The following is a 71188-nucleotide window of genomic DNA, read 5'->3' as shown; positions in this document are numbered from 1 at the left end:
ACCATCCACTGCCGGCAGCGCTTGTTAGTGGTGATGATAACCATTGTCCAGACAAGGAAACCGAGGCACAAAGAGGGAGAGTAACGCCTAGCAGCCCTGGGTAGAGGCAGAGCAAGGATTTCCCAACCCCCTGGAATCTCTCGCCTAGATCCACTGGTTAAAGCAGAGCCTGATTTTTCTCTCTGATGTGAAACAAGCTGATACGATAATCCTTCTTGCAATAAGGAAAAGCCATAGTGAAACATTTGTTGTGTAAAATTAGCGAGTCCCATTGCCTGTGAGGAGAGCTGACCTGCGATAATTGTCTTTATGCACAGGAAAATACGAAAAGGACCTGAGAGCGCTTTCCAGGGCCCAGAAAATTCGCCTTCTTTAAAAAATCAATTACCTATTCCCACTTCAGAGAAAACACTTCACACACGCATTTTACATTCTAAGTAGAACCCAGATCTCCCAGCTGAAACCTACCTGAAAATTCTTTTCAGGGACTGAGCGGTCAGACAGAGGCCCTCAATTATTTCATCTATTGATGTTTCAGGTGGCGGAACGCAGTGGTCCCCTCAACAATGAACTGCTTTTTCCATCCAGAAGAAAACCCCAAAGTGTAAAACAAGCCTTGGATTTGGTTTCCCCTCCCCCTGCCTGGTCCTCTGCCCCCTGGGGTTTCCTGCCCCCTCCCCCTCCCTCTCTGCACACTTACTGGTCTTCTGGCTCTGCATGAGCTCTGGCATCAGACAGACCCAAGTCCAATCCCTGTTCTACCTCTTTCCAATCGTTTGAAATTGGCTAATGACTTAACAGCTCTTGACCTTGGTTTCCTCATCTGTAAAATGGGCACAATAAGAGCAAATCACAGAGTCAGGGACAACAGTGTCCTAACAAGCCATTCCAGGTGGCAGTACCCTGTACAGAGGCAAGGGTGAGGGAGCGATGTCTGTCAAGCACTTTCTGTGGCCTCAGCCTCCCTCAGTCCTGACTGCAGCCAAGGGTAGGCTTAGGCTCTGGAGCAGGACTGCCTGGGTTCAAACCCCAGCTCTGTCACTTACCAGCTGGCTGACTTTAGGCAAGTCACTTCATTCTTTGTGCCTTGGTTTTCTCATCTGTACAGTGGGGGTGTCTGCCTCGTAGAGCAGATGCACAAGGGAGCAAGTAAGCTATTACCTGGCAAGTGCTGAGGGCGACACTGTCTCCTCGCCCTTGGGGGTGGGAAGAAGAGGGTGGGTGAGGGAGGGCATTGGTTGCACCCTCGGCCTGTGGCTGCTGCAGCACCGGCCTCCCACTTATCCAGACCCCCACTCAGGGCCTTGGCACTTGCTGTTCCTCCCCCCAGCCACCGCCTGTCTCGCCCCTCACTCCAGCCAGGCCTCTGCTCAAACAGCACCTCTTCAGGGACCCTGCCCTGCCACCCTGACCCCTCCGTCCCATTGCCCTGATTTCTCTCCTTCCCAGCACTCAACTGCCTGCTGCATACTTGTGTTTGTTTATGTATATCTGTCTCCCTGCACTGGGCTCTAAGTGCCAAGAAGGTAGAAGCGGGCGGGATGCGCTGATGATTCTGGGTCCCCAGCGGTCTGCCTGGGCCTGGCTCAGAGTGACCACTCCGTGACCGTGACCCTCGCTCCATGAGTCTGAGAGGGAGCCCGGCCCCTGACGTGCGTGCATGGTGCTGTAAGGTCAGTCACCAGTACTACTCCCCGGGGGCAGAAGAGGACGCTGAGGCTGGCAGAGCCCCTGCCCCGCCTGGGTCACTCTGTGGGCAGTGGAGGCCTGGGGCCTGGGCTGTGCCTCTCCTGGCAGCTCAGGCCATGAGTCTCAGCACAGGAAAGGTCAGTGAGCAGACAGGCAGAGTCTCAAGTGAGCACCTGCAGCCCAGGTGTGTGCGGGCAGGGGGACAGACAGCCTCTCAGGGTCCCCACTGCCCGTTCGGGGTAAGGCCCCCGGGCAACAGCGTCCGGGACATACCAGTGCCCCAGCTCCTCCCAGGCCCCGGGCGTCCGTGCAGCCTCCTTTCAGGGCCAGTGGGCACAGTGAATGGGCTGTGGGGCCTGTCGGGGCGATTAGGCAGCACAAAGCTGAAGGGTTGGCAGCTCAGGATATGGCTGGGGAAGCTTCTCTGGGCAAACACATAATAAAGGCCCTGCCTGCCCCTCTCACCCTGCCGGGTGCCAGATTATGTAATTTGTTGATGCTGCAGGTGGCACCCACCCAACCCTCTGAGAACCCTGCCTACACCCAGGAGATGGGTCTCACCACCCCAGCCCGCCCAACACACATGTACATGTTCGCACATGCATGCATGCACACACACACACACCACTGTCCAGAGGGAAGCAGGGGCTGGCTTTGGCATCAGTCACTCCAGAAGTCTTTCTCTCTCTTTTTTTTTTTTTTTAAATGCAATCTGCCTTTTCCTTTCTTTCTTTCTTTTATAAAGCTGTTATTTATTTATTTATTTTTGGCTGTGTTGGGTCTTCGTCGCTGCGCACGGACTTTCTCTAGTTGTGGCTAGCGGGGGTTACTCTCTGTTGCAGTGCACAGGCTTCTCGTTGAGGTGACTTCTCTTGCTGCAGAGCACGGGCTCTCGAGCACGCAGGCTTCAGCAGCTGTGGCTCACGGGCTCTAGAGCACAGGCTCAGTAGTTGTGGCGTACTGGCTTAGTTGCTCTGCGGCATGTGGGATCTTCCCGGACCAGGGTTCGAACCCGTGTCCCCTACATTGTCAGGCGGATTCTTAACCACTGCGCCACCAGGGAAGTCCACTCCAGAAGTCTTTATTGAGCACCTACTATGTCGCAGGCACCCTTCTAGGTGCTGGGAATACAGCAGTGAAGGAACAGACAAGCCGACTGCCCTGGGGAAGTGACATTCTGGTAGGAGAGAGGGCAAAAAACACGACAGATAGATGGCAGGTGACATGGTGAGGTGCGCTCAGGACAAAGACAAGACAAAGCCAGCGAGGAGGAGGATGACAGGAGGGGAGGGAGGGCGCTGGGAGCTGGCGCGGGGTTGGGGAGGACATTTCCAGAGAGCAACAAGTACAAAGCCCTGAGGGGGGGCACGGCCCTGATGTGTGTCCTCAAAACAGCACAGAGGCCGGTGGGGCTGGAGCAGCATGGGTGAGGCCAGGAGGAGAGAAGACGGGCAGGGAGGGGACAACGGCAGACCCAGGGCCTGTGTGCCACGGTAGGACTTGAGTTGGCACACAGGGTTTCTGAGGGTGAGCCGGGCTGAAGGCACACAGTTTCCTGTCTACGAGCAGAGCTGGTGGCCTCTCACCCCTTGAGGCCGTGGCAGGGGCTGGAGGGCACGTCCGAAGTCACTGGGCTGCTTCTCCACACCTGCCCCCTCCCCCGAGATTTGCCCACGCTTTATTCTGAGCTCCCCCAGGGGCTCCAGAAGCAAGAGGAGCTGGGCAGGAGGGGACAAGCACCCTGCCACCAGTGGCCCAGGCCGGACAGGCCAGGCAGGGCTGTGGCTGCTGAGAAGAGAAAGAAGCGCCAGGTACTGCCTGGTGGTCAAAGGTCTGAGCCCTGAGCCAACTTGCCAAGCAACCCCTACCCGTTCTCCTCCAACTTTTAACTCCAACTCCAACTTTACACCAATAGAAAAGTTAAGAAACATGCAATGAACACCCATATACCCTTCAGCTAGACTCACCAATTGTTAGTATTTGTCACAATGCACTCCCTCTCTCTCTCTCTCTCTCTCTCTCTCTCTCTCGCCTTCCCGTCCTTCCCTCTCTTCCTCCTTCCCTTCCTTCTCTCTCTCCCTGGAAGAACAGAGTGAGAGAGAGAGGGAAGGGGAGAGAGAGAGAGAGAGAAAGTATGGAGGTATATAGGTAGAGCTATCATACTTCAGCATGTACCCATGTATGGCCCAGAAACAAGGGCATTCTTCTCTACAACAAAAACACCAAACACCAAAATAACCAAAATGTTTCACGTTGTTACAATACATTGTTGCAATAAAATCAACATATAGTCTATCATCTTATAGCCCATATTCTGAATTCCCCAAATGTCTTGATAATGTCCTTTAGAGCTGTTTTATTTGGACTTTATTTCAATCTCAGAGTCCATCAAGATTAGGAACATCACTTGCTTTAGTGCCTGACCTAGAATGAACCGTGTACACTGCACCACCCACGTCACCTATTTTTCCTTTTATGACATTGACAGTTTTAAAGAGACAGCCCCGTTGTCATGTTGAATGTCCCTCCATTTGGGCGAATCTGATTGTTTCCTCGTGATTAGATTAGATTTGGGTGGAACCTTTTGGGCAATAACACTACAAAGGTGAGGTCGTGTCCTCCCCAGCGCATTATATAAGGAGGGAGTCATGCCAATTTGTCCTGTCATCAGTGATGCTAAATGTGATCATTTGATTAAAGTGGTTCCAGCAGATCTCTCCATTGTAAAGTTAATCTTTCCCTTCGTAAACAATTCATCTGTTTAATGAATGATGATATCTGAGACTGTGTGAATATCCTGTGCAAATTTTCCCCAAATTTTCACAGTGATTTGAGCAGCTATTGATACCTTGCCTGAATCAATTATTGCATTGGTGGCTGCAATATGGGAATTTTCTTAATTCTATTACCCTTTCTACATTCTTCTGTAAATAAAGTTTTCCTCTCCCTCCCCTCCTTTTTTTGGTAAGATTACCACACACTTATGGATTCTTTTATTATTATTACTATTCAATGTATTTAAAAGCCATTACCATCATTGTTCATTTTGATGTTCAAACTGTTCCAAGTTTGACCTGTGGGAGTCCCTTCAAGCTAACACTTATGTCCCCCAACTTTTTTAAATAACAATTTTATTGAGGCATAGTTGACATATTTAAAGTGTGCAATTTAGTAATTGGTGATGTGAATACATCCAGGAAACCATGTCCGTATTCAAGATAGTGAACACATCCATCACTCCCAAAACCCCCTGGTGTATTCCCATTCTCATTTCATAGTCCTCCCCTCCAGCCCTTCACCATCCCCAGGCAACCACTGATCTGCTTTCAGTTACTATTGATTAGTTTGCATTTTCTAGAGCTTTATATATGAGAACTAAAACATTGCCTGCCATTTCAGTAAACAAAGGATGTTGCAGCCATCACGCCATCACATTACAGCTGCCCAGACGGTGAGCCCTGAGGGAACTCAGGATGGAGACAAACGGGGGCTGCCAACTGCCAAGCCCATCTAGCAGTCAGCCACTGCAGCCACCCTCACGTACACCCTGAGGAAACTCAGGGTGAGAAAACACAGGAGGAATGATTTCAGTGAGCCCAGCCTCTTGCATCATCCCATACATAGAAAATCACTAAATTCTTTAACTTGAGATGTCCGGTTTTCTTTTATTAACAGTAATCCTTTGATGTTCCGACTACCTGGTCTTTTGCTGCAAAAACTTCTGTATGTCCTGGCTTAGCCCCCTTGCCTCTTTGGAACAGTTTTCTCAGCATTATCTGAGATGCTGTGCCCTGGGTTTAAGTTCTCAGAAAGTCTGCCGAATAAAACATAACTCTCAACTTTTAGGTTGTGCATTTTTTTTCAGTTGACAGTATATACAGAATCACTTTTTTGTATTTTTTTTTTAAATGTCTGGTTGCTTTTAAGTCTAGTTCCTTTCACTCAGCATGGTACTTTGAGATTCATCCATGTTATTGTGTGTATCGAGTTCATTCCTTTCTGTTGCTGAGTAGCACTCCATTGTATGGATATATCACAATTTACTTATCTGTATGTTGATAAGTTGATGAACATTTGGGTTGTTTCCAGTTTGTGGCTATTACAAATAAAGCTTCTATGAGCATTTATGTAAGTCTTTGTATGGACATATATTTTTTTTCTTTTTTCTTTTTAATAAATACATATCAGTACCACTACTCTTTTTTTAAATTTTATTTATTTATTTATTTATTTATGGCTGCGTTGTGTCCTCTTTGCTGCACGTGGGCTTTCTCTAGTTGCGGCAAGCGGGGGCTACTCTTTGTTGCGGTTCGTGGTCTTCTCATTGCGGTGGCTTCTCTTGTTGCAGAGCCCAGGCTCTAGGTATGCGGGCTTCAGTAGTTGTGGCTCGCGTGGTCTAGAGCGCAGGCTCAGTAGTTGTGGTGCATGGGCTTACTTGTTCCGTGGCATGTGGGATCTTCCCACACCAGGGTTCGAACCCCTGCCCCTTATATTGGCAGGCGGATTCTTAACCACTGAGCCACCAGGGAAGTCCCTATTTCTTTTTCTTTTGGGTAAGTGTCTAGGAGTGGAATAGCTTGATCATATGGGAGGTATACGTTTAAGTTTTAAGAAACTATCAAAGTGTTTTCAGTGAGGTGATACCATTTTCCATTCCTTCCAGCAGTGTGTAGGAGTTCCAGTTCCTCCACATACCCACCAAGATTGCCATGGTCAGTCTTTTTAATTTTAGCCATTACATTAGATGTGTAGTGATTATCTCATTGGGGTTTTAATTTAATTTTTAAATTAATGACCTGATTTTGAGCATCTTTTCATGTGCTATTTGCCATTTGTTTATTTTCTCTTGTTACATGTCTTTTCAAATCTCTTGCCAATTTTTTAGTGGATTGTTTGTTTTCTTATTGTTCAGTTTTGAGAGTTCCTTAAATATTCCAGATACAAGTCTTTTTTATTAAATATATGCTTCGTAAAGATTTTCTTCCCAGTCTGTGTCTTGTCTTCTCATTCTCTTAAGTGCCTCTTGAAGTGCAGAAGTTTTATATTTTGATGTAGTTCAGTCCATCCATTTGTTCTTTTATGGATTGTGCTATTGGTGGCATATTTAAGAGCTACTTGCCTAGCTAACACAAAGATTTTCCTATGTTTTCTTCCAGAAGTTTTATTGTTTCACATTTTACACTTAAGTCTATGATCCAGTTCTTTCTTTCTTTTTTTTGGCCGCACTGCATGGCATGTGGGATCATAGTTCCTCGACCAGGGATTGAACCCGTGCCCCCTGCAGTAGAAGCGTGGATTCTTAACTGCTGGACCACCAGGGAAGTCTCTCTGTGGTCCACTTTGAGTTAAATTTTGTACACTGTTTGAGGCATAAATTGAATTTTTAAAAAATGTTTATCCAGTTGTTCCAGTACCATTTGTTTAAAATGCTATTCTTTTTCCGTGGAATTGCCTTCATAACTTGTCAAAAATCAGTTGGTCAAATACGTATGGGTCTATTTTTGGACTCTATTCTGTTATATTGATATACACATCTATCTTTATGCCAATACCATACTGTTCTGATTACTGGAGCTTCATAATAATTCTTGAAATCAGATAATATTAGCCTTCTAACTTAGTTCTTTTTCAAATCTGTTTTGACCATTTTAGGTCCTTTATATTTCCATAAGAATTTTAAAATCAGCTTGTCCGTTTCTACAGAAAATCCTGCTGAGATTTTGATTGGAATTGCATTGAATCTATAAATCAATTTGGGGAAAATTGCCATCTTAATATTGAGTTCTCTGACCCATGAACAAATACAGCTGAGTCTCTTTATTCCCAGTAGTTACTGTCTATACAATCACCATGAACACCGAATTGGTGAATACTGAGCCATCGCTCCTAGGGAAAATACAGGGTTAGGTTCCTGTGAACCTCTAATCACAGTTTTGTCAACTGATCAATAAGTAAACTTGTTTTATGTGTGTTTCTGTTTAAAGGTATCTTTTGTCATATCTGCTGTTGATTTATTAACATTGAATTCACAGCCCACAGCATTATAACTCAGGCCTGAACAAAGTTTATCTAACACAGGAGTTTTTGTTAAGGCACCTCCCAGACTTCTTGCACAAAAGAGCACCAGAGAGCACTTCAGCACTATGCTTGGGGGTCATTTTAAAATCACCAACAAAAAGGACAAATGTGAAAAACATAGTGCCAAATAGACTGTGAAAAGGGCACTTACTTAGAGTCTGAAACAAGAAGACAGAGAGTCAGGGACTTCCCTGGTGGTGCAGTGGTTAAGAATCCGCCTGCCAATGCAGGGGACATGGGTTCGAGCTCTGGTCTGGGAAGATCCCACATGCCACGGAGCAACTAAGCCCGTGCGCCACAACTACTGAGCCTGTGCTCTAGAGCCTGTGAGCCACAACTACTGAGCCCATGAGCCACAACTACTGAAGCCCACGTACCTAGAGCCTGTACTCTGCAACAAGAGAAGCCACTGCAATGAGAAGCCCTCGCACCGCAACAAAGAGTAGCCCCCACTTGCTGCAACTAGAGACATCCCGCGCAGCAACAAAGACCCAACACAGCCAATAAATAAATAAATAAATAAATAAATAAATAAATAAATAAACAAATTTATTTAAAAAAAAAGAAGACAGAGTGTCGCCTTATTGACCTCAGCTGGGAACATGCGCGTTGTGCTGCCCTGGGCAGCCTGTGAATCTGTGGCAGCACGGCCATCACTGACTTGGGGTCGCAAATGAACTTTAGAGAGTAAGTGAATTCGCGAATGCGGAATCTACAAATGAAAATCGACTTCTTATATCTCTCCATTTGTAGGTTTTCTTTAATTTCTCTCAGCAATGTTTTATAGTTTTCACTGTACAAGTCCTTCATATGTGTTATCCCTAAGTAGTTCATATTTTTTGATGATATTTTAAATGGCATTATTTTCTCTAATTCAATTCCCGATTTCTTCATTGCTGGCATAGAGAAATACAATTGATTGTTGTATATTGATCTTGTATCCTGGAACCTTGCTAAACTCAATTAATTCTAATAGCTTTTTTTTAGATTCTATTGGATTTTCTTTTTCTTTTTTTTTTTTAAATTAATTTATTTATTTATTTTTGGCTGTGTTGGGTCTTCGTTTCTGTGTGAGAGCTTTCTCTAGTTGCGGCAAGCGGGGGCCACTCTTCATTGCGGTGCGCAGGCCTCTCACTATCGCGGCCTCTCTTGTTGCGGAGCACAGGCTCCAGACGCGCAGGCTCAGTAGTTGTGGCTCACGGGCTTAGTTGCTCCGCGGCATGTGGGATCTTCCCAGACCAGGGCTCGAACCTGTGTCCCCTGCATTGGCAGGCAGATTCTCAACCACTGCGCCACCAGGGAAGCCCTGGATTTTCTATATAAATGTCATGTGCTAATCAAGAGTTTTACTTCTTTCTAATCTCATGCTTTTTCTTTCTTTAGTTTTACTTCTTGCCTCTTTGCACTGGCTAGAAACTCCAGTATAGTGTTGAATGGTAAGAGTGGACATCCTTTCTTGTTCTGATCTTAGGGGGAAAGCATTCAGTCTTTTACCATTAAGTGTGATGTTAGCGGTAGTTTTTTCATAAACGCCCAAGGAAGGACAAACTTGGAAGGGGTTTAGACCTTGTTGGAAAAGGTGTAGTTCAGCCACCAGATAGCAGAGAAATTTGATGATTTAGCCAGGCTGGGGCTGGTCTGGAATTCCTGAGCAAGCAATAGGCAACCCTCCAGTGTATACGTGTGGGGACAGCAGGCCTTTAGCCAACAGTGTCTCGGGCACTGGGAGAATGGGCATGTGCGGGGCAGGTGGACTTCAGGCTAACCGGGCCGCACACAGGTTTGTGGAGGGGGCGCTACTGGGTCTGTGAGACTCTCCAGGCCACAGGCAACTGCGTGCAGGCCACGAAGGGGCTGCGGTTTCAAGAGGGCTCTGGAAAGGTTATCACTGGGCCAAGGCCGCAAAGTTGCAGACGGATCGCATTCTGTTGCCCATGGCTGGGGTTGGAATCCACCGCAGACCTCCCGCCCTGAGCTGGAAATTGCAGGAAGCCTTTTCCTCCTGCCATGTCCTTCCAGAGTCTTCTACTGAGAGCTTAAATTCATGTTCACTTTAAAGAAGAAATGTGTAAAGGAATTCTGTTGCTAATCATAGAGCACACATTGAAGGAGCATTTAGAACTGAGAGGCAATAATTAATACCTGACTAGGTGGGCAGAGCTCACTGTTTTAACCACCCTCCAGAGCTGGCTGGGGAGGGTGTGTGAGGGTCTGAAGAAAGGGTGGGGCAGAGAGACAGTGTCAGAGAAACTGCCCTGGGCAGTGAGTCTGGGGCCCTGAGAGCAGAGAACTGGCTGGGCTCTGAGGTGAAGGCAACTGGCTCAGCTCCGCAGGCGTCCACGGCTAACCATCTTTTGTTCCCAGATTACTGCCCATCTGATGACTTAGGAAAACGAAGGACGGCTTTTCTGTGCTGGAATTGGGTGACCTCATCCCCCAGAGTCCTGTCCACAGGCCTGGCTGCCTGTCCAGAACTATGGGACACAGACATGGACAGGCTGCATCCCACCAGAGACTGGGACCAGCCCCAAGTCTCTTAGCCCCTTAGATCCATCTTGCCTGGACCAAAGTTCTCAGGATACGTCCTCTGTGTGCCCCTCGCCTGACCCCACACCTCTGCCTAGCCGCCTTCAGGATTGTCAGCATGGTGCACAGTTGGGGGCACAGGAACATCCCTGTGATGAGGGAATCAGGTCTAGATGTATTTCTTCTATGAATCTGCAGCGCCCAGCAGAGTGGGTGCTCAGTGAATGCTCCAGGCTGCAGGAAGAAAGCGAAGTAGGTGTCGAGGAGCTCCGTGAGTCCATTGAAGAGATCACAGTGCTTTTATTCAGTGTTCAAAACACTTTATTTGTATTAGTTCATTGAACTCTCAGAATAATCTTGTGATGGTGTTTATCATCTTCTCCAACTTAGAGGTGAAGACAACGAAGCCCAGAGAGGTTAGATAAGTTGCCAAGGATCACACAGGAAGTGGCAGACCTGAGACTCTAACCAGACACTGTATTTCAGACCCCACTCTCTTAATTGCCACAAAATACTGCCTCTTCACCCATCTCTTCTCTATCCTCAGCCCTAGAAGAGTGCTGACACATAGAGGCACTCGATACATATGTATTAACTAAATACCCAGCATCGGGTGGTTCCCCTGCTCGCACCACACAGGTGGCCACTGTCCCAGCTCTGAATAAGGCGCCCTGGATCTCTTCTGGCTAATTTGGTTATTTCCTTTCTTTTTGAGCCCAGGTCTGTAGGGCTGTTATTAATAATGGTAGTACCTAACCTTTATTAGAAGGAGCCATAGGCACACTCACTACTTGCCTACCCAGCACCCAGTCTCCCCTCAACCTTAGTGACAGGTCCACTGCCCCCTTGTGTCCCAGCCTCCTTGGCAGCAGATGTGACCCAATGCTAAGGTCTAGCCAGTGAGAGGTAAGTGGAAGGGTGGTGTGGGACTTCAGCCAAGTCTCCATGAAAGGAGAGGCAAGCTCTCTTCCTCCCTCCCTCTTTGCTATCACCTGGGATAAGGAGAAAATGCCTGAAACTCCAGCCGGCTTCGGAGAAAATGCCTGAAACTCCAGCCGGCTTCCTGGACCGGGAGGCAACCTTAAAGGTGGAAGCCACTTGCTGAAGATGTTGGAGCAGGAAGCCAGAAGGAGACCCCTGATGACTTCATGTAATCAGCACCAGAGCCCTGGATTGCCACCTCACACTTCTCGTATGTGAGAGAGAAACTAACTTCCCTCTTGTTTCAGCTGCTGTTATTTGGGGTCTCTTGTTTAGGCAGCCGTACCGAATCCTCACAGACACAGGTGCAGTTATTATCTCCATTTTACATATGAGGAAACTGAGGCCTTAAAGAGGTAGAGCCCGTTGGTGTGACCCAGGCAGTCTCACGGCAGGGCGTGTGTGCGGCCCCGATAACTACAGGAGCCTCCCAGCAGAGAGCTAATTGCTCATCCTGCTGGGTAAACACTCGCTGGAGGGCGGCTGGGCTCTGCCAGCGTGGGAACCAGGAATGCGAGGGTTTTGGCAGTGGCCTTGGTCTGCTGGCTGGGGGAACTGCTCTCTGTGTTCTCACCACATTCGAGTTGTCTGAGCTGGGGCCCTACAGCACTTTGGCAGGGGACCCAGACCATGGTTATTAAATTCCTCATATTTTGATCTGCCCTCAAGGAACCAGTTGACCAAACAGAAGCAATTATTGGAGGCTTTTGCAAGAGGGAAGTGATTCCAGCCCCATGTGAAACATGATGGACGGCTAAAGTCCCCTGACAGGGAATTAGGATCTGAGAGCCGCAAAGAAGATCTTGTTTAGCATCTCTCAAAGTGGGCCTCAAAGCATTTTCCCAGAACACTAGTGTCAGGAGATGTTAATAGGCGTTCAATGTGGAAGCACTGATGATCCAAGAAGCTTGAGAAATAGAACTCACCACAGCACTTCTCATAACCTTTACTGTACATTGGGACATGGAGGGGAGCCTTCCTTAACAGTATTTGAACTTTGAGCCTCCCTGCCTTTTTCTGAGGAGCACCTTAAAGGATGTCTTTCCTCTGTAAAAAGGATTATCAATATCATTTATGGCTAGTTTACTTCCTGTGAGGCACTATGCTATGGAACATACATGCACTATCATTAATCCTCAGAAGAATCTACGAAGTGGGGTAATGGTATTATTGCCATCTCACAGGTGAGGAAACAGAGGCTCAGAGAGTCACAGGTCATGGTCACAGGGCTGTCAGCATAAAGCGGTAATCCCAGCCTCTGTCTGGCCCTGAGCCCACCATCCGACCCAGAGAGGAGAGACCTTGCCACAACCCACAGCTGGTTGGAGGCAGTGCTGGATCTGGATTCAGGCTTCTTGACTCCTGTTTCAATTGTTTTTTCATACTTTTCTGCTTCTAAATTTATGAACATATGTCAGGTGGTGGGTGATGTCCATCTCCCTGCATCGTCCTTCCCTCCCCGACACCCAGAGGTGTGGCCAAAAGACCAGCTAGAGATGAAGCAGAGCCTCTGGGCCTGGTTCTCCCCCATCACCCTACATGACCTCTTATCCACCCCTGTGGACGTGACACAGGACCCAGGGCCACATCCCTGAGCTGGACCCATCAGTTCCGGGCCATGCTGTCTACCACAGGCCCAGCTGTAGACTGCTCTGGATGTGTGGTTTTTACATTTTGAAATGGTTGCAGAAAAATAATATTTTGTGATACTGTAGTGCCAGTCATATGAAATCCAAACTTCAGTGTCCACAACTAAAGTCTGATTGGCTCACAGCCACACTCACCTGCTTGCATACCGCGTGTGGCTGCTCGTGTGGGAAAACGGCAGAGCTGAGCGGCAGCAACAGGGGCCCGGGGCCCGCAAAGCCTAAAGTGCTTACTTTTTGGCGCTTGACAGAAAAAGTTGGCCGATCCCTGTTCCAGACGAAAGAAATTAAAGCCCAATAGTATCATCATCCACATCTGGTGATTCCTTCTCAAGTAGGTGGTTTCATTCCACTTCTCAGGGGTTGGCGGGAATGAAATGGACTGACTAAACCTCAGGAAGGGAGAGGAGTTGCAGGCCAGGCCAAGAGGGTGGAACGGGCTCAGGAGCCCGGGGTTCATGTGATGGGGCTGCCCCTACCCTGCAGGCCCCTGAGCAAGTTCCTTCCACGGGGCCATGTTCCTGCAGATATGATGTGCTCTCATCCATGTACTTTGTAAACATGTAGTGAACGCCTACTATGGGCCATGTCGGGCACTGTTTAAGGATGTAGATTATTTATATACATTCACAGACATGCTTGTGTATGTATTATATACACGTATGTAACATAAAACTTTCTGCTAGTGGTAACTGCCCTAAGGAAAAAGAAAGCATGTTAAAGAGATAGAGATGGTGATGAGGCGTTTCTTTAAATAAGGGGGCCAGGAGAGCTCTCTCAAGTGCATGAGCAGAGATCTAAGCGAAGCAATGAAGCAATGCCTTCCAGGCAGCAGGAACAGCAAGTGCAAAGGCCCTGAGATGGAAATGTCCTGTGTGTGCTTAAAGGACAGCAGTAAGGCTGAGACGGCTAGAGGGTAGAGCCTGAGGGGCACTGGTAGCAAGAGGGTCTGGGGAGTAAGAGGAGGAAAATGGAGAAGGGCCTATAGACCAAGGAGAGGGTCTGGGTGATCCCCTAAGTGCAGTGGAGCCTCAGCGGGTTTGGGCCATGACCTGTTCTGATGATTTAAAAGGAAATCTGTGTGGAGGCTGGATTGAGGGGTGGGTCTCAATGCCACAGGCCCTCCTTTGGGTCCTCAGGGGGGATACGATGAGGCAAAGACCTCCTGGGAGGCGGGAAGATGCTGCAACTCTCCAAGTCGAAAGACTAACAAAGACTGGGATGCCGTGCCCACTGCAGTCTGTCAGGGCCCTGCAGGCTGGGGGCCGCAGCACAGCCTGGAGAGGGCTGGGGGCCAGGTCAGACAGCAGGTTGGACCAAGCGCAGGTTGGATCAAGCCTCTGGCCTTACCTCGTCCAGCACGTCCCCACCACGCTCGCTCCACAGCCTGGGAACTTCCCTCAGTCTCAGGCCGGGCACACCATGGTGCACCTGTCTTCTCCGAGTCCTTCCTCCTCTGGATCTGGAGCTCCTGGCCCGCAGGGCCTACCTGGTTCACAGGCACCGAGTAGGTGGCTGGGAGCAGCTATCTACCCAGTGACTGAGCCAGAGGCTGGAGTCGGAGGGACTTGTGGGAGCAGGGTGGGAGGGGACAGGCAGTGAGGGCCTGGATGTGTGACCTCTCCTTCCATGGGAGAAGAGCACTCCAGATCCCTCCCTCCAGGGCCTGGGTGACGCACTCTCTCCTCGGCAGAGCCTGGCCTCAAGAGACCCCGTGTCACAGTGATGCGTCCCACGTTCCTCATCACCTGCGCCCAAACCTGACACACAGTGAGCCCCTCGAAGCCCCTCCATTTCTGATCCTGGCCCTAATTAACCCCACCGTGCCCAAGACATGGGGAGAGAAGGAAATGCTCTGGAGTACCCACCACGTATGTGGCATGAAAACCTTCAGTCCTGCCAGCCATCATATGAAGGGGATATTTACTATTTTGCAGATGAGAAAATCAAGTCAGAAAGGCGATCTGCCTCAAGGTCAAGGAGCCAACAAAACAGCAGAGTTAGCGTGCGTTCTCTGAACTCTGCACCCCACGCCTGCTGGAGCAGACTGGATCTGAATCTAAGGTAGCTATTTACTATTCTCCCTTACCCGCCATTAGCAGTATAGTGGTGAAGACATCTGTAACACCCACTAGGACGACCACAAAAGACAGTAACAAGTGTGGGCAACGATGTGGAGAAAGTGACACCCTCGCACATGGCTGGTGGGAATGTAAAATGGTGCACCCTCTTTGGAAGACAGTTTGGCAAGTTCTCAGAAATTATGCTTCTTTACCATATGATGCAGTCAGTCTACTGCCAGGTATGTATGTGCTGAAGAGCATTAAAGACACAGGTCCACGTAAAAACCTGTACATGAATCTTCATATTAGCATTATTTGTAATAGCCCCAAAAAATGGAAAAAATCCAAATGTCTATCAACTGGTGAGTGGATACATAAAATGTGGTATTTCCATGCAATGGAATACTATTCAGCAATAAAAAGGAACGAAGCACTGGTATGTGCTAATGACGTGGATGAGCCTTGAAAACATTATGAAGTGAAAGAGGCCAGACACAAAAGGCCCCACACTGTGTGATTCCATTTATATGGAATGTCCAGAACAGGCAAATCCATAGACACAAAAGGCAGATTAGTGGTTGCCTACGGCTGTGGGGTGGGAGGAGCGTGCTTGGGAGGGGATGACTGCAAATAGGCATGGGTTTCTCTTTTGAGGCGATAAAAATGTTCTGGAATTAGACAGTGGTGATGGTTGCACAACTCTGAGTATGCTAAAAACCACTGACGTGTACACACTTCAAAAGGGTGAATTACCTCAGCAGTTATTTAAAAAAAAACGTACTTGTGGGTTGTTCTCCTAGCTCCAGGCTACTGCCCAGGCTAAGCACAGAAGTATCCTTTGCCAGAAGCTTCAGCCCCAGCAGCCACTGGACACCAAAGCCGGGGCCTGGAATGCAGCCCGTTCACTTTCAGATTAGGCAGGGAGCCCCGTCTTATCTTTTCCTCTAAACCTACATTCCAAAGTCCTGACTCTGTCCTCCTGCAGCTCTATTATCCCTGGGCTCACCAAGTCTCCTCTGGAAGAGCGCAGGTGGTGGGTCCCACGTCAAACACCAACCCTTTCCAGACTTTTAAGCTTTACTGAGGCAGTGCAGTGCCAGGAGTCAGGGTCTGGAGTTCAGCAGGCTCCGGGAGAATCCCAAACCTGTTTCTTTGGGAAAAGCAACTATAGAACCATTTGTTGAGAGCCTACTAAGTGCTGGGCCCAATACTAGGTTTTTATCGAGCCCTCAGCTGCTCTGAAGGTAGTTATCACCACCACCACTGTACACGAGGACACGAGGAAAGGGACGTGCGGCCAGGCTGAACCGCCTGTCCCAGCCGGCATGTGGCATGTGGCTTTTCCTGGTGCACCAAGCACTCAGCAGTCTGGATTTCTCTGGGCTTTAGTTTTCTCCTCAGCAAAGGGGCACACACCACACCTACCACGCAGGCCAGCGAAGGTAACAGAAGCGCCCGACTTTTAATAAATGCCAGTCCTCACTCCGTATGGAATGTGGTTTCTGCTGGCCAGGCGGAGGGAGATGGGCTATGTGCTCTGCCCTGCGCCCCCTCCCCCACCCCCCCAGCCAATCACTGGTCCCCGGACACGGGTGCTACCCCCTCGCCCACAGAGCTGTTTCGCCCAGCTCCTTTGAGAGCCTGTCTCCCAGCTGAGCTTTCCAAAAATGTCTCCTTCCCCTTGCTGCCATGGTTGGGAGACTCCTCTCATCTCTACATTAAAAATCCCTGAGGGCAGAACTTGCAGAAGCACAGAGCTGGGGCTGGAAGGGCCTTTGGATGTCTGGGGGGCTGGCAATGCTGGCTGGGCCCTGGGCCCCTGGGGAGAGCAGACCAGGCCTGGTGTGGCTTCCTGTCCCAGGTGTGGAGGGGGAGGACTACCCAAGGCCACCAGGCGTCTTCCCATCAAGCAGCCGAGTGTCCTCTTCTCCTGCCGCTCACCCCACCAGGACCCAGACAAGCTCCTCCAAACAGGAGGCGACAAAACCACAGAGCACTTCTTTTCAAATCACGTATGGCTTCTTTGACCCCATCAAATAACTTTATTCACACAAACGTCCCTTAATTTACAAAGCCTCAGTCATTCATACACATTAGGGGGATCCACAGTGTTCAAGGAACTTAAATATAATGTATCATACCAACCCAAGTAAACCAAGTACAAAAAATATTCATATATAAAGTTGTTCACACGTAGGTCCTAGATTACCAGCTTCTGTGCAAAAAAAAGAAAATAAAGAAAATAGATTAACTAGTCTTTGAAACTAACCTTGTGCCTGGGTTAAACCCTCCCTCACACCCAAGTCGGCCCCACACGAATGTGAATCATTGCAGCAACATTCTCGCCTGCTCTGATGGAAAGAGGCGCCTGGTACACAAAAAGATTTCTTTAAAATGTCCCTAAATGAACTCCCTTCCTCCTGTGGCCTCTCAGGGAAAAAGACGCGGGGGCCTCCTTCCCGTTACCCCCAGTCTAAGGGCTCCTGGAGCTGCTGGCAGTGGACTCATCCCTCGGCTACGGATGCTGATATCAGCCAACCTCACGGCACATCCTGGTCCCCCGCCTCCCAGGGCATCTCTCCAGACAGGAGCCCCGGCCATCTAAGCCTGGCACGGCAGGATCAGAGACGGCTCGCACTGTCCCGAAGGCTGTGCCTCAGCCCCAAGCCTGGGGCCTGGAGAGTGGAGCAGGGTAAGCTCTTCTCAGGTCGCCAGGTCCTAGGAGACTCCAGCAGCTGGGCCCCCAGACAGGCCCAGGAGAGGGAAGGAGCAAGAACCAGAGCCCCACTTAGAGGCAGAGCCACCAGTGCCCCCAAGATGGGCAGGGAGGGAGCGGCACACGAGGAGCAAAGGTGGGTGGCGCACTTGGTGGGTAGGGCTGGGAGCCCGGGCGGCGGAGCAGAGAGTTAGGGGTGGAGGCCCGACTCCTACCTCTCCAAGCTTCCTAAGGCTGAAACCCAGACATCCACCCAAGTAAGATCTGTCTTCTAAAAAGGTAAACAGCCAACAGCAGGAAAAGAAAGATTCCCACAATGCCCGCTCTTTTCCTTTTCTTAGAAAAAGACTCAAGCAAAAAAAAATTATCTTATTGCTCCAAACACTGGTTTTCTAGGAGATAACTGATACGTTAAGGAGCGAGATCCTGGAGGAAGAGAATGAGAGGCGGGGAATGAAGGCCGTGAGGAAGGTGGTGAGTGGTCTTAGCACCGCAGGGTCGGGGGCAGAGGGGGTGCAGGGCCTGTGCCCCGGCCCCCTGCCTTCATTCGCTCTGGGGTCACCACTGGCAGTGCCATAAAGGAGCCAGGCGCCGTCCAGAGGGTCAAATCTCCACCCAGCATGGGGCACGTTTCTCCTCCAGCTGTAAACACGGTATTTCTTAAGTAAACATTTAATACACTCCCTCAGAAAGGCAGCCATGGGGGCATGAACCACACGTGGGTGAGAGGAAAGAATTCCATTCTCTTGTCCCAGTACCTCTGGGATGAGAGGGTGCTAAGGCCTGCGACCTTAGTCCCGGTGCCCAGGAGGGGGTCAGATGGAGCTGGTCTCCGAGGAAGAGACTGCGTCCTCCCGGCTGGAGGTAAGAGGCGGGACCTGCTGGGGAGGAGGTGGCCGAGAGTGCACCTGTCTGCAGCACAGCCCTGTCCCCAGCAGAAGCTGCTAGTGAGCGCCCTGTGGTGGCTGGGGGTCACGTGCCTGGCTGCAGCTCTTAGGAAGGGATGGGGCGAAGACTGGGGCGTTCATCCTTCCACGAGGCTAACTGTGGGCGGGGGGGTGAGAGTTTTAAGTGGCAGATGAACACCGAGAGGGAGAAAGAAGCCTCGTACTGCCAACTGAGCCAGGCGGTTGGGCGGGGAGGGCAATGGAATAAGGCACTATGATCTGTCTTGCTGATTCCTCTCACTGAGGGGGGATGGAGCTCAGATCCGTAGGGCTGAGGCCCAGATCCTCCCTCCAAAGGCTATCCTTTTCACAGATCCCAGGAGACAAGAATAACTGACTGCTATTTTAAGGGTTGGAAACTCCTAGAACTTGGACAGGACTAACAAATTGGTGGCGCTGAGATGATGATCCCCAGAGCGGCTGCCAGGCCCGAGACCCAGGTAAAAGGCAGGAAGAGACGACAAGGCTGACTCCAGTGGGAAGAGATGAAGAGTGGCTAAGGGAGAGGACGGCTACCTGGGCCTAACCGAGGCTAGTCTGCCGACTGGGCAGAGCCAGCCTTGACTTCGGGCTGACTTCCACCCGGCTGCTGGCTGCTGGGTGTCCGAGGTGGATGAGTGGAGAACAGGGGAGGGAGACGAGAGACAGGCACTTGGGGCTAACAAGCTGGGCCTCAGGAGCTAGGGAAGGAGGTCTTGCCACCAAGCAAGGATGGGCTGGGCGTCCTGCAAGACAAGGGTACGTGGAGGCTGGCTACCCCGACCGAGGCTGCCCACCTCACCCGAAAGGTATGGCCACCTGTGACCTACAGCTCCAAGACCTTAGTCAGAGCTAAGAGACCTGGGGAGGGCGGAAGGGAAGGATAAGCAAAAGGTAAATAACCTGTTAGGCTTGAACCCTCACTAGGACTTCAGAGTGTGGGCTGCGGCCAGGGACGGGTGAGCGTGCCAAGTCCGGGGACTGTTTTTCCCACGTGCTCATGGACAGACAGACAGCTGCCCCCGAGGGAAGGCGGGGAGGTGGGGAAGAGAAGGGGTGCACACTGCAGTTAGGGGATGTGCTCTCCCAGCTGCAGCTCAGAGTAGACTCTAGGTTGTCTGAGAAGTCAGAGGGAAGAGACAAGAGACAGGTGACGACAAAGAATTTCAGCTCAGGGAGGGGAGGGAGGGGCCTGGTCACCTCCTGCTGCCCTGCTGGATCCTGCTAACCACAGCTAGCCATCTGCCCAGGAGGAGGAAGAGGACTTGAGAAAAGGCGGAAAGAATGTGAGCAAACACATTGCTGAGTTTGCAAGTCTGGGCTGATGCTGTGCTGGTCTCTCCCAAACTCCCAGGGCCGAAGGGCTGCGGCTCTGGGGGGAAGCCCTCCTTGGTCACACACCAACTTAAATGCCCTCCAACATCTCCCCTATCCATCCTATGCTGGTTTAGAGAAAACAAACAAAAACAACTAAACACAAAAGAAGAATTCCTTTTCCCTTCCTTGCTTTGCTGTAATGGGGTGAGAAGCCAGGTGAGGGGCAACGGGGACAGCTCTCCTTCTCCTGGCAAGGGGAGAGGACACCCCACTTCAGAAGCCCAGGAGTAGGGAGGTTGCGAGAGTCGTTGGAGAGCGGAAGAAAGGCTACAGACAGACACTGGAGGTGGGGTCACAGGGTCACAGCCAACAAGCCCACAGGCACCTAATGGCCACGGTCCACCCCGTCAGCCAGGTCCATCCTTTCCCACCAGACACATTTCCACTGAGGGTAGCCCCTAACAGTAAGTCCCTGCAGTGAGGGAGATGATGCTCGGCGCTGTCACCATATGTGACACCATGGGGCCGGCACACAGGGCACACCCCTCACTGTGAGGAGATGATAGCGGCAGCCGGTTCAGGACACCCTGTTCTTATGGCAATGGTCACAACTGGGTCTTGGGGACTCAGGCGGTGTCTGACGACCTGGACATCTGGGGAGACGACGATCCAGGAGGCAGGAGGTGACGGGAGCTGAGCTCACAGGAGTGACAGATGCCTGTCGAAGACCCAGCTGTGTCCCAGGCAGAGGTTTGGCACACAGTTTTTTCTGGGAATCATCCTCTGGGAGGAAGATCACTAACAGAAAGGTAGGCTTGCAGAGCTGGGGTAGGCTGGCCGTTCAAACGCCAGGCAGTACGAGATGATCACCCTCTGTCCCTTCCCCCCTCAGAACTCCTGGTTTTAAAGGGCAGTAGAGGGAATGGATTCCCTCTGTAAGTCCTGGTGTGGCCCTGGGCTTCCAACTGCTTCAAGAGGACATACCCAAAATACAGATCTTCTTTCTCGAGTTCTCCTGGCCAAGCCCTGGTCCTCCCCTTCCAGGTGGTTCTTGGCCTCTGATCATCTCCAAGGCCCAAGGGCCAGCCAGGAGCAGGCCACCAGGGAGTCCAGCAGTTCCTGCACCTGGTGGGGAGGCAGCACAGAGGCCTCCTTCTGGCTTCATGCCCCCCATTCCAGGAGAAATCCCCAAATTCTCCATGGAGGGGCAGGCCTTCTCTGTGGAAGTGAGGTGTTATAAGCAGAACTAAGAGATGGGTAAAAGAAAGAAGACAGGAAAAATAAAGGACAAAAACAAAATAGCTCCCTAACCCCTTATAAAAATTAAAAATGAAATTTATACATATGCTTTGTCCATATTGAGTTTCTTTAAAGAAATTGGTGCCTGTCCACAGCATAGCTTCCTGTTCTTCTGAAGTCTTAATCGTTGAAATTAAAAAAAAAAGGGGGCGGGGGGGGTGGAAGGAAGACAGAAAATAAAAAAATTAAGCAAAACTAAAAGGAGGGGGAAAACCCAAACAAAAGCTTCACATTGCTGGAGATCCAGCTGTTGGGAGATCGCCAACCGGCCACGCCACCGCCTGTACCCTCTGCCGTCCTCTGTGCGAGACATGATGAGACTGTGGGTCCCGAGGATCAACCTGAAAGACAGAAGGCAGGGAGAGTGGACGTGGGTCAGTGGGCATGGGGCACCTCCAAGCTCCAGATCCCCCACTAGGTGCCAGCACCCAACCCAGATGAACTCAGGAGCCGTGCCACGCTGGGAGCCGGGGGAGTTGGTTTCTAAACACTCTCTATGGAGTGAATCCATCCTCACTACAACCACCACGCCGTGGACATGTTATCCCCCTTTTCAGATGAACTGTGGTGCAGCTTAAGCACCACGACCCAAGTCACATCATTGGAGGGGTAGACTCCAGCTGGAAACCCAGGCACGCTGGCCCCAGCCACAAACCCGAGCAAAAACCCCATCCCTCTGTCCTGGCTTCCCCGCACTGTTAGGAGAAAGATGTCACAGGACCCAAGCCTTCTGTCCCCACAGCCTTGGCAGCCCGAGTTCCCTCATCCCCCGCCCCCTACCCTCTGTGACCAATCATGCTGCACTGGACATTCACACCAACCCTCTTACCCCATTTCAGAGATAAGAAAAGTGCGGCTCAGGCCTCTGAGAACCTGCACCAGGCTACCCACCCAGGTCATAGAGGGACCAGAGTCCCACAGGCAGGGGTAGTGTTGGTCTCCGAGCCGCCCGCTGGGCCCCATGCTGCAGGACACTGCCGTGCTTAGGAAGGAGGCTGCAGCCAGAACTGTGGTCCAGTCCACAGTCTCTGCCACTGGACTGTGGGCAAATTTGAGTCCTCTGGTTCTTTGGTCTTGTCACCTGTACCACATCACAGGTTATTACAAGGACCAAATGAACTAATACATGGAAAACTTACAACAGTGCCTGGCTGTATTGTTATTAGCTATTATTTGGGAATGGCCTTGGTGCCAGGCCTCAGAACGAGACCAGCGGCCAGCCTTTCAGGGACCTGTTCTAATGGAGGCCTAGAATACAAGAACCCGCAGAGATTAGCCCTGGGCCAGCCCCCACCCTGCCCAGCCCAGCTTTCCCAGTCTGAGTCTGATTAGAGCTAAGTATAGCCCTAATACTGGGCAGGCGGGCCACCCAGGGCAGCAATGCTCCGTGGCGACCCATGGTCTCATCAGAGTTTCCAAGTGCCCACTCTCACCCTGAATGACTGAATCAGACAGTCGTACTCGGTGTGTGTGAAATCCCCCCACTGGCTTCAAGGCTCAGTAAGCTCGCTGCAGCCTGACAGGTATGCCCTCCCAGCCCTGCATCCTCCCCACCATTGCCCGCCGCCTGTACAGTCATATCACACTGGCCTGTCATCCTCAGGTCCCAGGGAGATGCCTGGCTAGTCCTCACGAGAGGCAGCAGGGTACTGCAATATTGGACAGTTTTACTTCTCCCGGTCAGCCTTCGTTTCTTCCTCTGAGAAATGGGGGCTCGTTTTTGAGGTTTGAGTGGAATACCGACTGTGAAGTACCTGGCCCACGGCAGGATCCAACTCCTCGACATCCCATCCTCTCCCAGCCATTTGTCCCCAACCAGAAATTATGAATGTGTCAGGCTTAAGAGGCCACGGTCCTCAGCCAGTGAACCATCCAAACTGCTTCCAGCTGGGCGAAGGTTCCACGGCAAGGACACACACTCCACTGGAGGAGTATGACAAAGCCTTCTAGAAAGCAATTTGGCAACGTTTTCAGAGCTTCAAATGTATTTAGACCCTATAATTACACTTCTGGAAATCTAGTCTGATTATCCTAAATATGAAAAGGACTTTATGAATAAAGATGTCCACTGAAGTAGTATTTAATTTGAGGTAATAATCGCAAATCCAAAAATGAGAGATTGAAGCAAATGACCCATCTACTCAATGATACATTACAGAGGAAATGAGAAAGCTGTGTGGCATTTTGAACAACAGTATGGCAGAAGCATTTCCATGGGTTAAGTGGAAAAAAGCAGGCTATGAAGTTCTGTGACATATGACCATAACTATGTAAAAAATAAAGACCTCCAAGTATAGGAAATCTGGCAAGAAAATACATCAAAATGTTGTACTTGTCATGGGTGGATTTTCCTCTTCCTCCACTCTCCCTCTGTATTTTTAATACTGAGTACACATCACACTGTCACACTTCACTTTTTAATGGGAAAAAAAGTGTACTTTAATGAATAAAGAAAGCTGGCAGCCCCATGAGAAAGGTCCCTGGAGTAGCGAGGGGTCCCAGAGACCAGACCCAGTCTCTTCTTTGGGCTCTTCCATACACAGTGGACGGTGGAGAATCTTCCACACCTGTCAGACGAGAGGCTAGACTGTGTGATTCCTTCCTTCACTGCACAGGTGAGGGGTGACTCAGGGTCCATGTGTGGAATCAAGTGGGGATGGAGGATAAAGGCACTGGAAAAGTATTTGATCTGGAAAGGAGAGACTGCCCCTCAGGCCCAGCCTTTTATTCTACTGCTTCTGTTTCCCTGCCTGTTAATTCCCCTCAACAAACATCCACTGGTGGGTCCTATATGCCAGTTTTGACTTGGAAAAATACAATCATCATGAGCACATCCTGGGATGGTCCAGCAGCCACCTCAAACCTAGCTTTATTCAGCAGAGCAACCAGAAGATTGGGGGAGAGAGGGCTTGGGGGAACCTCACCATCTAAGACGCTAAGTCCTTGTGAGATACAAGAAAGGCCCGGGAAGTTGTATGGTCATGTGTGATTTGCTAAGATAATCTTTGGAACCAGTTATGACCTGTTTAACACTGCTTTCCTACCTCCCCTGGTTGGACCCAAGCTGAGGACAACCTCAAACGGATGACCATCACAGCAGGAAGGTGACGCATGGCAGCGGAAAAGCAGTGTCGGCAGGGAGGCAGAAGTCTCCTTTACATAATAAACTAGCAGAACACACTGTGCCTGCAGAAGGTCACACCAAGCACCCAGCACTGCGAGAGTGCCTGAGACACCAGCGTCATGACCGCTCTAACCCCGGCTCCCCTGCCAGGAAGCGGCTGACATTTCCCACAGGCTCCTCCACACTCCCTCCCTCCAGCTTTGGCACTGGCTCTGGCCCTCCTGGTAGGACGCCTCAGGATAGTCCATAGGTTTGCCTCCTTCTGCCCACTGAGCAGGGACAAGAGAAATAGGGCCCTTTCTTCCACAGAGAGAACCCTGGCTTTGCATTCCTTTCCCGTCTTCCATTAGAGAAGGTGCACCTTCCCCCAGGGAGCCAACAGCTGCGACCTCCCTGGAAAGGGGGGTGAGGGGTGGGCGGGCAGGGTGGGGCTTTCTACAGCCCCCGGTAGGAAGGGCTCAGACCACGTGGTTCTGGGGTAAAGCAGCAGCAGGCCCTCTCAGGCACCTGCTGGGACAATGAATGGTTTGGGTCCCAGCCCAGTGGGCCCTTGCCCTTCATCCTAGTAGTTGCCACACCTCCACTCCGACTGCCTGGGCTGTGGCTCGACTGCCTGATTGCCAGCTTCAGCCAGGACTTGCCATGTCCCTTTCAGTTGGAACGCTGACTTCTGACCACAGAGCCCTCCTAGAGGGCAAAGCCACTCCTCTGAGCACAATAAAGAACAGTGATGTGGTTAACCTGCAGGTGACGTCTGTAGTGCACTCCCATCTCTCACCTGCCTGACGAGCTCATCCAGTGAGGAGTTAACAAGGGAACAGGCCCAGAGATGGAGCCACTTGCCCCACATCAGAGCAGCAGGACCGGCACTCAGCCCCATCTTCTCCAGCCTCACCGCCCACAGCCTTTCTACTACGAGCCTCCATTTAGTGCTTCCAGAGACGGCTCTGCCAGTGGCTCTAACGGCCTGCATTTGAGATGGTCTCCTGGGGGAAAGGTGTCCAGGAAGGTGCTGGCAAATGCTTCCCTTTCTTATTTCAGCTCTTGGACTAAGTTCCCTCAGTACATCCGAGCTCCTTATTTCTCTATGATGATCGTAACAGCAATCACTTACTCAGCATTGAATATGTGCAGGCATGTTCTACAATGGATAAAGGTAGGACGCTTTTATATGTAACAACTTGGTAAGGCTGTGTAGGAGGGCTGACAGCCTTACCAAGTTGTTACATATAAAAGTGTCCTACCTTTATCCATTGCCTCCCAGTGAGCCATGCCCTGCTGTATCCCGGGCCTGCCGCTTGCAGCCATGAGAGCGTGTGTCCTCGTTGTGCTGCGTGGGCTGCGGGTTGGGCTCAGCTGACACACATAGAGCCCACCTCCTCTTGGTGACATTCGTGCACTTTAAGGGCGACTCAGGCTCTGCTTGAAAGCCTGTAGAAGAGGGACCTCACCATCCTGCTGTTCTGTTTGGAAGGGCCCTGGTGCAGGAGCTGGAGTCCCGCCCTCCCACCCTAACCTCCCCGTCACAGCGCCCAGGCCTCTTTTGCCTGGGAAGCCCGCATAGCACTCCTGTGCTGCCTTCTGGTTAGGGTGTTTCCTCAATCGAGAAGGAGCCTACAAAGCTCGTCTTGATTCTCAGTACTCCTTGGGTCCTGAGAAGCTGGATGTTGAGGATATTCCCCCAGAAAAATTCACGTGACTTACACACACTGAGATGCTTCCTGTGCCTTCAAGGCGATTGCTGTGTGTGCATCCTTGGAGTTAGAAGGACCCTGGGTTAAGGACCTCTCGTCCCAAGCCCCTCAGCACATGAAGAAACCAGGTCCCCAGAGAAGAGTGGGGAGAGCTCGATGAGACTGGAAGCTGGCTTTCCCACCTGTACTCTCACCACTGGGCGGGTCAGTGTCTCTTTTTTAAAATATATATATATATATTTTTATTTATTTTTGGCTGCATTGGGTCTTCGTTGCTGTGCGCAGGCTTTCTCTAGTTGTGGCGAGCGGGGGCTACTCTTCATTGTGGTGCGCGGGCTTCTCATTGCAGTGACTTCTCTTGTAGAGGAGCACAGGCTCTAGGCGCATGGGCTTCAGTAGTTGCGGCATGCGGGCTCAGTAGTTGTGGGCTGTGTCATGGACCCAAGTGTTTTACATCTATTGCCTCATCTCACTCAACCACCCTACTAGGTAGGAGCTGCTGTTGCCCCAGTTCTAGAGATGAGGAAATTAAAGTTCAGAGACAAGATCTGCATGGCTAGTAAGTGGTAGAGAAAAGGGTTGAACCTAGGTCTGACTCACTCCAAAGCTCCTGCTTTTAACATGTAACTTTGTAATGTAAAATCCCTTCCTAGAGAGACAAAAAGAGCTTAAGAGGAGTTTAAAACCCATTTAATCCCTTCACCTATAAATAGATTCCCTCAGAAAAGGCTTCCGGAAGGCTTGGCTGAGGTACCTCTGCATGGGTCTGGGGTCCAGAGCACAAAGGGGGATGCGGTGCCAACCAGGCGGTGAGCAGCCTTCTGGCAAGTTCCTCTGCCAGCCAAGCAGTTGTCCCTTCTGTCCAAGGAGACTGAGGAACCAAACTGCTCCCATTAAGGCCATCAGCATGTTGGAGAACAGAAGCTGGGGAAAGCTGAGGTGGGAGCAGGCAGCCATGGGGCTGGGGACCCAATGGGCTCCCACGGCCAACTCCCTCCCCTAGTCTTCAGCTCGCAGACTGGGAATGGCTGGGTGAACAAAAGATTACCCTTTATTCTAAAAGTATGGCCTTCCTACCTTGGTCAAAATGTCATTTCTTTGATGAAATGACGATGAAAGTATATGGGAGTGGTTTAAAAAACTGGTCTTCCATCTCCTACCCCCACCCCCTGGCTTTTAAATTGTACTGTCCTTCAAAATGTGTAAGTTTGGCAACCACAGGATTTAAAAATCTCTGGGAGCCACAGCTAAGCTTTGTTTATTTTATTTTTTTTTAACTTGTTTATTTTTGGCTGCATTGGGTCCTCGTCGCTGTGCACAGGCTTTCTCTAATTGCGGCGAGCAGGGGCTACTCTTCGTTGCGGTGAGTGGGCTTCTCATTGAGGTGGCTTCTTTTGTTGTGGAGCATGGGCTCTAGACACGTGGGCTTCAGTAGTTGTGGCACACGGGCTCAGTAGTTGTGGCTCACGGGCTCTAGAGCGCAGGCTCACTAGTTGTGGCACATGGGCTTAGTTGCTCCGCAGCATGTGAGATCTTCCCGGACCAGGGCTCGAACCTGTGTCCCCTGCATTGGCAGGCGGATTCTTAACCACTGCGCCACCAGGGAAGTCCCACAGCTAAGCTTTAGCTCCGCACTTTAACTCCAGTGCTCTATCAGGGAAGCAGCGCAGGCTGTGGTGAACAGTCCTGGGTTCAAATTTGAGCTCTGCCACTCACTAGCAGTTTACATTATCTGAGCCTCCTTTTCCTTACTAGCAAATGGGGATGCTGCTATTTCCACTCTGGGGTCAGCTGTAAGGAGTGAGGATCCCCAGCAGTGGGGCAGTCAGGGAGCTCTACCTTGTTATTAGTTATGTTGATGGTCTTTTTTGGTTTCTAGGGGGTCACACACTCAACTATGTATAAGTTATCCAGAGTCAAAGTTTAATTCAGGAACTTTCTCTCCTGTGTTTTCAAAATGGGAGATTTAAGAATGAGGGCAGTGAAGGTGATGGTGGAGGGGGAAGGGAAGGGTAGCTCTCCACTGCCACACCTTTACCATAATGCCCCAAGGACAGCCAGATGGTAGCAAAAGTATCCTCAGCACCTTTCGACCTGCTCAGGCCTAAAGGTGGATTTTTTCTTTTTTTTTTTTTTTTTTTTGATGTGGACCAGTTTTAAAATCCTTATTGAATTTGTTACAATATTGCTTCTGTTTTATGTTTTGGTATTTTGGCCGTGAGGCATGTGGGACATTGGAAGGCGAAGTCTTAACCACTGGACCGCCAGGGAAGTCCCCTAAAGGTGGATTTTTGAAGTCCAGGGACCTAGAAATCAGAAATACCACCTGGCTGTTTGGGAGGACCAATTTTCTGTGGCTTCGCACAAAAGTGTCACAGCTACTCGTTCGAAGGGTGGGCCAGTTCCCCAGGTGACCACTGGTGCTCCTCAGGAGGGCTCCTGCAGCAGCCTGCAGGCTTCAGGGTGGCACTCGAGTTTGTGCTCTGTGCTAGGGTAAGCAGGGACGCTAAGCAAGAGTCCTCACAATACTCTCTTTACTTTATACAGACACATCTATCCACGAAAAAGGCTCTCCCCACGGATGAGGAATTTTAGTCTCAGAAGTTACTTAGCAAGTTGCAAAAGGTTAAATAGGTAGTAAACGGTTAACTGGGATTCAAATCTAAAGTCTAGTTTTCTCTATTCCTCTCTGCCTCTCACCTATTTAACAGGAAAGAAAGTCATCTGACTGGCATACTCAAGTCGTGGTTTACTGGGGGTGAAGTCAAGAACTCACCCTTACCTAAGCTCCCCAAACATCCAGCCTGGTCTTATCACTGTAGTTAATGACGCCTGTGATAAACTAGACACTATGCAAGGCCTGATATGCAAAGCCTCCTTTTTCCAGGCAAAGGACCATGTAGGAATTATCCCCATTTTACAGATGAGCAAACTGAGGCTCAGGTTATTTATTTTCAGCATATCATGCTGGAGAAGCCCAGAGGCAAGGTAATCTCAGGGTCACAGAGGGCAGGCCTCTCCTTCCAAGCAAGATTAGCTTCAAAATGAGTCATTTTTCATTTGTTTCATACACCAGACAGCTGGCTTTTCATACTCAGATATCAACATACCACCCTGGGGGGATCAGCGGCTCCGGCACTACTGTCTGTTCTAATCTGTCAGAGGGACTGAGGCCAGGGAGCCAAGCTTGGTGCATCATTCCTCTAAGGCTCAGCGAAGCAACAGTGGTGCTCACAGTAGGGCAAAACCAGGGACGACTGTGCTGTGGGCGGCTCATGGCACAGCATACGAGGTCCTGTCGTCAGGGTAAAAGAAAATGAAGTAGACATTATAAATGGGATAATGGTGTCTTCAGTCTCCAGGTCTACCGAAGGGGAATGGCGTTAGGGAAAGGGATGTGAGGTCAGAGAGCACCGAAGCTTACCCAGCAGGAGCTTCACAGCAGATACGGACAACAACCTGGAAGGCCGTCGTGCTGTGTTTGCGGTCTCTGAGTCCTGACCAGGGGACCAAAACAAGGCAGAAGTCCAGGAGCAGGTCCCCAGTGTGGCGGGAGTACCATTCAAAGAGCACAGGTAGTCTGGTGCTCTGTCAAGGGCTTGGGCTTTGGAGTAGGAAGATCTAAGGTTTAAACCCCAGCTCAGCCAGTTACTAGCTCTCATCTTTATCAAGTCTGTTTTCTTGACCTACAATGTGGAAATGTCTACCTTGCAGGGTGTGAAGCCCAGTGACGGTCTTTGTGACGGTCTCAGTGAGATACGCAGGAGGTACTTAATCAAGCTACGATGGCAGCCTTAAATCACATCCCCAAAACCAAAAACCTCACAAAAGTCATTTGCTCAGGCAAAAATTCCAGACAAGATAAACTGGCCTCATGTTAGTCTTCTCTGGAGGAGACAGTGTCCTTTCTGCTTCGGGCCTCAGGAACTACGAGTCTGGCTGCACCCCCCTTCCCCTTGTTGTCAGCTCAGATGGTGCACGCCTCCTCCAGGAAGCACTCCCCGGGGCCCAGCCGCGGTAGGGACTCTTCTCTGTTCTCTGGTGAGTAGGCACAGGAAGACCGCAGACCCCCACTAACCATGCTGCGCGTCCTCTCACCACCCCCTGACTACAAGCTTCCTGGGGGACAGGGACAAGCCTCTGCTCCTCTGAAGACTCTCAGGTTGCCAAGCACAGAAGGAGCTCGAATACTGGGTGACTGATAGGAATTGGGAGTTAGCATATGGCAATAAAAAGTTAATTCACAAACTTCACGGAATCATTCGTTCAGCACGACAGGAGTTTAACATAAAAATATGGCTATAAAACCCCTGCCTTTGGTTGAGTTCCTACCAAACATCCCAACAAGCCAGGTGCACAGAGGGATGCTCACCCCACCCCAGGAGGTCGGCCGCCTCTCCAGCCCCCAGTGGCTGCGAAGGGAGCGGCTGGGGTTTCACTGGCGCTATTTTTCTCCCGCGCTCCACTGTGTCCCCACCCCACCCTCAGAGCCCAGCGGACGAAATGGGCACACGGGGAGGAAGGGTTTTCCTGACACAACACAGCCTATCAGTGACAGAACCAGGAGGCTCCTCCACTACTTCCCCCGCACCCACTTCCCCACAGGAGGCCGGCCCTCACAGGGGAAGGACACAGCCCACTGTCTGCAAACACAGACTGTTTCATCTGGAGAGGGAGCTTGAAACCCAGCTGCAGCTAGCTGGAGCCGGCCTGGCTTCAGAGAATGTCCCCAGTCTAAGTCAGTCACAGTAGGAGGTTAATGAGGACTGGAAGACTTGGGTTTGGCCTCAACTCTTTGGACTTCCCAGATCTTAAAGAACCACTGTGGCCTCCTTCCACGCCCAGCCATCTGCAAAATGGCAGAAATGTCCAACAACTCTCCTTAGCTGACAAGTGGCTCAAGAGGTGGTGGCGTTCATACCTGGCGGCCTCCCATTCTCCACAATGGAAGGACATGGACTATGGAAACAGGCGGTAGGACAGGGCAGCCCCATGAGGAACTAAGCACCTGCCCTTGCGCAGCCAGAGGACTTGTCCTTTGCCTAAGAAGCCACCCCTCCCATCTTTCACATCCTCCTCACCTACCTATGCTCGTCCAGAGCAAGTGCCCAGTGAGTTCTCTGAAAGGCACACTGTCACCCAGGCTGTGACAGTACAAACACAACTGGAGGAGTGTACCCCCACATGGCAGCCTATTAAGAGACACTGGGACTTCCCTGGTGGCGCAGTGGTTAAGAATCTGCCTGCCAATGCAGGGGACACGGGTTCGAGCCCTGGTCCGGGAAGATCCCACGTGCCGTGGAGCAACTAAGCCCGTGCGCCACAACTACTGAGCCCGCGCTCTAGACCCTGTGAGTCACAACTACTGAGCCCATGAGCCACAACTACTGAAGCCCGTGCACCTAGAGGCCGTGCTCCGCAGCAAGAGAAGCCACTGCAATGAGAAGCCCGCCCACTGCAACAAAGAGTAGCCCCCGCTCGCCACAACTAGAGAAAGCCTGCGCACAGCAACGAAGACCCAATGCAGCCAAAAATAAATAAATAAATAAATAAATATATATATATATATATATATATTTTTTTTTTTTTTTAAAAGAGACACTGACCCACCCAGTAGTGAGAGTACAGGTGGGAAAGCCAGCTTCCAGTCTCATCGAGCTCTCCTCACTCTTCTCTGGGGACCTGGTTTCTTCATGTGCTGAGGGGCTTGGGACGAGAGGTCCTTAACCCAGGGTCCTTCTAACTCCAAGGATGCACACACAGCAATCGCCTTGAAGGCACAGGAAGCATCTCAGTGTGTGTAAGTCACGTGAATTTTTCTGGGGGAATATCCTCAACATCCAGCTTCTCAGGACCCAAGGAGTACTGAGAATCAAGACGAGCTTTGTAGGCTCCTTCTCGATTGAGGAAACACCCTAACCAGAAGGCAGCACAGGAGTGCTATGCGGGCTTCCCAGGCAAAAGAGGCCTGGGCGCTGTGACGGGGAGGTTAGGGTGGGAGGGCGGGACTCCAGCTCCTGCACCAGGGCCCTTCCAAACAGAACAGCAGGATGGTGAGGTCCCTCTTCTACAGGCTTTCAAGCAGAGCCTGAGTCGCCCTTAAAGTGCACGAATGTCACCAAGAGGAGGTGGGCTCTATGCGTGTCAGCTGAGCCCAACCCGCAGCCCACGCAGCACAACGAGGACACACGCTCTCATGGCTGCAAGCGGCAGGCCCGGGATACAGCAGGGCATGGCTCACTGGGAGACAGGGAGTGAGCAGAGGTTAAAGACAGGATGGCGTGTGGATGCAAACACATGGCAGCTTTATCTCTAGAATGTCCCAAGTTCAGTAAGGGCAGCAACTGGTTCTATGCAAACTGCAGCAAGCAGTCACTGCGAAGCTCCTAGATAAGGAGACTCGGTCATATTTTAGCAGTGGCCGTGGTGTCACCATTGCTGACTTGCTTGATATTGTTTTAAACCTTCCGATTCCCTGAAGCGTGCTGCCCACAATGCTAGTATTTAAAAGTTTGCCAAATGCACAGAAAAAAGAATCATTGGGCAAGACCTAAGATTCTGAGGTTTGGAGGTCTCTGGGGATCTGCACGCTGAGTCACCATCTATGTCTGAGGGCGCAGATCCAATTAAACCCGGTCTTTTTGGCCTTGGGAAGTCACCAGCCTGTCAGGGCCTGGGGGTTGGTGTTTCCCTTAACCAAGTCAGTTGGTAAACAGGTATGGGTGGAACTCACTCAAGACAAACTAAGGGGGATCTTTTTGTCTCCAGAAACAGCCCTGGTAATTGGCAGTCAGCTGCGGGGATACCCTAATTCCCCTCCTCAACTTATTAAGTGTGGGGATGAAATGAAAGCTGCCAACAGCTTCAACTGGCCCCCAAAGAGATTGGGGTTCAGCTGCGGCTGCTGTGATTAGCAGAGAAAGGACTCAGGGCGAGGCTGGGCTCCTGGGAGAGATCTCCTCCCCTCTTGGGCCCTTAGCCAGGAGGAAGGTGTCTAAGGAGTTATCAGAGCTAAAGGGGAGAGGTGGCTCCTCTATATGGGGATGGGACAATTTGTGGTTGTGAACGGCGTGGCTCAAACAAGGTCATGCCCGGAGTGGTCGGGGCCGGAGGAGACCATATGTACTCCGGTTACAGCAAGCAGTCCAAAGCCCAGCGTGCTGAGGGGAACTCACTGGGGGCACTTGCTAAGGGGTTTGGCGCTCTCTCAGGGAAAAGAAGGGCACTGCAAATTGTTAGTGAGAAGTGAAGCAGAGATGACTGATTAGCCTATGAGACCAACAAACAGGACAAGGGAGCTCCACAGAGGCAGCCACCATTTCACTGAACTCCCGCCGTGTGTTAGGAGCTGCACCGGGTACTTTGTTTCTCGTGCCTTTTGTCCTCACGACAGCACACAGTGAGCATCACGGTTAAAGGAGCGTCATTTATTTAATGGATTAGGAAATGGGGGCCCAGAAACGTTAGGTGACTTGCCCAAGGCACCCTGCTGATAAGAGGCAGAGAGGTGATTCAAACCTAGGTTAATCAGCGTATCAGATTCAAAAGCAAAAATGGAAGCACAGGGCCTATAATCGCCCTGGTCAGTGGTGGCCCTTTCTCCCCTCCTGTGCTCGGGCGGGTGCCAGCGCAGTCTTGCACCTTCTGAAGACCGGCACTGTCAGGTGCAGCATCTTATCTCCCTCCCCGAGGGGGCTAACAGCTCTCCCCTCACTGTGACCGACTCACCTGCCAAAAATCCAGCCTTGTACGTCACCGCCACCTTTTTTGTAGGATGAAGTTCACCTTTCTTAGGCTGACATTCAAGGTTCTTGGCAACTTGGCGCTACTTCACTCTCCAACTTGAGCCTCTGCGTAAACCAAACCAAATTCTTTCCACAAATTCTCAGTGTTCTGCTTTTGCTCATACTGTGTCTCCTGCTTAGAAGACCCCTGTCTGCTCTCCTTTCTTCAAGGGCCATCTTAAGTCACACGTCCTACAGGTTGCCGTTACTGACTTCTTCAACAAAAAGCCAGTACTCGGTCCTCTGAGCTCCTGGGAGCACTGAGACAGTACCGTGCTGCAACATCTTCGGAAGCTCGATGGAAAAGAGCATGGACACCCGAGCTTTAGCCTGGAGCTGGCACGTGCTAGCCACGTGGCCACTGGGGCAAATCACTCTCTGGAGTGGGAGCAGGGCGGACACCATACCTAGGATGCACGTGAGGATTTAACGAGACAGTAAATGGGGAGAGTATGAATCTGGCAAACAGCCTGTGCTCAGTAAGTTTAGGTAAGAGAAGGTGCTCCCTGGCACCTCCCCACCATGCCTGACAGATGATAAAGGCTCCAGGCTGTAGCAGGCTTGATCCTATACAGAAACAAGTGCATACAAGACCCCTAGCAAGCTGCAAAAGCTCTCCTTAAGCATTTGCTAAACAAGTGCAAAAAACGACTCTCCTGGGTTCCTGAAAGGAGATCTGGTGGAAGGCAGGTGGGGCCTTCCTCCACCCCAAGGCCTATATAGAATTCAAACCAAGGCACGACAGGACAGCTGAAGGACTGACTTTAAGGGAAGGGCCACCCCTCTGCTCCTGGTACTTGCACTTAGAAACCTGAAGGCAACAGACCAGAGACCTTCTCCTTCTACCTCCTTCCCCCGTACTCCTTTCCTTAACCCCAAATGGAAAGTATTTCCCAATTTACAAATTAAAGTGGCTCTCAAAATCAATTTTATAGCCAGCAATCATGGTTCTGATGTTATGTAACTATTAAAAAGAAAAAAAGTGAGATGCCAGCGCTAGAAAGCTGCTCTTTGGCAGAACCACCAGCCTGCCCATGTGACAGCACAGGTTTTCAGCTCTAAAAAGCAAAAGTAAATACAAAAACAAAATGCTATGTCCTTGAGACATAATTACAGCAGAATGAATATGCAAATACAGACTCAGAAGAGTCAGATACGTCAATCAACTAATGAGAAGCTGATTACAAAGGGGGTTAGAACAAAACACAGCAAGACTCAGCCATCAAATAAAGGCTGTGAAGGCAACCCTGGGTCTACGGAGGTCACTCCGTGCCCACGAAGGCGCTTTATGTTCAGTGTTTTTTTTTTTGGGGGGGGGGGCTGGGGGAGCCAAGAACCTGCACACATGCTGAGATACAACTTCTAGCTCTGTTACCAGCATGGCCAACAACTGGTAGGAAAGAACGGCAGGACTCAACAGCTGTGGAGTACCTACTGCATACCCAGCACCCCTAGGCTAGTTTTACATGAATTTTTCATTTACTCCTCACGAAAAGCCTATGGGTAAGTGCTGGCAACCCCACTTTATAAATGAGGACTCCAAGACTCAGAGAGATGCCTAAGGTTTAGATGGACTGAGGCCGGGAGCAATATTTATCTCCGCGGCCCACACCAGGCACACAGCAGGTACTTAATACATGCCTGGAAAGAATAAGTGAAGTTTCCTAGTCTGGTTCAAAGCCATGTCTAAGACTCCACTCAGAGACCTAAGCCCGACTCCAACCCCATTGCTTCCCCCTTTCCTATGCCTGCTGCCCCTCAACTTCCCCTTCCTCTAACAGTGACCTCCTGTCCTATCACAGCAGCATCACAGGGATCTGTTATGTCCCTGAATGACTCTCCGGAGGGCACTCGTAACACGCTCACTGTTATTACGGCTTAGAAGCCCACTTCCCCAGGGCCTGGGAAGCCGGAGGAGAAGTTCAATTGTTTTCCTCCTCCTCCTCCCGCCAGGAGCAGATGGCCACAGGGCCTCACCTCATCCTCAAGACAAATGCACAAGGCAGAAACTAAGCAAGAATTAGAGGAGTCCCCGTCCTAGAACCACACCCACTGTGGAACTCTGAACGTGCCGGGGCTGAGGGAGGAGGGGAAAGAGGACCACCTTTTATACTCTGGTTTTCTGGATGAGAAAACCACGACCTACAGTGCGTGACCTGTCCAAAGCCCCATGCTACGTAAGTACAGAAGACAGAGCCCAAATTAGAACCTGGCAGGCCCTCCTAGTTCTCAGGCCTCGATGCAAGCTTTCTAAGGGAAGAACTGTAGGATGCTAGGCAGACGGTGCCTTTACCCTCTTCTGCCAGAGCAGTTTTCAAACCTGAGCGTGCCATCAGCATCACCTGGAGGTTCCTGTTGAAACACTCACCCCCAGCTTCCAGCTCTGTAGGTCTGAGGTGGCGTCAGAAATACGTATTTTTAAGAAGTTTCCTGGAGATGCTACCAGTCTGGGGACCATACTTTGAGAACCAACAGTGCTGAAGTTTCTCGTGGACACTGTGTGTGTGCTGGGGGGGTGCGAGCTGGTGAGGAGGAGCAGGGAGGAATGTGGCAATAGCATGTTGATATCTTCAAGGTCACAGGATAGACTCTGGATCCATTAAGTAAGAAAACTTCTTACTCCTGACACCCTCAGTTCCTTCCACCGACAAAATGGAAGCAATCTTTCTAAACTTTACCCAGGGTGTGTAACATGAGTCTGTGGATTCTGAAGATGCACATCTGGGTCTGCCTATGTCATCACTATCGTATGACCATCTCAACGAAATTCTAAGGGTAGGTGGGAAACTGGACTTCTGGGGACAGGTGTCCCTCCGCTATAGGACTTCCAAAACACTGGGCTGGAGTGACGTGTTCCCGAAGGCTCTCCATGCTACGCCTGGTTGGTGCCCATGCCCCGAGATGCTCAGGGTGGGGGATGGAGGAGGATCTCTGGATCACCTCAGTGGTGACATCTGGATTTCAGTTTAGGCAACTGGCCTAAACTCCCAAGCAATTTTTTTTGGAAGGTGAAAGTCACCCTGTTCTTTGGCCTCGGGTGTGGTACATTCACACTCATTTCCGCTGTCCCATGCAAACCAAGGGTTCCTTCCAAACATTCATCACATCCAAGCCTGCAATCTGGTTACTAACAACAAATGAGTCTTTAGTTGTCACTTCCAGCTCTCCTCATGTCTGGCACAAGGCTGGGCTGTGCTGGAAAGGCCCATGTATTCTGCCAAGATCTGACAGCACTACCCTTCTTTCAGTCCATGCCTTAGCTTTGCCCTAGACTGGAACTCTCTGGGAAGACATGCCTTAGACATGTACGAAAAAAGCAGAAAGGAAAAAAATAAAAGGGTGCTGTACATGATATTTAAGGGCTTCCTTTTTGCAAAAGTATGGAAGTAAACATGGAATGAGTCAATTGGCTCACGTCATCTGTGTCTTTCCCACTGGAACAGAGGGTCAATACCAAAATCCAACATGATGTACCATAGCCCACCTGCCTTCCACTACTGCTCCAGTGCCAGGCCTCGGAATTACAAAAAGCCAAGGTTACCTACCATTCATAAGATTACCTGCCCAGGCCCCACATCTGGCTCCTTCATGCAGCCTGGGAAAATAGAAGCATTTTCATCTTCTTCATTATGCCCTAAGGTGTGCCTGGGTGGCTCTAATCCATTCCTCCTGAGTCCCTAGACATCACTTCCTTTTACAAAGAAACAAACTACAGAATTCTGACCTGTGTACGATGCAGACTGAGTTACAGCTTTCCCCTGGCACCTGTAACTCAAAGCGTAATTCCTTTAAAGTTGGGAAATTCATTGCAGTATTTTACGGTATTGATTTATTTTAAACTTCGCTGGCAGTTTTAAGGCCTGCATGCCTCTGAATCCCAGAAATGCTGGAGGAGGTCTCCATTTCCTTTGATTTTGTAAAATCACAGAAGACTCACTAGGGGAAATGAAAAGAGCGGCCGGGAGCTTATACGTTGCTGCCCTAGTTTATCAAGACAGAACCCTGGGCATTCTCTCCAGGTCCTCATCTTGAATGCCCCTCCGACTGGGGATTTCACTACAATGACAGTCCCCTCTCCCCTTACCAGCTAAGTCCTGTACCCAACAAAGCCTCAGTGTGCCAGGGCGAGTTTCACACAAACTCTGAGATGTGACCTCCTCACTTACCACCTGGCTTACAAGGTGCCCCTAAACCTACCTTCAAGAACCAGCCCAAGGCACCACCTTCTCTAGGAAGCTTTCCCTCCACTCTCTCCAGGCTTCCTGTATTTCTACAACTAAATGTTGTCTTAGGTCCACAGCTAACCTGTGAGCTCCTAGAGGACAGCACTGGGGTCTACACTATCAAGACCACCGCTGGGCAAGCGCCTGTCATACGAGGGCTCCTGCTCACCAAATCTGACTTGGCCTCAGAATCTTTCAACACAGGGCTGCAGGCAGCCACATCAACAACAGGGACGAATCATGAAAGCCCTCGGCTTTGGTCAAGAGTCAATAAATGAGCTGGAAGATGGGTCAGGGAGAAACCCAGCAACCCTGCCATTTTGCTTTGGATCCTCATCAACCTTAAGTGTCCAGGCTAAGCTCACTTAGAACGGGCTTCTGCCAGGTCCCGGGGAACAGAGACAACAGGGTGCCTTTGGGTCACATCAGAGCCCTTCCTTGTCCTGGTGCACAGACTGTCCTGTCAGCACCCCCTCAGTGCCAGTGCTTTCCTGCTGCCCCCAAGGGGGATGCACTTCGGGTCTCCCGCTTTCCAACCTTTTGGGAATTTTAACCTCTGCCTGCTTGTGTGGCTTCTGCCACTGTCGCCCGGCCCTTGGTTATGTGGGTGCCTCACCATCCCTGCCTTGCCTCGCCTGCCCATGTTTGAGGCTGTATCAGTGTGACACAAGAGGAATCAACACACAGGTGATCTCGCCTGAAGGAGCAGAAGGTGGCCCTGCTGCGGTGTGCTGTGCCGAGACTGCCAGACTCCGAAAGATGCCTACGGGCAGCACCGACACTAATACCTGGGGGCCTCTCGTGTGGAGCTAATAGGAGCGGGAACCCACCTAGAAACCCATCAAAAGCTGCTTTCAAAGAAGGTGTAGGAGGCAGGATAGAACAGTGGAATTTCCAGTCAGGTATCCTGCCTCTGAAAACTGTGTCAAAATGATTCTCAGCTTCCTCATCTGCAGAATGATGGCAGGTAACAGAACACTTATGCAGATGATGTGATAATAAGATACTTTATGTAAAAGTACTTAATTCAGGGCTGGAGATAAAAGGGCAGGGCCTCTGCCCTGCACAAGTCAGAGGGCCCCTCAAAACAGGTTTTCAGAACCAGAGCTGTTATTGTGGGAGGGAGTATCTGTGTCCCTAGCGTAAGAGGAAATGGGAGTTGGAAAGACCCCAACCATCAGGCAGCTTTGCTCACAGCTGGAGGATTACAGGAGCTATTCTGATTTGCCCGAAGGGGTGCTGCCTAGGCTGAGAGGAGCCCAGGATGCCAGGGAGGAGGAGAATGTGAGCAACAACAGCCCTGGGGCAGGCCTGTCCCCTCATGAATGCTTTGATGTCCTGCAGAGCTTCAAGGGACAGATTATCCTTGTGGGCAACCAGCCCCATTACATAACAGACAGCTCAGTTTCCTTGTGTTGAGACAGCAGGAGTGACAGACAGAGAGGGCGACAGCGGGGGCAAAAGCTGGCGCCCAGGGAGCTGCCTGGCCTTACAAATACCGGCCTTCCCCACCTGGGGGATCTCCCAAGAAACACCAGTAGACAGACCCAGAACCAAGGGATGGCCTGCACACCGCATACCAGTGGTACCTAGAACTGCCGGGTCTTCAGTGAACGCTGAGCTTTACATTCCCAGGGAAAAGAGCAGCAAACCCACAACCCTCTGCTCTCACACAGCCCCGTGAAGTCTAGTGAGACAGGGTAAAAGCAAGGCTGGGGCCTCCATTTATAGACAGGGACTCAAAAGATGCTCAGCAGTTCTAGTTCTGCTTGGATCTAAGAATTAATAGTCACTGGCTAAATACACCCCCCCCCCCCCACCATCACCAAATCTCTCTAACTAAAACTTCCATTCTCTCCAAGGACCTCATCATCCACTTCAGGGTGAGGCTGGCACTTCCCTCTTCTACTCCTCCCATCCTCCCTTCGGGCAGTTCAAGGCTCCACCAGACACTAAGAGGGATGAGCCTCTGGGCTGTGAGAATCAAACTTCTGACTTGGGTCTCTTCGGCAGTTACACCCTCTCTGGGAAGCCTTCCTTCATCACTGTCCTTTGGGCTACCTAGGTGTTTACCAGCACGCTCTGAACCTTCTCAGAGTAGAAGAAACCACCTCCCAACTGGAAACCGACTAAGTGCCAGGCTCCTCGGGTCCACGTTACTCAACTCAGAATGCACTTCCTGCCCCACCTAGTGCCGCGCAATCTACGTGAGGCTCAACTGTTTGTTGAATTTTGAAAACATTTGAGATTTATAGGCAATTCCATGAGGCAATACACCATATAGGTTACAGCCATGGACTTAGACCTGGGTTCAAATCTAGGCTTTGACCCTTACTAGCTCTGAGAGCTTCAGGAAGTTACTTGAAAAGAAGTAAATGAAATAATGGTCATAAAGCACCCAGCCCAGGGATGTCCATTAATTATCATCCTCTCTGGCACTGTTGCCCTCCATCAAAGCCTTAGCCTTCTAGACTCAGGAGGTGAGGCTCCAAATGGGGGTCTTACATTCCCAGAAGCTAGGTCTCACCCATGGTCTCATTCTGCCCCTTCCCACAGGGAAGGCAGTCCTGGGAGAGAAAGGCCTGTCTTATGTGTTCCTGGGTTAGTTCCGATGGCTGGGTCAGGAAGTCACACTCAGAGATGGGGCCTGGAGACCTACCTAGTCTTGGGTTCCCAATTTCACACTTAAAATCTTTTTTAAATTTACCACCACCCGCCCCCCTACCCCGGACTCTGTTTTGAAGACTTTGTTGTTTAAAACAAACCACGTTAATTAAACATTTTCCCCCCATTTTTAAGTTTTTAGTCTTACTTTTGATTAACTTGATACCTGTAATGTGACACAATTTGGGTATAATTCCAGCCGAAAGGAAGCGAATGATCTGAATTGGCTTCTACAGCTTCAGTGTAAGCATATGTGCTGCTTGCTGCCTGTGAGATGAGCTGAAAAAGCTTTTGAATCTCCAGCAAAGGGGCTCGACTAGGGGTTTAGGAATCCTCATGTTAAAAAAACCTCAGATCTCATAAAACAGAAACAAAATCTGAAGCCCAGGTCAAGGGGCCAACCGGATACCCAGCATGTTAGCCCAGAGCCACATCTTTGGACCCTAGGCCAGGGAATAATATATCATTTATTACTTCAACAAGAAATTAGGCCCGATTTCTTTCTGATGTTGGGCAGCTACCAAGATCGCATATGGTACAAAGAACATTTTCTATGACCCCTTAGGTCACAACAACATCTGATTTCCTTCAGCAGACCTGAGCTGCCCACTCCAAATAAACATCATTCAAGGCCCTGGCTTCAAAAGGCCCTAGGTAACTGAGGTTTGTGTATTAGACAGCAAACTTGGCCATGAATGCAGAGTTCCTTAACCCACAACAACCTCCCCGTTAACATGTGGGCAGTGGTACCTGGAACATCAGTCTGGCTGGCTTCCTGCTTTGGGTAAGGCTTTTGGCTGGCTGGTAGGAACCATTAGGGGTTATTAAACATCTTCAAAAAGTGACAAGTAAGGGAGAGATAGGACCCCTCAGTGAGTAACCTTTAAAAACAGATACATTTTTCTGGAACAAGCAATTGGATAGAGTTGCCTTGATTATAGCTTTGTTTCAAAGAAGAAAGCTATTTGGCAGTCCTCAGAAACAAGGCAACTTTAGTTTAAAGACCACCATCTTCAGAGGAACAGAAGACAACGCTTCCACCTCAAGCCCAAGCGTGCATCTAAGACTGCGCTGTCCAGCGTCTCACTTAGACAGTTTCTACGGGGCACTTTCACAGCCTCTTGCAACTCCCCCAACAACCTCAATCAGATAAGTATGATCTACTCCACTTTATGGCTGATGAAACCCAGAGAGGTAAAATAACTTGCCTGAGGTCACAGAGCCAGTAAAGCACAGAAGTGGGACTCGATTCTGGACAGTCCACGAGGCAACACTCCTTTCAGAGGAATCCCATGTTTCCAACCCAAAGTGCAATTCCATTCATGGTTGCAAAAAACTGAAACCATTTAGCCCCAATTTAAACATTTCTCTGAAATCTACAATCCTAGATTGCTGAGGCGTTCCTTCACCATTCCTTCATCACGCTGCTACTGGGAACGACTGGGTGTCCTTTATGCAGCTTGAGTTTGACCCACGACAAAAAGTTTCGTAGGAAAGCTGGCCAGGAATCAGGACACACAAGTTCTGCCCCTTCATTTGGGACCTTGAATAAGTCCCTTCTTTCTAGGTCTCTCCCTACTTCTCAGCTCCCCTTCACAGTAAAATTCCTCAGGAAGAGGCATCAAAATGTGGTTTGTAGCTCGGGAGTACACGAAGCCAAAACTTTTCATAGTTATTTACCTTTTCCACTTTCATTCTCTCACAAGTGTACTGTGAAGTTTTCCAGAAGTTACATGATGAGTGACATAGCACCAGGTTACAAAGCAAAAGCAAATAAGAATCCAGCTGACTATCAAGGCAGATGTTAAGATATGTAAAAATATAAAACAATGCCACTCTACTCACTAAATATGTTTTTGAAAAGTTATTTTTCATAAATTATGTATGTTAATATGTAACTGAATTACTACTCATTTGAAAGGACCATTTAAAACATTTCTCAGTTTTAATTTCTAATACCAAGACCCATAGATATAACCCAAAACAAAAACTCTGGAATCCTCAATTTCAGGAGTGCAATGGGGCCTTCAGACCAAAAACTGAGAATCGTTGGCCTACTCTCTCACAGTCTCCGATTCCTCCCCTTCATTCTCTCTGAAACCCACTCTAGTTAGGGTTCTCATTATGAGCCACCAAAATTGCTCATGAACACTAATAACTTCCCAATCGCTAAATCCAATGGTCAGTGGCCAGTCTCATCTCATCTCACTCAGCCTACCTACAGAACACGCCACGGCTGATTCCTTCCTTCTCCTGAGGTCTTTTCTCCACCTGGCTTCCAGGACATCATGCCCAGGTCTCCTATACCTCTGGCTTCCTTTCCTTCTCTCCAAGCTCTGTTTTGCTTTGAAATCTTTTCTATGCCCACTTTAGAACCTTGGCCATCTCCAAATTAGTACCTCTAGACCATTCTCTCCTCTGAATTCTAGACTCACACAACAGCCTACTCGACCTCTGTACTTGGTCACCAGCGATTTTTTTTCTTTTTCTGCTGAGCCGCACGGGTATGCGGGATCTTAGTTCCCTGACCAGGGATGGAACCAATGCACCCTGCAGTGGAAGTGTGGAGTCCTAACCACTGGACCACCAGGGAAGTCCCTCAACTTCTGTACTTGGATTCTAAACAGGCATTCCAAACTTTCAGATGACCAAGACCTAACTTTCTCCAGCCAAATCTGTTCTTCCTCATGTCTTCCCCATCTCATTTGATCCTCTCTATCCTGCCAATGGCTTCCAAGGCCAAGAACTTGTAGCCATCCTTAATTCCTTTCTCTCACATCTTATGTTCAATCTAGCATGAAACCCTGTTGGTTGACTTCAAAATTCACCCAAAATCCAATCATTACCTCCCCTGTTCCGCTGTTCAAAGCCACCATTATCTCTCACCTGGGTTATCATAGTAGCCTCCCATCTCATCCCCTCACTTGCTCCCTTCAGTTTACTTTTAGCACAGGTACAGTGATCCTTAGCAGGTACAGTGATCCTTTCAAAAGATCAGATATCACACAGCTGAAAACACACCAATGACCAGAAGATTAAAAGCCAAAATCCTCACAGTGGCCTACAAGGGCTATTCTAGTTGACTCCTAATTACCTCTCTAGCTTCTTTTCCTATACTCTCCTCCCTGCTCACTCTATCTAGCCTTCAAGCTGTTACAATGGTTATTGCCTCTGTCTGGGATGTTCTTCCTCCAGAAATCCTCATGGTTCACTCCCTCTACTCCTTCTAACCTTTGCTCAAAGGTCACTGTCTTAAGAAGACCAACCTTGATCTCTTCCACTTGGAAGTACACCTCCATCCCTCACCTCCCTGCATTCTGATCTCCCTTATCCTGGGGTCTACATCCCTCCACTAACCCACAGCTAAGTTATGTCTGTCTCCCCAGTAGATGTAAGCTCTACAACTGTAAGAATTTTTGTTGGTTTTGCTCACTAATGTATCTTCTGTGCCTGAAATAGCCCCTGGCAAATAGTTTCTCAATAAATATGTTGAATGAATATATGGAATTAGCTTCTCCATCTATAAAGCTTGATTGGGAGAGAGGGGAGTTTAGACTCAATAGTTCCTCCCAGCTCAAGCCTCTGATTCTCTAACCAGCCAAATACTCAATTTATACCACAACTGATTTGAACCTTTGGCACTACAAGGCTCAGCTCCTGGTCACAAAGACCAGGGCCCTGGACCCAGCCCTCAATTCTAAGTGCCCAGCTAGGACAGGGCAGGATAGGTACCAACTGACCAAGCACTGTCCTCATTAGTTGTCAGAGTCTGGGACACTTGGCCTTAACTATGTTTCTGATCTTTTCCCATCCCAAGGTCACCTATTTCTCCTACCTGAAGCAATCACTGCTATTTAGCTTTAACTTTAACTTTGCCCTGCAACAAAGCACAAATCCCAAGTGTGGGTGTCCAAATGGGAGCCATGATTTCAATTAGTTATGACAACCCCATAATCCTAACCCAAATTCAGATCCCTCTTCCAATGACAACCTTCTTTCTACCCCAGGGCAAACTTGAATTCTAAGAGGTTTTTTTAAAGTAGAAAAGATGAGATGGAAATGGAAAGTGACAGCATGAAATACAATTAAAATACTGTCTAGCCAACCCTTTTTAGGCTCGAACGTGGTACTACCCCAAACCTCGCTTTAAGAACGCTGTTCTCTTACTCACTGGGCAGTAGGACAAACTGGCCTGGCACCTGGAAGATAATGTTTGTGGAATGGAAGAATTAAACCTGGAGTGACTCATTTGAGAAGTAAGTTCACTGAATACTGAAGCATAACCAGGTTCAAATCAGCATTAACCAATACCAACCAGAAATGTGAGGGTGATGAAGGGAAAGAAGGGACTAAGAACCCATCTAGGTAATGGAGGGCTCTGTGCCCTAGGAGCTGAGGCTCCTTCCTCATGACCACTGGGATCAGCTTCCGCCCCCTATCACCTCCTCTCAAGCCTTCAGCAAAATCTAAGACTAGCTTATTTCCAGCTTGCCCTCTTGATACCAAGAAAAAAGGGGCTGGGGGGAGAAGGAAGATGAGTAAGATATACCTGCCCTCAAATTAGTAGGATCGTGGGTAAATGACTTAACCCTTGCAGGGTTGCAAAGGTGAAACAAAATGGCACATGTGAAAATACCTAGCATTCATGGTAGGTATTCAATGTTCTTTTCTTTTCCATTCCCTTTAAGGAAAATGAATCATATCTGACCAATACACTAGCCAGCATGTGTATCTACTGACATTAATCTCCCTACATCTATTACTTCCTTCTACTTTGATATTGGCCAGTTGCCTTGCCAATTCTGCCCCAAAGATCCAAGCACTCCTCTACCCTCAGTGCTACTACATTTAGGTTCAACAACATCCCTTACTAGCGTGAATCAAATAATTGGTCCAACTGGTCTCCCAATCTCCGGTTCAAATCAGCTTACACATGCTGAAGCTCTCAGTGCTACATTGCTCTTCTCTGGTTTGCATATGGCTCCCGAATGCCTACTAAGTCAAGGTCAAATTCCAGGGTCCCATGTTTCACCTTATTTCTAGTCTTATTTCCCTTGCTCACATCTCAGACTCTGGTCCAACTGAACTACCAGTGCTGTTCCTGGTACATACACACTTTTGGATTTTCCACCTCAGCTCTATCCACGCTCCAGTAGGCCACTGTCCTCCCCAACTACCACCTGTCTACTACATCCTTCACTACTCCAAACTGCTGGAGGCTCTCCAATATGTTAGGCTCCCACTGGCTTCAGGTCCCTTGCAGAGGCTAGGCCTTTTACCTGGGATGCTCCCCTCTGCTTCCAATTCCCTACTCTTGTTTCTGGGCACTATTCCCTGAAAGGTCAATTTCCTTACATTCGTTGTAAAGCAACTATGATAAATACTGATTTAATGTTTCTCTCTTTGACTAAGCTGCAGAAGTCATGAGGATGGGGCATGCTTCTGATTTTGCTTACCACTGTTATCCCAGAGCCTAGCACGGTACTTGACAAATGAAAGCCCACAATCAATCTGTTAAATAAGCAAAGATTTCTCTAAAAAATATTCACTCACACACTGTTTATAGTATCTAAAATGGAGAAATGGACATCTGCTATCTGAAGTGGGAGAATGATTACATTACTGTACCTATAATGGAATGTCAATTACTGAAGGCCATGCTTTCAAAGTATGACATGGAAAATGCTTGGGTTAAAGCTGAATGGAAGAGCAGGAAACTAAACCTAAAAGAGCATGATCTAAACTATGCAGAATTGGATGTGCGAGTAGGAAAGATACAAACTGGGGACAGTTTATATTCTGAAAAAAATGTCCGTACTTCTTTTGCACGTTTTCTACAGTAAGCGTTTATTAATTGATGAGAAAGTGTTTCTAAAAAACTTAAAAGAGACTCAGCTCAAATGCAATGTCTACTCAAAACTTCCCTAGACTTTCTAATTTGTACTCAAGTAATCCCACATCTCCTCATTGAGACTTGGGAGGAATCTTTGGTAACAAGCACTTAGTTCTCTTCAAGCCTGCATTTCCCCCCAACTCCATACCCCCCGCCTCCCTGGGCTCAGATTGAAGAATCCAGTAGTCCAGGAAGTGTGCATGCAGAACAAAAAGAAGTACACTCACCTAGTTTAAAAACACCCAAGATGTTTTGCCCTGAATTTTAAGCAGCACATGTGACCTGGTCCATTCTGGTTTCAAGTTCAAAGGCATCAGGCCGGTCCTGTGGGTTAGCAGCTAACATATCTTTCAAGAGCTGCTTGATCCCCTCAGACATGGAAGTCCTGCGTTTCTGGGGGATGTGCAACTCCATCTTTGGGTTTTCTAGCAGCGCCTCACCAACAGGGACGATCTCAGTCCCCTGTTTGATATAGGTCCCCAGGAGCTCCTTCTTGGTCTCAGAGTCAATGAAAGTGATTCTTTCTATCATTGCCCAGATGATAATGCCCAGGGCAAAGATGTCAGCCTTGGCTGTGTAGTGTCCCTCCCAGACTTCAGGGGCCATGTAGAAGTCTGAGCCGCAGGCTGAGGACAGCCAGTATTTATTCACATTCACATTTTTGTTGTCTTGATTGCCCTCTTTACCTCGGGGGGCCAGCCCAGCACAGACCTTGCTTAGTCCAAAGTCTGCCACCTTGAGGATGGGGGTGCCAGACCGCTCTGTGATGAGGATGTTGTCTGGTTTTAGGTCCCTGTGCACGATGTGGTTTTTGTGCAGGAAGGCAATGGCGCTTGTGAGCTGTAGCATGAAGCTCTTGTTGGTGGCTGGGTCCGGCCTCCGGGACAGGACATACTGATTCAGGTCTCCACCTTCACAGAACTCCATGACAAACCAGAGATAGCAGGGCTCCTCAGCATAACCCAGGATCCTTTCTCCTAAATCAAGGGAAGACCAGAAAGAGCCCAAGTGAGATGGACACAGTCACACCACTTGTAGACTAAAGGGATGTAGCACATTAGAGTAGGAGTGACAGTGGTGACAATCGCTCCAATCCAAGAGGACCAGCACAACTGGCACGGAGCCAACTCTGCACAACAAGGCCCATCTCTACTCATACAGGGTGAGTCAAGGGATAACAAGATACGGGAACCCTGGTTTACTGATGATTAGCCAGGAGGCAACTTAGTTCACCTTTCCCAGTTTCCACCTCTGCTTCTTCACCTGTAAATGGCCGTGTGTAACACAGAGTACCAACACTGGCCCTTGACATTCAATTTAATATTTACTACCACCCTAGGAGGTAGGAAGAAATAGCCCCATCTAATAAAATGAAGAACCCGAGGCTCACAGAGACTTAGAGTTAACAGACTCAAATCCATGACTGCAGCGCCACTGTGTTTCATTATACTGTCTCCAAATAGGCAGCACCATACCACCCACATCTCCCAGGGCTGCTGCTGAGACGAGGGAAAATTTGTGAGAAGACCGTCAAATGTCTGTTACTCCATGCTAAGCCAAAGACCTTCCCTCCCTTCCTTCCTGCCTTGTGCAGGGATTCTTGTCGATGCATCTAGAATGGCACTACAAGTTTATTTCAGACACACTCCAACTCAGTGTTTTCTGGTAGCCCACCACACGCCTAGCACAAGTTAGGTACGTGACAGGCCCATCTCTATGAAGTTTAGTTTGAAGGAGATAACGGATGTTTAAAACAGCAAGTATCATTAGCTGTGCATCTGCATCAAGGTCAAGTTTTACGAACAGTGAAGGGTGGGTAGGAGTCACCAGATCTAAAGAGGTCCGAAGGGGCAGGACTTGAGTGACCCCTAAGAGACAGGCAGTAAATCAGCAGGGAGAAGCCAGAAGGAAACTCTAGGCTGAGATGGGATGGATAACGAGGCACAGGAACAAATGGACCAGAGAGGTGTAAATAGGAAGTCTGAAGTGGATGTAAGATGTAATCAAGTTATGTGGAAACTTGAAACTCCAGCTCTGCCTTCCTCAGAAAGTCTTTCCTTTTGAACCACAGTAACTCCAGGAAAGCTGCTGATTGGCATCTCCAAACAAATACCAATACACTTTATAAAGCAATTAACGGTACACTGAACCCTTAGCATGACGTTATTTGGTGACTGCAAGAGCCCAAAAAGCTTGAGCCTAAGTAGGCAGGTGTCTCATCTTGCTGATGAGGAGGCTGGGTCAGCCCCGGGTGGTCACGTGGATCATTCGTGACTGAGCCAGACCCTGAGGAAAAGTCCTCTGATCCCCCGTACAGTGTCTCCATTCTACCAAAAATGAAGGCTGCAACCCCTCACACAGCCTCTGCCAGAGGGTTTCTTTCACTAGTCATTTACTTTATTACAAAGAGAATGGGTGATCCAGAAGAGATGCTGCTAAGCCCCGAAATTACCAAGGCACATAGTCTACAAAAAGCCAGTGGTTTGGGAGTTCTAGGTTGATGCAAGAAGATGACTAGATGGACAAGGCAAAAGCTTTAGGTTTTTGACCACGATCTGACAGACCCCATTTCCCCTGTAATTATATAATTTGTTTATACTGCTCACAATCAAAAGTAATACAGGTAGAACTAGTTTAGGGCAGATGGTTTTTTTGTTTTTTGTTTTTAAATCAGTTGTTTCCCATCTCATAATCCTCTTTCTAGGTCACCTGCTCCAGTAGGCTGAGGTTCTATCTAAAAAGACTGCAGGGACTTCCCTGGTGGCACAGTGGTTAAGAATCCGCCTGTCAATGCAGGGGACACGGGTTCAACCCCTGGTCCGGGAAGATCCCACATGCCGTGGAGCAACTAAGCCCGTGTGCCACAACTACTGAGCCTGCGCTCTAGAGCCCGTGAGCCACAACTACTGAAGCCCGCGTGCCTAGAGCCCATGCTCCGCAACAAGAGAAGCTACCACCATAAGAAGCCTGTGCACTGCAACGAAGAGTAACCCCCACTCACTGCAACTAGAGAAAGTCCACGCGCAGCAACAAAGACCCAACGTAGCCAAAAATAAATTAAAAACAAATAAATAAATAAAAAGACTGCAAAATGAAGTGGTGATCTGAGCCCCGATCAATCAACCTAGACTCCTGAGTAAAGACCCATAAAAAGGAGAACAAGAAATGTTTGGGGGTGGTAGAGCCAGAAAGGAAACTATTAAAAAGGCATCAAATTCCTTCTGCAAAGGCCACATCAGAAAACAGTGAAACTTCTGGTAGGGAAATAAAGGGTGGGGAATGATGATTACTTCATACGCAAAGTTGGTAACTATGGCAATTGAAATAAAAAGACAACAACTCTGTAAAACAGACTACATATAAGTCCAGGTTATGAGAATTCAGGGAAAGAAAAAGAAAAAAAAAAAAAGGTAAAAAAGTGCCCTCAGTCAGTCAGTGAGTGGGTAGATGAGACCCGGGATCGAGGGACTTGCTCTGGGGAATGAGCTAAGGTCAGGAGATGCCAAAGAAGGGGGCTGTTTGTAGAGATGACAGAACTGGACCAGAAGCAGACAGAGCGTCAGTAAGCATGACGGAATGGAAAGTGGGGGACGCAGCTACCTGTCCCAGAGACAAAAAGCACTCTGCACAGGGAAGGACCTTGGGCTTATTTCATGAGAAGCTGCAGTATGTGTTTTCATGAAGGAATCCCAACTGCCCACAAAAAACATAAGAGCCATGTAAGAATTCCAGCCCTTTCCTTCAGGCAGATTGTCTACCTGGGCCTCTCAGCTACCTTGCATCACAGCAAGATGGAGGGAGGGAATGCGGCACTCAACGCACTGGGTGCATTTCTGTTCAGAAGCAAGTAGTAGAAGAGCACACAGTAACAGAAGAGTAATAGAAGACCGGAAGACAGGAGTCTAGGTTGAGACCCCAATTCTGCCCCTGGTTTACTGGGTGGTTTCGAGACTGAGTATGATGGGAAGATAGCTAGAACCTGGGGCAAGTCCCTGAACCTCTCAGACTCAGTCTTCTCAACCATCAAATGAGAATGACACTTACACCACATATTCCTGAGTTAAGTCACAGTCGGCAGAGTATAAGGTACTTTGGGGGAATCACATCCTTTACCATCTCCTACATCATCATTCCCACCGGACCCCAGCCAAGTCCTAGCAAGCCACGGATTTCAATACTCTCAGTGCTGGAGGCCAGAGAATATAGCTCTCACACGTTAGGCAAAAGATGAAACTGAGATCAGAAAATGAAAATGGATGATTATATCACATTTCTCCGGCTGCAATAGCTAAAATCCATATTCTAGCCAGAGCAGGCCACTTTTATTTGAGGTGACCTCTCTACGTAAAAGGTGACCCCTCTCCCCAAATCTGTGCAGGTGCATCTGAATGTGTACCTTAGGACCCAGTCTGAAAGCTAGCCTACTCGACATGTGCCTGATTTCCCAGGTAACTTTCCTCTTCTGACCAGCCAAAGCCCAAGTCTCATTATTTACCAGGGTGACTGTGCACGGGGGAAGGGAAAATGGTCAAACTTCCAGGGATTATCGAACACTGGTTCTAAGCTGACACAAATTCCTGGAGACTCAAAACGTCACCGTGGTCCAGTCAGGGTAGGGGGCCGATGGAGGTCAGGTGACCAGTGGAGTTTCAGCTCAGGTCTGTTTCACAGCCACCCCAGTGGGTCACTGAAGCCACCCTGTGGTTACTTCCCCAGTTTTGGGATGTAAAACTGGAACAAACACATGCAGAAACTAGTAGAATCCTCACATGAAATTCAGTTTTTTGAACTGACAGAAACAAACAAAATTTACTTAAGTTTTATAATTCCCTTGTTTGGTATAAATCTGACAGTTCTGTAAGACTAAAAAGGGCTGAGAATCTAGCTGCCCAGAGCTGGAGAAAAAGGAGTGTTATTTGAAGGTGATAAGGATTTGTGGCAAATTAACCTTTGAGAGCCCACTGGCTTCCAGGAACTATTTGTCACGGCCATGAGTGGTTGGTGAGCTGCGATCCTGCACAGCCACCTCCCTCCACCAGAACGTGCTAACTCCCAGGTTACAGGGGGCAAAGAAATGCACTTGGATTAGAGGCAGGCCTACCTTCAGGGGCGTTTTATTACCTTTCCCAAGTCCAGTAGCCAGAAGACCACAAAATAAACTCTGTATTTCAAAACATATCCTATGCCACAGTTCACAGGGAAACAATTAAAAAAAAAAAAATCAAGCAGGGGACTTCCCTGGTGGTCCAGTGGCTAAGACTTGGTGCTCCCAATGCAGGAGCGATCCCTGGGTTTGATCCCTGGTCAGGGAACTAGGTCCCACATGCCGTAACTAAAAGATCCCACACTCGGCAATCAAGATCCCAAGTACTGCAACTAAGTCCCGGTGCTGCCAAATAAATAAATTAAAAAAAAATAAAGTTAAAAAAAAAAATCAAGCAGGTGCCTCGCATCTCATTACTCATGGGCATAAGTAGTGGCTGAAGTCTCCCAACAAAATGGGCTGTATTCAGAAACCTGAGGTCGGGAGGCTCAGCATAAGGATAAGTCAGTATGAGCTGTGGAAAGCAGGCACTTCCTGGAAAGGGATACAAAATACCCAGAATTTTTTTTTTTTTTTTTAAAGATTTATTTATTGATTGATTGCTTGCTGTGTTGGGTCTTAGTTTCTGTGCGAGGGCTTTCTCTAGTTGCGGTGAGCGGGGGCCACTCTTTCTCGCGGTGCGCGGGCCTCTCACTGTCGCGGCCTCTCTTGCTGCGGAGCACAGGCTCCAGACGCGCAGGCTCAGTAGTTGTGGCTCACGGACCCAGTTGCCCTGCGGCATGTGGGATCTTCCCAGACCAGGGCTCGAACCCGTGTCCCCTGCATTAGCAGGCAGATTCTCAACCACTGCGCCACCAGGGAAGCCCAATACCCAGAATTTTATAAGCCCATTTCCAAGCATCCTCCAGAAATTCGACTTTTTTTTTTTAATTGAAATATAGTTGATTTACAATGTTGTGCCGATCTCTGCTGTACAGCAAAGTGACACAGTTATACATGTACATATTCTTTTTCCATTATGGTTTGCCACAGGATAGTGAACATCGCTCCCTATGCTGTACAGCAGGACCTTGTTGTTTATCCCTCCCCTGTATAATGGCTGGCATCTGCTATGCTCTAGTATAAGTACACAGTTATGCTAGAGCACACACTGCTCGGCAGACCCCGGACATGTGATGAGCAAAAGCCTCTGCCCTTATGAAGGCTTCCAGCCATTAGAAGCAGAATGACTGCAGCTATGAGAGTAAGGAAGAGGAGGCAGCTCTGCCTGAGGGGTAGGGAAAGGTGGTTAGGACGAGAGAAGGGCAGGCTGAGAGCAAGCGGCTCATGCACCGTGTTTCCCGGGGTGAAGAGAGTGAGCACACGGCACAGGGGGGTGTAAGCTTGCAGCGAGGGACCCACGTAACCTGGGGTAATCACAGAAGAGATGTGGTAGGAGATGGGGAGAAATGAGGCTGGAGGTGAAGCTGGAGTCAGCTCATAAGAAATGGTATCTGGCAGACTACAAGAATGTGAACCCTAAGAAATGGGAAGTGACTAAAAGTTCTTGAAGTATTTTAGAAAGATAAGCTGCTTATTGAAACTAAGAAGTCACCAGTGTTAAGTTAGACGTACCACTTAGGTAAGACATCCAAGCTGGTTGACAACACTCTGGTTTACCACTGACTGAGTTCTGATTTCAGAGATGTTAACATGTGGAAGAACACATCTGAGAATCGACGAAACAGGTTCCCTCTGGAGGCAAGAGGAGTTAGAAATGGAAGACAGACTAGAGGCCAAGAGACGCATCAGGAGGTCCTGAAAGCTGAAGAAGTGCGGGCTGGCCAGGGAGGAGGCGGTAAGGGGATGGGAGAAAAGTCTTGGAGGTTTAGAATCAACAGAGCTGAGCAACTCATCACTTCACATGTGATGGAAGGAAGGAAGAAGCCAATCCTCTCTTCTTACTCCCAACTTGCATCTACGTACATGACCCTTTCACAAGTGAGGAAACTGAGGCTCAAAAGATTAAATACCTTGCCTTTGGTCTCACTACAGTCTCACAGAGGCAGACCCCAGAGTCTCCACAGCCTGGATTCCTAACCCTGATGCTTTACTGCTGCCTCTCCTTGCCTGCAGCAGAAGTTAACACCTGGATGTTCCATTTCCCACTGACACAGTTCCTTGTTAAGTACTCTTACGGATGCCCCCAAGGAGTTCGATGTTCCTTAAGTCTCCGGTATTGATAGGCCAACCACATAACACGCTGATTCATTTTTCATAGAGGATTAATTATGATTTTGATAAGAATGCTGAGATAAACAATTCAGCAATATTTATCACAAGTCTCCAAAATGCTCAACGTGACATAAAAATCCCACTCCAGGAATTTATTCTAAGCGAAGAGTACCAAAAAGGCAAAACAAAAACAAAAACCTACCATTACCAGCAACAAAAGGGCACACCAAGCACTAAAAACACACAGAACTGGTATTCCACACAGCACAGTACAAGTAAGGAGTTAGAACAACTGTCCCCGGGTACTTAATGGTTAATAACGGCACTGCCACTTAGTTGAATGCTGAAAGGGCCATGTTTTACTTCAACAAAATTTACTTAAAAAGCCAAAAGAGATCACATAACACATCATAAGCATGTTTAATGTGAAGTGAGACATAAGATATAAAATTTTAAAGTTATGTTTAAGAAAATATTATAAAGGAATCCAGAAATGAGGTTTGAATGTTATGACCATAGCTATCCCTGCTTCTGATTAAATAAAAATTTTAATATACAACTTTTAACTAAAGAAGTGGTTCAGAAGATCAGTCCTGAGAAGATGCTGAAGATGAGGACCATTCAAGCACATTCTCCCAAAATGAGCACATAGACCAAGCCCTCCTCCCAGCCTCAATGACCTTGAGCTGTGTCACTATAAAGAGGCTGGGTCCAGTGTCAACACCACAGGGTGTGTTCAATTCAAAGTACTTCATTAATCAAATGTCTTTGTGCACTACAGAACACACCCCCTCAGGGTGGCTGCCAGGGCAAGATACAGTGTCCTGTAGAGGCCAAGAGGCCAATTAGGAACTCTCAGGCCCAGTGGGAAAGGAGAAGGAGCCAGCCAGGCCTGGGGTCAAAACCACCCACTCCCACACTTTCACGGCTAATGTGACCCTGGGCAAACTGCTAAAAAAGACCCCATGAATATTTCATTTTCCATAAATTGGGAAGAGACACTTACCTCAATGGGCTGCTGGGAGGCTTAATTGTGACATACGAAGCATCTTGCAAGGTGCCTGGACACCAGAGCAGACAACTACTGGGTATTAATCATGTTAAAAATTGCAAAGAACATCTGGATATAAACCTAGAGCCTGACCTTTCACTGCTGTGGGAATGGACAAGTTACTTGACTTAATGGATCTTGATTTTCTTGTGTGTGTAAAACCAGGTTACAAAAACTCCAACCTAAAGTGGAGAGGATTAAATGAGAGGATGAACCATGAAAATCTAAGGTTAGCTATTAGGACTTGGAACATTGCAAGGCTCTTGTTAAAAATGCAGATTCCACTGGCCAGGCAGACTGGGGAGTAGGGCAGTCCTGGTTGTTTCTCTCTCCATGTGCAATGGTCCTTGCCACATGCCTAGCCTTACTGCGTGCCAGGCTCACTTCTGATTTACCCTTTTACAACTCATCCTTCCCTCCTCTAAACTTAGTCCACATTCCTGCCAGCTGTCCCCCCTAAGGCACCTCTCACAGGCTGCAGTGACGTATCATCGGTTGTGCTGTGCCCATCTCCTCCCTTAGACTGGGCACCACAGTGGAACAAGACCATGTCTCTGGGCTCCCGCGATGCACCTCACACACATCGAGTAGGTGATCAATAACTGGGTGAAATGAATCAAGATGAGAACTGTTAGCTGGAGAGGCTTAAAACAGAGAAATATCAGAGAACATTCTAGTATAGGGCATGCAGAATGTTTAGATTAAGACAACTAGGTAAGCATCCAGAATTTGTGAGTCACTGAGGAGGGCCTGTGGCTAAATACCACCAAAAGCCAAGGTCGAGCTGAAAATAAACTGATGTTCTATTGGGAAGCTAAGCTCTCTTTGAGAGTTTACTTACACTGTAAAAAGCCCTACCCAATACAACCCCAATTAATCAAAGCTCTCAAGTAAGGGTTGCTTCTGTCTCCTGGGGCTGGTTATCTAAAACCCCCAATGCACACAGAAGGAAAGCAGTCTGTCAGTAGCATGAGAAAAGGCAAGCCTGTGTGGTTGTCCCAAGACAGTCAAGAGCAGAACAGAAAGGAGGCAGAGGGTCCCTGGCAGCTGAGACATAGGGGAGGCACCAGTAGAAATCAGCAGTGCCACAAGTACTGGTTAACACATAATTGAAAATAGATAGTAGCCATTAGCTTCTGAGTAAAATATGATTATACCCATTTAACAACAAGAAAAACAGGAGAGCCCAGAACTTAAGCCACCTGTCCCAAGAGTGCAGCACAGCTGTGAAGGAAAGCTGACTCAATCCAGAATGCCAGGGCTTGGAGCCTGGCTTGGTTCTGCTTAGCTGCTACACATCAGGCAATGTCACTAACCTCAGTGCCTCAAGTTGTCTCACCCATAAAATAGGGATAATTATAGTATTGACTTCAAAAGGTGGTCATGAAGACTGAAACAGTTAAGAGGTATAAAGCCTTTAGAACAGCTCTTGGCACACAGCAATCAGTGAGTTTTAGCTTTTATTAACAGGGTGAAACTGGGACTAAGACCTTCCGACTCCCAGTCAATACCAATGTTCTACTGTATCCCGTTCATTTCCAGGGCCCCTAAATGCTGCCTTTATATCTGTCTCAGGGTAGCCAAAGATTACCATTCAGCTCCCTGCCTCTACCCAGGGATCTCTAAACTCGGAGGCCCCAAAGCTGCAGTAGAGAATTCAGAGGTGCTTTCCAGCGGCCTGGGAGGGGGGCACCCAGCTCTGAGCCCAAGATTTCCCTGGGCTCTCAATGGGCTGAGAGGAGTTTGCAGGCCGACAACCCATCCACTAAGACACTGGCTCCCCCTCAGCTTCCTGAGGTCTACCTCCTTCCTTGCTTCCCCAGGCCTCTATGCTCCCAGAGGGAACCTCTACTGTTTTCTGGGACACCCACCACTCATGACCTTGCACGATGGTCATGGCCAAGTCTTCTGCATGCCTCGTGGAGGAAACTCTGCATAGCTTCTTCTAGTGCAGTGTATGGCTCACAGTCACACCGGGCATCGGCGTGCAGACAAGACTGCCTCCCAAGGGCCAAGATTCCCACCCATGTGAAAGCCCCTCCAGGTATCTTGAGTACAGCAAACATCAAATAATTGGTCAAGCGGAACACGTTTTACCCAGTTGGGATAAACTAGGTTCCTGGCTTTTCCAAACTTCTAATTATTCAGTTTTATGAACCTTGACAGTTTGTTGTGGATTTTTTTTTTTTTTGTCTTTATTTGCTGCTATTTGTATAAGGATCAGTGTGCACTTTGTAGAGAGCATCAGAATTTCTGAGTTTGACAATGAGCTCAGGCATGCCTGCTGTCTAAGTGGCAGTAATCTTGAATTCAGTTTTAGGTGCAATCAGGACAGGGTCCTTTGGCAATGGAAACAAGGGGATAAAAGCAAACTGTTAACCCTTTTTTAATGAAAAGTTCTTAAAAGTTAAACAAAGCCACCAACCCATCAACCAAATAATTTACAGGATTGTTAATCTGGTTTAAAAAAGCCTGGGAGGCTGGTTTGAATACTACCACTAACTCATCTGGGGCAAGTTCTGTCTCTTTTCTGGGCTTCAATTTCCTTCCCTGTGAAACAGAAGGCCAGATCAGACATCTAAGATGGCTCACTACTGACTGTCTGAAACTTCTGTTCTCTATTTAACGCTCTGGGTAGGACTTTTTGGTCTATGTTCAGAGAGAAAGGAAGGACATAAGACACAGAAGTCTATCAAAGTTGGAGAAGATGAAGAACTGCATTAAGAAGTCCCCTTACCCCTTTTTTGATATTGGTTTATTCATACATAATTTTTTTAAACTACAGAAATGCCTTCTGGTGGAGTTGATACTCCGAGAGGGGGGAGGGGAGAGGAGACGGACAACCATTCTCTATTTGTTCTCTATTTGGCCAAACTGTGAAATAAATAGCACTCTCTTCTCTACCTATTCATGTGTTCCTAGGCCCCCTTCTTTCAAAGCCCACCTTCTCTGCTAACTTCTGGCTAACTCCTGATTCTCATTCTTGTTAATTTGTACAACACAGAACAAAGCCATTGATGAGCCAACTTGGCTTTTCCTCCGTGACCTTGATTAGCATTTGAGTCTTCTACAGGTCCTCAAACTTCAAATTAAGTTCCTTTGGGACAAAGAGGGTTTTTTTCCTCTGCAAATACCACCATAGGGACCTCAGTAAAAGTTTGTGGATTTGGTTCATTGAGACTTTAAGGCAGATTAACACTTTTCAGTCTATTCAAAATTATTCTAAATTGCGGGAGACGGGGCAAGAGGTGACCGCATCTGTTTACAGGCAGAGCTGAACCAGATTACTTGCAAACTAGAAGGAATCTGCCCCAGGGCATATCAGGACTGCTAAATTTTGGAAGCTGAAGTCAGGAAAACTTAACCAGGAGTAATTTGAGTATTTGTTCTCCACTTTAATACTGATAGCAAAAAGCTCAACGCTTATTAACTGCTTGTTAAATTAACACTTGACACGTAAATCTGAACATCAGTTTATAAGCAGAGGCAACATGCATTGTCTTTACTGCTCTCTCCCTAAGCCCAGAATATTAACTGACCCATAGTAGAGGCTCATATATTTAAGACTCCAAATAACTAAAAGGGATATATTAAGTATGTGGCCTAAAGCAAAATATTTCGTTTCTTTTAGGCCTCAGTTTTAGTTCACAAAGGGAGGAAGAAAATACCAGTGTTTCTGTCAACTTGGCGCTGCCTACAGTACAGGAAACAGAATGTGTTCCATAGTCAAGTTTGGGAAACTTGAACAGGAACACTGTGAATTTCGAAGGGGACGACAGTGGAAGAAGATTCAAAACGTAGCCTGAACTTACTGAAGCAGCGAATTTCTCCTCATCTGGAGCACTTGTTGACATTCCTAGGCTGCACAGCAACCCTATGACAGAGGAACCCTCACTTTATGAATAAAGGAATGCTCCCCACAGGTTTGAAACACAACTTGTCCCATGTCTCATGCAGTCAGCTGAGACAAACTATGACTAAAAGTGAGTCTAACCCCAAAGCCTGTGTTATGCTGCCACTGTTTACTGTGGAGTTTTGACAAATTCTACAAGTGAGGAAAGTTTGAACAGTATATGTAGGGACACAAAGCAAAGACTTCCAACCCAGGTTGAAGTTTCAAAACTGGCATCAATGAGCTGAGGATAGAAGGGGATCCTTTGGAAAAGCAAACTCCTACATCCCAAGGCAGTCATGTAAGTTGGAAGTCCAGACCATTCATTAACCACAGAGAAGACAGTCTGAGAGTGAAGTGAAGAGCCTGTAGAATACAGGTAAGCTGAAAGAATCTCCTGGAAAGTCTTTTCAAAACAAATATATTTACCCTGGAGAGAGGGTGGGCTTTTCAGGATGGATGGGGCAGGGATGGGCAGAAAAAGTAGAAGCCTATTTTGAAAAAGGGCCCCAGGTAATATTGAGCATGTCCTCAATCCGCTGTCAAACAACTGACCTGAAACAGGACCAGGAGTTCTCTTGGGATGGGCCTGGAGGATCTTAAAGTCAGGCAAAAGCTCCAAACAAAATGCCCTATCCAACCCCACCCCAAATCCTACCAGCTCTTACTAAGGTCAGATCTAGTTCATCCTTGGGGGAGGGAGGAAACCATTACACCTTTTAAAAGGGTTGAGACCTTGAATCAAGACAGATCTGAGTTCACATCGCTTAAGCTATGAAAAATTGTAAACAAACCAGGAGTACAACCATACCTCCCTTACAAGCTGATTAACCTTCCTCAACTTGGGTTCATTCACCTCTAAACCTTAGTTTCTCCACTTATAGAAAGAGAAGAGGATTTACTTTTCAAGTTATACCTCAGGTCACTCTGTAAGAGATCTAGGGCAGAGCTGGGTCTCAGATTAGCAACCTCTCCCCTGAGGAAGTCTCCTCAGGCCTTCCTAGCCCACTGGCTCTCTCTTCTATGAACAGACCCTTGCCTACTTGTAGTCTGAACAAGGCACATGAGCACTCAGGATGCACACACTCCCTAACTGCAGTTAAAACCCCGAAACCAGGACTAGCCCTCCCAGGACTGCAAAATCCCCTTGCTTCACTGAGCCCCATCGTCCCTATAAATAAAACCACTTGGAAGCCAGCCTCAGAAGGTGGTTGTAAAAGGGAGGAAAAAGATGTTAGATGTGTTGTGTGACAGCTCTAGACCCACCTGTGGAGTTATTCTGCAGGCCCCTAGAGGACCTAGGCTGAAAACCGCCGGTTTGCTGGACTTCCCTGGGATGAAGGGCTGGGGGGGTCTCAGAGGAAAAGGCAGACCAGGAAACAAGAGTTAGCAGGGTGGAGCCGGAGGGTGTCAGGATTTTTGGAACCAGACAGGGAGCGGGTGTGGGTGGGTCCAGCAAAGTTTTTTTCTTTTTGTTTGCTTTGGGAGGGAAAGAGAAGAGACCCTAGAGTGTGAGGGGGCTCGTCAGTTCTTCCACCGACTCTGAACCCAACCCCCTCCACTCCCAAGTCCGACCTTGAAAGTGCTAGACGTTTCATAATAATGGTTCACACTTATGGATCACTTACTACGACAATGGTTAGCACTTAATGAGCCCTTGTTATTAAAATACCAGCTAACATTAGTGCCAGGGACTGATCCTGGATCCCGAGAGGAGAGGGCGGCCCGAATGTCTGGCCCGGAAAGGAGGGTGTGTCGGGTCCAGGGCGACAGAACCGGGACCAGGGTCTAGGGGTCAATTTGGGCCGAGCCCAGCAGATTCGTGGGTCCAGGCCATGCGTGGCCAGGACGGCCCTCGGCATTCCTACCTTTGAGCGAGGTTTCCACCAGGCGCAGGTAAAGCTGCGAGCTCTTGTTGCCGTGGCTCATACGCTGGGCTAGCCCGTTGCGCTGCAGGACGCACTCCTCAAACTGCACGACGTTTTGGTGGCGCCGCTTGAGGCTGGTCAGGGCCCAGAATTCGGCCAGCGCCAGCTCCACGTTCTCGGGGGCGTCGCAGCGGATCTTCTTGACCGCCACCCGGGCCCCGCTGCGCCCGGCCACTGCCTCGTACACCACGCCGTAGCTGCCGCGCCCGATCTCCGCCAAAAGGCTGTAGCGCGGCCGCGCCGACCCGCCGCAGCCCTCCGGCCGCCGCCGCGCCAGGTAGGCCTCGCCCGGGGCCTCGGCCGCCACCGGATCCATGGCCTGGGCCACCGCCGCCGGCCTCAGCTTCGCGCTGAGCGCCCGCGGCACTGGGCTTCGCCTTTTCCGCTCGGGGCTTTGTGTACCTCTGCGGGCGCCGTCCTCCTCCCCCGTTTCCATGGCTGCGGGCGGCGGGGGGAGCAGCAACGGCGCTGCCCGGGACCCCCCTGCCTCATCCCTCCGTCCGGTCCCGGGACGCGGAGGAGCGGGACCCTGGATTGTGACCTGTGGGCGAAAGAATCGGTTAAGCGACCAGGCCGAGGCCGGGAGGCAAGCAGCGCAGGCCTCAGGGCGTCCCACCTCCTCCTCCAGCCGCCACGGCCCCTTTAAGACGGAAGCCACTGTTGCTGACTAAACGGGGGAGGGGAGGGGGAAGCGGGAAAGACGAAACCACGGGGCACTGGCTCAGAGGGGGAGCCGGAAAGAAAAGCAGAAACTCCCCGCCTTTTCAGTTAATTTATTGTATAGCAGTACGAGAAACAAGGACTCGGAGCTTTCGCGACTTATGAAAATCACCCTTAAGAAGAAATTCGGACTGTGGAAATCTTCTTTTCCGCTTGGCTCCCTCAAGGGATGCCCCTCCCCGCGTCCCACCCTGTGTTCTCCCGGGTGTAAACAGTCCATTGAATTAAGCCGGAGTGGAGCCCAGCGGACCGACCCAAGTCCCGCCGGGCTGCGGGTGTAAGGGGTTGGCTTAAAAGTTCGGAGTCCCTGAGCGCGCCCAACCGGGGACGCAGCTGTCCTCCCCAGACGCCCGAGGCGGCGGGCGTAGTTCCAGCTTGGGTGCAACCTTTCACTTCGCGGACCGCGACCTTACCTGGCCTGCGCCCTTCCACTTCCGGGCAGCGCGTTTCCCCCCTAAGGCCCCCAGCTGGGGATGGTCCGCTCCGGGCCAGGGCTGCTTCGGGTACCTAGCCGCGCGAGAGACCGTGGCCCGGGTCGGGCGTGCGACAGAACCTGCTACTGCACGGGTGACGGCAGCGGTGCTCTCGGGGGACAACTGGGCGTCAGGACTCCCGCGGCTCTCCACGTGTTCGCGCCAGCTGAGCCCTTTACGTAACCTTTTTATATAAGCCGCACGTCCCGTCCGCACTCGGGCCAGCGGGGGCTCCTGGTGGCCCATCCCCCGGGAGGGCAGCCGAGTACGGCGCTGCCGGGGTCCTGCCAAGGTCGACCGACCAGCAGCAGCCGGGCTCACCCACGCGGGGCCGGGGCCCAATCACAGGCGAGAACACCCAACCAACAAAAAACAGGCGCCAAATTCCCGCGATCAGGCTGCGGCCTCCGGTCTCCGCAGCCGCCTGAGCACCGCAACCTCCTCTCTTCCTCGCCTGCGCTGCGTGAAGAGGAGCTGCATCCAGTAGGCCCTAATAAATACTGGTTGGTTGATTGGATTGGTCGGTTTAATTGATTCATAGGTTTTGCCTGGGAACCGCCCGCACTGGGATGGAATCCACGCCCCGTCTCCTATTAAGCCCCTTGATCCTGGGCAAAACATTGCCCCACTTGGAGCCTCAGTTTCCCCTTCTGAAAAATGGGTAGACTCGGCCTTGCCTCCCAGGGTTGATAGCCCCAAATAAAAAAAATATATAAATAGATATTATATAAAATATTAATATATAAATATTAACATATAAATATTTAGATTTTGATATAAATCTAAAGTGGCTAATTGGGTGCAGGGCTGAGAGTGCTGAATGTAAGCTCCATTTAGACATGAATTTTTAAATATTTTGTTTACTGCTTTGTACCTCAGTGCCGAGTAGGTGCTCCATATTTATAAACTGAATCTATAGATATTGAGTGCCTGTAATGCACTAGGCACCGTTTTTGTTCTAAATTGTTGGGGAAAGAGCGGTGAACAAGACAGTCTCTACCTTAGTTGAGGTTCTGTGCCTCGTCAAATCGTATGGGTGACTGTGCAAATAACACTTTCTTGTGTCTCTTGTTCTCATCTGTAATATGGGAAGAACCATAGTTGAAGGATTCACTGAGGTTAGACAGTTAAAGCACTTAGAATAGGACAGGGCCTTGCACACATTAAATGTTAGATATTATTAAATAAATACAAAAGATCATTTTTGACAATGTAACTGTAATAGAGGAAAAGAATGAGCTAAAGAGTGCCTGGAGGTTGGGGACAGGCCACTTTTGTTAGTGTGGTCACTAAAAACTTAACTTTTTTGGGATAAAATTTCAAATTTACATATAAATTACAAGAATAGTAAAGAATCTCATATTTTTAACCATAATAATAATTTGTTATATTTTACTACATTTGCATTATCATATTCTCTTGTGTATTTGTTTGTGTATGTATTATATATAATATGTATTTGTACTTTCTTTTCCCCCAAAACCACTTTAGAGTAAATTTCAGACATCATTCCCCTTTAATCCCTAAATATTTCTGTGTGTTCTTCCTAAGAACATGGATATTCTCTTGCACAATCTCAGTACAATTATCAAAATCAAGAATTTTGACAATAATACAGTTCTTTAATATGTCTTCCATATTTAAATTTTGCTAATTGTCCCAATAATATAGCTATTCCCTACGATCCAATCAGGATCACTTTGCATTTAGTTGTCATGCCTCCAGAGTTTCCTTTACTCTAGAAAGGCAGTTAATTACTCAGCTTTTCTTTGTCTTTTATGACCTTAACATTTTTGAAGAGTATTGGTGAGTTATTTTGTAGAGGTCCCTAAGTTTAGGTTTGTCTGATATTTTCTCATGATTAGAATTAGGTTATGCATTTTTGGTAGGAATGGCACTGAAAGGAGTTGTGTCCTCAGTGTACCACATCAGGAGGCACATGGCATTTTTTTATTCCAATGCTGATGATGTTCACTTTGATCATTTGGTTAAGGTGGTGTCTGCCAAGGTACTCCACTGAAAAGTTACAATTTTTCCCTTTGTAATTATTAAGTGTCTTGTGGGAAGATATATTTGAGACTATCCTGTTCTTCATCAGACTCTCACCCACTGTTTTTAGCATTCATTTATGGTTCTTGCCTGAGTCAATTACTCCCATGGTTACAAAATGCTGATTGGAAGGCCTCTGTATTAGTTTGCTAGGGCTGCCATAACAAAATACCACTGACTGGATGGCTTAACAGGAATTTATTTTCTCAGAGTTGTGGAGGCTAGAAGTCCAAGATCAAAGTATTGGCAGGTTTGGTTTCTCCTGAGACCTCTGTCCTTAGTTTGCAGATGGCTGCCTTCTGGCTGTGTCCTCATAAGACATTTTCTCTGTGGGGATATCTTTTCCTCTTCTTATAAGGACACAGTCGTATTGGATTAGGGCCTACCCTAACTGGCTCATTTAACTTAATCACCCCTTTAAAGACTTTATCCCCAAATGTATTAATGATACATTCTAAGGTACTGGGGGTTGTGAATTCCACATATGATTTTGGCAAGGGTGGGGAGGGGGGAATTAAGTCTATACCAGTCTATAACAATTAAATCTATAACAGTGACACGAGCTGAGACCTCAAGCCAGCCATGCTAAAACTAGTGGAAAGGCATTTCAGGCAGAGGGAGTAAGTACAGAAGCTGTGAGGAACATGATTGATGTCAAATTTAAGCCAATGGGTGAGAATGTGAAATGGTACAACCACTTTGGAAAAAAAAGGTTCAGCAGTTTCTTATAAAGTTAAATATATATCTACCCTATAGCCCAGTAATTGCATGCCTAGGTATTTACCCAAGATAAATGAAAACTTGTGTTCACTAATACACTTGCATAAGAATGTTTATAGTGGCTTTTTCTATAAGTCTCAAACTGGAAAACACTCCAGTGTTCATCAATAAATGAAGGGATAACCAAATTGTGGTATTTTTGTACCAAGAAATGCTGTTCAGTGAGGGAAAAAAAAAAAAGGAATGAAGTATTGATACAACATGGATGAATCAAAATAATTATGCTAAGTGAAAGAAGTCAAGAACAAAAGGGTATATACTGGATTATTCTATATACAGTTCTTGAAAATGCAAACTAATTTATGGTGACAGAAAACAGATTAGTAGTTGGGGTGGGGAAGAGGGGATGGAATACGAAGGGACTTGAGAAACTTTTTGAGGGGATGGATATGTTCGTTATCTTGAAATTACCTTGTGATACTTTCAAGGGGGGAATGTGTTCAAAATACTTCAAATTGTACACTGTACAGTTTAAATAAGTGCAGTTTTTGTACGTCAGTTTTACAGCTTTACCTCAATAAAGTTGTAAAGAAAAATGGGGAAAAAGAGTACATACTATTTGATTCCATTAAGGTCAAGCTACACTGATCTATGGTGGCAGAAATCTTATCAGTGGTCATCTTTGGGTGGGAATTACTGCTAAGGGGCAGTAATGCGTACCAACTAGAAGAGCATTCCATGTCAGGGGGAAGAGCAGGTGCAAAGGCCCTGAGATGTAGCACCCAAAGAGGCCAGTGTGACTGGAGCGCAGGGAATAGGGAAGAGTAGTGGGAAGCAGAATGGTGATGCTTCCTTCCCATCCCCGCTACTTCAGGGGGTGAGAACACCCAGGGGCAGCTGGCCCTGTGGTGGCGGGGAGGGGTTCTCTGGGAAAGCAGTAGGCTCTGGGCTGGGAAGGAAAGGTTGGGTGAGTGGAGGAGTGTGGAAGGGATGGAAGCTGGGAGAAGGCTGAGACTGCTTCAGTGGGCTGCGTCAGAGGGTAGTGGGAATGAGGAGGGGGCTTGGGAGTTGAGGGTTGGGGGCTGGAGGTGGCACAGGGCCATGGCAGAGAATCGTCTGAAATGGCGGTTGTAGCAGGGGAGCTGAGGATGGGAAGGGGTTAAGGGGAGACAAGCTGATATGGGGTATGGGAGGGGCTGTGGATGTTCTGAAGGACAGAAGCTTGAGGTGGGTGCCTCAGTGGAGGGTGTACTCTTGAGTGGGGGATTCTGGGGAGGGCTGTGGGGAGGCTATGCCATTGGCTTGAACTCCCCTCGCATGATGGAACTGGATTTCAGAGGCTCCAGGAGGGCTGTCTCCAAGAAAAACTGGAGCCTGTCATGCTTCCTAACAGCCCGAAGCTCACAACAATTACAGGGAGATACGCTTGACCCCGTTTTATGAATGGGAAGATTGAACCTTGGAAGCTGTCACATTACAAGGAAGTGGAGTAGCTGAAATCTGATCCCCAGCAGCCTTGGGTTTTGGTGCCCAAACTCTTAACTTTGACACAAACCGGGGTTCTCCAGCTGAAGTGCACCTCAGCGTCACCTAGATTGCTGGATCCCACCCCAGAGCGGCTAACCAGTAAGTCCTGGGTAGGGCTTGATTATTTTCATGTCTCGCTAGGTCCCAGGTGATGCTGATGCTAATGTTGTTGGTCCGGGAAGCACACTTTGAGAACCACTGCACTACACTAAACTGCCCCTGGACTGAGCACAAAGCTGAGGCAATTATAGAGGATTGGAGTTCTGGCAAAGAGTTTGAGGATGGATTGGAGCTACTCACAGAAAACTAAGCAAGTAAGCCAAGGTGATTATTAAAGTCAAGAAAACAAAGGCAATTTATAAGAAGAACATTGTAATCATCATAAACTACAACACTCAGCTGGAAATAATATTACATTGTCATTATAATGACATTGATTTAACCAGAAATTATGATATAATTATTTTGGGAAAATTGGAGAGGGAAAGTATGTGTGTGTGTGTGTGTGTGTGTGTGTGTGTGAGAGAGAGAGAGAGAGAAACTAAATTTTTATTCTCCATAGCTGTAAGTTAATAGAAAAGGTCTAAAATTTTAAAATCTTGAAGTGACACCATAGTCAGGTATAAAGAAGTAACCATAGAATGAGTTATTGCTTCATGGGATGGGACTTAGTGGTGAGAAAGGGGATTTTTGTTATAAGCCTTGTAATAGTATCTAACTCTTAGTAGTAATTAACTCTTAAACATTATGTATATTTATTACTTGGATTGAAATTGAAATTAAAAATAAGAGTGGGTGTGGGCTTTGGCCACCACTGAAACAGCCTGTCAGCTTGGTGGCGCTGTTCAGCTTCTGGCCATGAGGTGCTCCTCTTGTCCTTGAATCACCTAGAAGCATCTGGAGGGCTACAAGTAGTAAGTACCGAAATCACACCCTGGGGACACCACACTAGAGACATTGCACCCAGTGAGACTCAACAGAGAGGGCCTCTTGTTTATTTAACAAGGGTCTGAGTCACAGAAAACAAAGATGGAAGCAGATACAGCCACCCTGTTTCCCAGACTTAATGGATTGTTCTCATTTCACATGTTCTTCCCATCAGCCATTTCAGGTCTCCGAAATTCCAACCTTTCCTCCTCTCCCTTCTGGGAGTGTCATAGAAATTCTTTGTCAGGCTATCATCTGAGTATTTGCTGCAGAAGATTGGTTGCTAAGTTCTTAGGAGTTGTTTATGGTTTTTAGAAAGATAAAGGAATACAATGAGCTAACAGGGCAAAGTCCTTGATTCTATAACTACTGGGACATTCAAAATAAACTATTGGGGAATCTGGTTGAAATGTACACAACCATAAGGCACCAAAGTACACTCATTGATCAAAGTATGAAGCATACAGCCTTTTAGGAAGGCAATTTGAAAATTTATTGTCTATTAATATATTTAAAAATCCATACACTTTGAACCAGCAATCTCATTTCTATGATTTATCCTATAGAAATACTTACCCATTAGTGGAACAATATATGTGCTGCAAGAATTTTTATTGTGGTCATTTGTAATAATAAAATATTAGAAATACTCAAGTGCCAGAGATGGGATTAGTTACATACAGCCACATATTTGAATATAATGTAGCCATCAAAAAGAAGGAGTTAGCTCTGTATATGCTACAGAACAAGTATTCACAACATATTGTATATGTTGTGAACAAGTATTCACAACATATTGTTATATAAAAAGGAAATGTAGACTAGGATCTATAGTATAACCTCAAATTTTGTTTAAATATGTATAAATAGTTGCTAGCCTTCATTGAGTTGTTTCTCTGTATTGGGAGCTGTCCTAAGTGCTCTGTACATATTAATTTATTTATTCCAATACACTGTAGGGTAAGTTTCATTATTATCTCCATTTTCCATAGAAACTGAGGCACAGAGAGGTTATGTGACTTTTTCAAGGCCATAGCACTAAGAAGTGATGGAGCTTGGTTTCAAACCAAGGCATACCTGATTCCAAAGCTCATGGTACTTACATGTTACATGTACTTACATGTTAGTTTCTACATACATAAAGGAAACATTTGGATAAATAATACTCTAGATGCCAAGAAGAATTCTCTCTAGGTGATTCTTTCAACACTTCTGTATTATTTGAACCTTTTATGTACATATTTTTGGTATTAGTTTTTAAGTACTTTTTTGTAGGTATGAAAAAACAATAAAATTCAGTTTAAAAAGAATGTGCAATAATGTAGACTGCATCTCATCACTCATTTGCTCAGTGAGTACTGATTAAGTTCCTACTGTTTGCTGGATTAGGGACTGAGATGAATGAAACCCAGTTCCTGTGATGGAGGAACATAGAGTCTTGTGAGGACCAGAAAGAAGCAGCCAGTGCTCAGTCTTTTCTGGCTCTATTGCACTGTGACTTTCCTTTAGATTTTGGTTGGCCAGAGAGAAATGAGGCTGCACCGTAGGTATCAACACTCAAAATTTCCTCTTTCAACTAATGGAACCAGGTGCTATGCAGGGCCTGAACATTATACGCTGTCTTTCTTCCTCTACAGAACTTACTATTGGTTCAACCAACATTTAGTGGGCATTAGGCCCTGTGTGTGAGTTGGGGATCCAGAGGTGAATGAGACAAGTTCTCTGCCGGTAAAATCTGGTGTTGTGAGGAAAACTGCTGTTTCTAAATAGTTATAGTTTTCCATTGGTGAAAATAATGATTCCAACAAACATTTAAGAAGTACTTACTAGGCACTGATTCATACATTTCTTACATGTACTAATTTACTGAATTCTTAACCCTCTGAGATACTATTGATATTATTATCTCTGTATTACAGATGAGGAAACTGAGGCACAGAGAGTTTAGGCAACTTGCCCAAGATCACACAGGTAGGATGTGGATGATCAGGAAATTCCAATCCAGGTAAATGCTTAGAACAGCACAACCAAACAGCCCAGCTTGTGGGAGAGCAATCATGATAAAAATAGTATTAACAACTGAAACAGTACCTGTCACAAACCACACAGAGCTTTGTGGGTTTTAAGTGTTTGTACATACATGTCTCAATGTTAGGTGATCCCCAATATAAAGTGATCCTCCCATATTTCACAATGAGAAGGTTGCAAAAAAGGAAATATTTGGGGGGCCATCTTGAATATATAAATTCTTAAGGCTGTAGATGAAATAATCAAATGTCTATGTATAATATTTAATTTATTATTTTAGGTATGCACATGCTTTCAAGATTATTAATATATTATTTAAATAATGTTATTTAAATATATTATATATTAATAACTAATATATTAATTTAGAAATATTGGGTTTTTTCCCTAATCTGACACTTTACAAAACAGCTTTATTTCATCTTGTCCTGTGAATCTTTGATCTCATATCTTTATTATCACTAGGGATAGTTTCTGAATCACCCAACGCACTTTCTAGATCACATACATTTCACTCCTAATTTGTTTGTGATCCAGGACTTTCTGAGCCTTTATATAATGCTGTCATTGAAATATTTTATCCTTAAAGTCCCAGTTCACTCAATCTTAGGACAGTATTGTTTTTCTGTTTGCCCTATTGGTTTATATTTGTGATCACAACATCCTAACATTTAATGGATTACTTTTAAAGTCCTCTTTATAAGGCTTGCATCTTTACAAGGGGTATGAGATCAGCCCCTAGTATAATGACTACATCTGTGTCAAAAACTTTTTTTTTTTAAACCCCTTCCTTCAGGTGACTTCTATAAATTGGTCTTTTGCAAACAACACTTTGTTGTTGAAAGTTATTGAGAGAGTCTAGGGAATATGAAAGACTGTGAGGCTTCGTAAGAACTTAAATATTAGGCAACTCCCAATTTCTTCTGAGGGATAATTTTTGGGGAAAACCATCCTGCCTTATATCCAGGTGTAGATGACACATTAACCTTATCTGTTAAACTTGGCAAACTTGCCTGTACAAATCTGTATAGTGGGCACTATCCTCACTTAACACATGAGTAACTTGAAACTCAGAGGTGAGATGACTTGCCCGAGGCACCTCACAAGTGGCAGAACTCGAACCCGAGTCTGTCTGATCCTCTTACCCAACCTCTCCCATTAAAGCCCCGGGCAAGTTTCTAAACCACTTTCCTAATTTAGATTGCTGGCCCTGATAAGAATGTGGGGCTGTGTTGACAGAATACCAACACTGATTAATTTATTGTTCTTTTATTGCCTTATGCTTGTATAGCTGTGTGCAGTATTTCATAAAGAGAATGGCAAAGCAATTTGCAAATATAAAACCCAGATGCTTAATTTTAATTTCTGGGTTTCTGTTTCAAATTTATTGTAAAACAAGGCAGGTTGTTTATACCGTAAATAAATGCCCCAGTGTCTATAAAGATCCCTGGAAGCTGCTCTTAGGTCCTGAAGTGGCATATTTGCTTACATTTGTTTTGTTCTTGAAAAACAACCCCTTCAGGTATGAGGTGGGAAGAGTCAATGGTTCCTTGTTTGGGGGTGCAAGTTCCCCTACAAGGCTGTGTTGGAGCTGCTTCCTCTAGGCTCCTGAGAGCTGTTCGTGCACATCTGTCCCCAGCTCTGCTCAGTGACATCACAGCAGCAGCTGGAAATCAGCCAGGTAGGGAGTATTTACACCATGGAAACTGGCAAACCTTACAAATCAAGGTTCCTTCCATTCCCCCTCGGCCCCTCCCCCAAATAACTTAACCTCCTTGTACCTTGTGAATAGCAAAAGTACTTCCCTTCTAGGTTTTCTGAAGATTTAGTGAGATAAAGCATGTAAAGCACATGGCACTGCTTCTATGTTTACTTATTTAGATAAGTAATGCATATGCCGGGTTGAAAAAAATCAAACAAACAAAATGTTTACAGTGAAAAGTAAGTTTCCTTCTCAACCTGGACTTCCATTCCAATTCCTATCCTGAAAGG

At 48.0% G+C, this 71188-nt stretch overlaps 1 protein-coding gene across 3 annotated transcripts; it reads right to left on the bottom strand.

Annotated features, from left to right (window-relative positions):
- Positions 1 to 17005: 17005 nt before the first annotated feature.
- STK35 (serine/threonine kinase 35) lies at positions 17006 to 62259 on the bottom strand. Of its 3 annotated transcripts, XR_011070359.1 has the most exons (5): positions 61886 to 62258; positions 60693 to 61293; positions 46851 to 47600; positions 20927 to 21582; positions 17006 to 17198 (listed from the first exon to the last, which is right to left on the bottom strand). XR_011070359.1 is itself a non-coding variant. In XM_068524388.1 (4 exons), the coding sequence occupies exons 1-3, from the start codon at positions 62189 to 62191 to the stop codon at positions 46888 to 46890; spliced, it is 1620 nt and encodes a 539-aa protein (XP_068380489.1). In that variant the 5' UTR covers positions 62192 to 62258; the 3' UTR covers positions 17006 to 21582; positions 46851 to 46887. The 3 variants fall into 3 exon arrangements, 2 of the variants coding, with proteins under 2 accessions (XP_068380489.1, XP_068380490.1); XM_068524388.1 differs by having other exon boundaries at positions 17006 to 21582; XM_068524389.1 differs by lacking the exons at positions 17006 to 17198; positions 20927 to 21582 and adding an exon at positions 33855 to 33909 and having other exon boundaries at positions 61886 to 62259.
- Positions 62260 to 71188: the final 8929 nt, after the last annotated feature.

The sequence above is a fragment of the Eschrichtius robustus genome, chromosome 16 (assembly GCF_028021215.1).
Source record: "Eschrichtius robustus isolate mEscRob2 chromosome 16, mEscRob2.pri, whole genome shotgun sequence".
In the NCBI taxonomy this organism is placed as follows: Eukaryota; Metazoa; Chordata; class Mammalia; order Artiodactyla; family Eschrichtiidae; genus Eschrichtius; species Eschrichtius robustus.
Note: the sequence above shows the minus strand (reverse complement) of the source record. Positions and strands in the feature narration are given on the sequence as shown.

Bases quoted from the DNA above. Each gene is read 5' to 3' on its own strand.
- STK35 (XM_068524389.1), bottom strand. From the start codon at position 62,191: ATGGGCCACCAGGAGCCCCCGCTGGCCCGAGTGCGGACGGGACGTGCG. The intron at 61,294-61,885 runs GTAAGGTCGCGG...TTTCGCCCACAG, and splicing joins AGTGGAAGGGCGCAGGCCAG to GTCACAATCCAGGGTCCCGC. The intron at 47,601-60,692 runs GTAGGAATGCCG...CCCTTGATTTAG, and splicing joins GGTGGAAACCTCGCTCAAAG to GAGAAAGGATCCTGGGTTAT.